Source organism: Lontra canadensis, unplaced genomic scaffold, assembly GCF_010015895.1.
Source record: "Lontra canadensis isolate GAN:19392208 unplaced genomic scaffold, GSC_riverotter_1.0 scaffold38, whole genome shotgun sequence".
Classification (NCBI taxonomy): domain Eukaryota; kingdom Metazoa; phylum Chordata; class Mammalia; order Carnivora; family Mustelidae; genus Lontra; species Lontra canadensis.
In genome coordinates this window covers 10,419,516-10,491,604 of record NW_022631032.1, presented here as the reverse complement: position 1 = coordinate 10,491,604, position 72,089 = coordinate 10,419,516, and the positions used below count along the sequence as shown (strand labels likewise).

Sequence of the window (72,089 nt, the reverse complement as noted above, 5' to 3'; positions counted from 1 at the left end):
CTGTGCTTGGACAGACAAATATCAGTACTCTTTTAAAATGTAGAGTTTCATGTGCGATGAGTAAATCTGCATGTATGTACTCAAAAGCCAAAGGGAAATATGGAGACATTCAATGTACTGCTAAACTTCCTTGATGGCCACAGCTCTTCTGGGGATTTTTCTGATGATGTGGTCAGACTTAGGATGAACTTAGTTTTTCTGTCACTTGGAATGAAATGGTTTGTAAGGCAAATTAATAGTGTAGAGATAAGATTTCAGATGAAAATTTTGTATTGAGTGACTATTTTATGTATTTTTGAATAAGTCTTTTAAAGATACTCTTCAAACACATCAGAAGCAGTCATTTATATAAAAAAATAATTAATTATGTTTGCTTTTCACTTACCTGAACATTAAACTCCCCAAAACTTCAAGTACAAATGTAGCCAAGAATCCAGAAGTGAACATGACCATACTCCCATCCTCTAACATCCAGACCAAGACTCACTTCTCCATGAAGCTGTACACCTTGCTCTCAAAGAGCAATTGGCCCATGCTAACATGTGCTGAGCACTAATTAACTTGGAGATCACATACTTATTTTCCTGGATTCCCCCTGGTAGACTGGGAGTGCTCTGAAAAAAGGGACCATGTCTTTTATCTCTTTGCCTAAGTGTGAGCTCCTGACATGGAGAAGGAGTCAATAGTTGCAGGAAGAAAAAAGAGGAGGAGGAGGAGGATGTGGGAGAGGAGGATGAAAAGGAAAGAAGAGGCAATTCAAAAAATAGAACCACTTCCAGGTTATATGAAAATGGAGTATCACATTATGGAAAATTATGTGCAGTGTAGGCAGAGATAGAAGAGAACAGAGACAGCAAACAAGAAAACCTATATGAAGCCGGTCAATTCTTCTCTGTGCTTTGTGATTTAAAACAGCAGCCCAGACCACTTGGGTAAACAACCCATATGGGACACAAAACTGAGCAGTTACTGAACACAAGAAACAAAGTGGGGGCTTAGGCATACATAAATATGAAAATATATTTACTTAGATCCGAAGTACAAGAACTGGGCCCAGACTTCTAACTGGGGCCAAGTTAATGGTACTAGTTGACAGACTTAAAGATGGGCAGAAGGGATAAGCCAAAAAGGTTACTATACTTTTACTTTCTGTAAATCTTCAGTTATTTTGATATTTGCTAAAATATTTTTTTCTTGAAATTGTGGTAAGTCTTGGAATTATAAAACAACTAGTAGATTTAAAGATTAAGGCAAAATGTCACTAGTTGGATTGTACAGAAACAGACAGCTGAGATGAGTTGAGGTACAAAAATGTTTTTCAAGGGGCGCCTGGGTGGCTCAGTGGGTTAAGCCGCTGCCTTCGGCTCAGGTCATGATCTCAGGGTCCTGGGATCGAGTCCCACATCGGGCTCTCTGCTCAGCAGGGAGCCTGCTTCCCTCTCTCTCTCTCTCTCTGCCTACCTCTCCATCTACTTGTGACCTCTCTCTGTCAAATAAATAAATAAAATCTTAAAAAAAAATGTTTTTCAATCAAAATAGAGGGATTCAAAAGGAGGAAGTAGGATTTGGCAGAAGGAGAAGTCAACCTTATATGCAGCTCTAATAAAACCTTAGCCAACCCAGTGAAGGGATCTGGAACAAATAATGCCAGTCATTATTGCCTATATCAGGTCAAAGTGTCTAAGTTGTATGCCCTGGCTTTCCTCAGTTATTCAGTGCAAGCTGTCCCATAAAACTTTGACTTGAGACAAAATCACTCTAGCAAAAGAAATTTTACTTCTTCCTTTATGATTGGGTGACTTATTTCTTTTTCTTGTCTGATTGCTCTGGCTAAAACTTCCAGTACTACAATGAATAGGAGTTGTGAGAGTGGGCACATTTGTCTTATTCCTGATCTTAGAGGAAAAGCTTATAGCTTGTCACCATTGAGTATAATGTTAGCTGTGGCCATATCAAATATGGTCTTTATTATGTTGAGGTACATTTCTTCTACACATAATTTTTTGTTTTATTATGAAAGGATGTTAAATTTTGTCAAATTCATTTCCTGCATCTGAGATGATCACCTGATTTTATCTTCCATTCCAGTAACGTGATGTATCATGTATATTGATTTGCAAATGTAGACTATCCTTACATCTTGGTGATAAATCCCACTCCATCAAGGTAGAAGATTGTCTTATTGCATCAGTGAGTTACTACTGCCCTCTAGTGGTTATAAGATGATTAGTTTTCCTCCCCCAAAATCAGCCCTTGGACTGATTACTTTGTGGAGACATAGCAATACAGTCTTCAGGTCCCTCAACCACATAACCAGAGAGCTTTATTGTCACATACTGTTAGGATGCCACAAGAGAAGTTCAGGCAGTGGGTAAAACGTGAGACAAATATCTGGCTAATTTAAAACACAACAAATAAATTTCACAACTGCCATCAAAATTTGATAATACTTCAAATATATTAGTGACCTAAAATAAGCCCAGTTGGTAGATAGACCCTATGTTCTTTGTAATATTTCAGGATCCTACTTGGTACCTCTTAGTATAAGTCAAGATTTGAATCAGAACTCAAAGAGTTTTCAGTGTATCCTTACTTTATAGCAGCACTTAGGTCATCCATTTCCACAATCCCCACCATGTAGCACATGGTCTAATATTTAGCAGGCACTCAGTCAAGTTTTTGCAATAGGTAAATTAGTCCACATAATTGCATATATCAAATGGCTCATCCCATAGGCAGAATTTTAACTGCTAATATTCAATAAGCACTTAGCTGTGTGCTGGGCACATTTGTAAGGACTTAACATGCATTCCTTATTCAGTTTTCATGACAATTCTATCACATAGGTACAACCATTATCATTACCTCTTTTCAGATAAGGGAACCTGGGCAGGCTTCGAGTAAGATTGCACTTACTCCTGAAGTTAGGCATGACCATGTTGTTGCTTAGCCCAGTGAAATGTGAGTGGAAGTGATCTGTCACTTCAGGCACAAGCTCTAAGAATCATCGCATAATTTATACATTCTGTTCCCCCTTCCAAGGTGATCAGGGAAGCACATGTCAAGATGAACATCTGTCAGCCTGGTCCCTGAGTACCTAATGTAACAAATGCAATGACAGTACTAAGTTCTTTACATAGTTCATTTCAATTAATTGTCAAAATATTGCAAGGTAGATATTATTATTTCTGTTTTATAATTGGGCATATAGCCTTGGAGACACTGCAGAGTCTGACCTAGTCCCCCCAGCTGCTGAGTGGTAGAAACTGCAAAGTATATTCAATCATCATTTATCACTTGCCTGTTATTAGCCATTCACTGCATGGGTTGGAGAAAAATGCACAAAACTAATACTACATGTTCTCAATCAAGGAGGTTGCCATTTTACTTGGAAAGGCAAATAAAAATAAATAGCCATAAAAAAGGAAAGCTGGTGGTCTGTGATATCCTGAATATTCAAAGAAAATTTTATGGGAGGGCAGGAGGGGCAATCAGCATTGGTGGGGGAAATATATTTATGTTTGTGGAAAATGGAGAGGGTATCTCAAGCAGAGCTAACAGCATAAGAAACATAGATAATGGCAGGAAAAAGAGCATTCTGGTAGGGAAAAAGATCAGGTTGGTTACAGCATAAGGTTCAAGTTGAAATGGAGCAGCAGATAAAATCAGGCATGGAAAAGCCCAAAGAGCATGGGACATGAGTGTCTGGGGGAGGATTTTTACTCATTTATTCATTTGTTCATCTGACAAAGAATTTCTAACCACCTGCAATATGTCCAGCATTTAATAGGGCTTCCCTCCACTAAGGAGGGGCCCTTGGAGGTGGTTAACTCAGTGCCCAGCCTAGGACAAGAAACTCACTAGCATCTGAAGGCAGAAAGAACAAAGTGGCGATTTTAAAGCAATATGTTGGCTCTTCTACCACCTATAGAGGTATTTACACACAGCTGAGTCACCAACCCCACCTTCAAAGAAGGTTATTAGAGACCTCATCCTAAGCAGCTTACAGCCTAAATGGATCCACTGCTGGGAAAGCTGTTTGGATCAAGTTTGTGCCATGAAACTAAGATGGTAATGTCTACTTCCAGGTCAGGAGAGGAGGAACCCTGCCAAGGTGTGTATCCCCAAGTGGGAGATGGTACGGGTGGCTTGCTCTCCTGCCCACTAGGCTTGCTCCCCTGCCCACCCACTAGGTGCTTGGATACAATACCTGTGGCTCAGTTTAGGGCATGACTTGGAGTTGGCTTTCAGAGAGTATCCCTGGAAATGAGACTAATAACCGTATCTTCCCTTGAAATCACCGTGCTGAGCACTTTGCATTACTTCATTTAATTCTCACTACACTTGGCATGGTCATCTTCCAGATATAAAAACTGAGCTTCTGAAAGGTTCAGTAACTTGTCCAAAATCAAACAGCTAGTGCGTGGGAAAGTGATTCTAAACTGATGTCCTTAATCATAGCATCTGAAATTGAGCCTGTGCTGAAAATTCCCCCTAGTTATGGTCTAGAAAAGAAATTGTCTTTTCCCAGACAGATGCCAGAAAGCCTTGAAAGTCTCAGAAGAATATCCTTACCTTACAGAGATGCAGTCAGAGCATATTTCAGTAGAGATGTTTGGGAAATGAGTAAGTAGAAGATGAGGAAGTGTTTCTCTCTAGTTTCATGACTGAGAGCTCTGGTATGGAACTCAGAAATAATAGTCACAGAAGTAGGTGGTAGGAGTTAACATTGAGGACCTACTACATGCCAGGCATTTGCCTAAGATAATGAAATTAACTCCAGTATATTGGGAATCACAATACATGTAAACAAATTATATCATTACATTTACCAATTAATTGATGGAGACTATAAAATTTTCTGAAGACCAAAACAAAGTGAAACCACAAGAAAGATGAAAAATAAAGGAATCAAAAAAGATATAGCATGAAAATATTACCAAAAAGAAAACAAAGGCAAGCAATTTTAATTGCATCAAAAAAAATTTTAAGATGAACAAAAGTAAGGAGGAGCAATATAATAAAAGAAACAGTCAAACAAAAAATATGTGATAATAAAGGCAGCAAATATGCACCTAATAATATGGGCTCTGAGGCAGATTTTCCAAAGCTGGCTGCAAAAATACCTCCCATCCTACGTGTTCTTTTGTAGTATGACCCTGCCACTCCTTATCAAGAGGTAGAGGCTGATTTTCCTGCCCTTAAATCTGAGTTGGCTTTAGTCACTGAGTTGAAACCAGTAAGACCCAACAGAAGTGACTCTATGAGACTTTTGAGGGTCAGAGGAATCCTTGCAGCTTTCATCTTGGCCTCTTGGAATGTTTGCTCTTCAAAAACTCCCCCTTGGGGAACTCCCTCTCAGAACCCAACCGAAGGCCATGCTATGAGAAAGCCATGATCCTAGAGGGGCCATATGTAGGTGCCCAGACATTACCCACAGCCTTTGAGTCACCACCACTCAGACCCTAGACATTCAAGTCTCCAGGTGATTCCAGTACTCAGCCACTGGAGTCAACCCCTCCCCTTTGTGTCCTCACTACTGGAGCTCCACAGGTTGTGAGCAGGGACAACCCATCCCCAATGTTCCCCCTTCAGATTCCAGACACAGAACCCATGAGCATAATAAAAATGGTTCTTATGTTATGCCACTAAGCATGCTCTGTTTTATAGTGATCGATAACCAGAATAAGCTCAAAGAACAAATCAAGTAAAAATGAACATAGCCTCAATATGTCTAAAGTAAAAAGTTATAAAATTACAAAGAAAACTAAAGAATTTATAATCACAGTAGGAAATGTTAACATGACTCTATCAAAAAACAATACATCAAGCAAATTTTAAAAATTGTAAAAATAAAAAACAACCCAATTAGCAAGTTGCTCTAATAGATAAAAGGAAAATTCTGAATCCACAAAAGAAATAATACATTCTCTTTACAAACCCAAATGCAACATTTATTTTTAAATAATTTTTTAAAAATTGACCTTGACCTTATATTAGGTTACAGGAGAAGTCTCAAATAATCTCAAAGAATAAAACCAATATAAAAGGCAACATTTCTTGATATAACACAATTAAATTAGGAATAAATAATAACAAGATGATAAAATATAAAATAAGTATATCTATAAAACTCATATATATACATAGATATCTGTAATTAATTCATTGTTTAAATTGTAATGGAAACTGGGAACTGTTTAGAACTAAAAACAATGAAAGTGTTACCCTGGAAAACTAGTAGGAAGAAGCTGAAGTACTACTTGACAGCAAATTTAAAGTTTGAGACGCATTCTTTTTCATTATGGAAAAATTAAAACACAAATAAGAGGAGTATAATGAATCCCTACTATCCAACTTTATCCATTATCCAACTTTAACCATTATTCACATTTAACAATCGAGATTATTTTGAAGCAAAATATATCATCTCATTCCATCCATAAATCCTTCAGTCTGAATCTCTAAAAGCATCTCTTTCTTTTAAGCAAACCACAATTCCATCATCACACTGAAAACTAATAATTCCTTAATAATCTTTAATATTATTATATATTATATAATTAGTTAGCTAGTTAGTTCGAAACACTATTCTAAGCAAGGTCTTTATATTTTGTCCATATGTTTTATTACATTTATGTGTCTCGTAGGTATCTTAATCTATAAATTCAGCTCTCTCTCTCTTCTTGCTAACCATTTTCTCAATGAAGCCTGGTGTTTTTTATGCAAAATTTCACACAGTCTGGATTTTGATTCTTTCTCCATGGAGTCATTTACCATGTTCTTTGGTTGCCTGTACTGCCTATAAATTATAAAATAGTTACATGTTGAGCTCTAATTCAACTGAAGTTTGGATTTGGGGCAAAAACACATCATAGATGGATATGTGTGCTCCCAGCACTTCAATTCAGGATACTCTGGAAGCCACTCAGCGTATTTGCCCACCTCTATTTGATCATCAAGATCTGGAAAGTGGTCATCTCCTTGAGATTATGTCACTCTTTATTAACTAAAATTATTCTAAAAAGAGCTTTCCCTCATCAACTATTTAGTTACACTGAGGAATAGTTTGTATAGGAAAGGCAGGATAAATACTGATACCTTCCCTTTTTAAAGGGTTTTCAGAATAACAAGTTGATATCCTAATATCAAAGATTACCATGGAAGATATTTTTAACATCATTATGAGTTCATGGATTTTAATATACATGATGTATTTCAATCCACCGCCAATATTTTTCTTTTTGATAGCATATTGTCCCATCTTTGGCCAGTAGGAATGAACCCCTTTAATTAAGCTTCAGGGTCCTATTGTTATGACCCTGGTAGTCTTTGATAGTGTCTTTGTTATCTATTGTGACAGATGTTCCAGGCTAATTTTGTACATTTTCTGCCCCAGATCTGGACTCAGCCATTCTTCAAGAAGCCCTGATTCTTTTCAGAGGGAATGATATTTAGAGAAATGCATTTTTAATGGGTGGATTAGAAATAAATTAGTTATGTGGTTATTTCAAGAAGCTAGAAGCAAAAATTGCTTTAGAAAGAAATGGGAGAAAATAGTAAAGTTAAGGGCAGAAATTAGGAACTAAAAGATGGCTCCTTGCAAAAACTTATCAAATTAGTTTAATAATACTAAAATAGATAACACTTTTAACCAGAACCTTAACCAGACTGAGCAAGAATGAAAAGGCAGAAATAAGCTGTATTGCAGAGGGGGAAAATAGACAAATTTACATCTACAATCAGCTAAAAATTATAATTTAATATTATAAATAATTCAATTCAATATATGGGTAAACAGATATATTAGAAATTTCCTAGGAAGAATCTAAAAAGAAAAAAATTGAAGAATAGGAAACAAGAATAGACCAAAACCCATGAAAGAAATTGAATTGGAAGATGAAAGGCTTCTCCCTACTCCCAAAGAGCCAGAGCCAGGGGCATGTGGTCCAAATGTTAAGGAATGTGTGAAGCGAGACTTTAACTTGTCTGTTACCATGTCCCTAGGACTAGAAGAGGGCCTGGCATATAGTGAGTATTCAAAAATATGTACTGTGTAAACAATATTCCTCAGAAATAAACTGTCTCAGAGAATGGAAAAAAACATAGAATGATGGAAGTTAAATTATGAAGCAGGGTAAGAATACTCTCAGTATGAAGGAAGGGAAGAGATTATAGATCAGTCTCATTTATAAAACCAGATGGAAAATTCTTAGGCAAAATAGCATTAAATTGAATACAACACTATATTATGATAAGATAGGGTATACCCTAGGAATGCAAGGAAATCTGTTAATACGATATACATACCCCAATACCAGATTCATGAAAAACTATGCAATCATCTCAGTAAATGCAAAAAAGATTTGAAGGCACTCAATACTTATTCAGTTCTAAAAATAACTTCTAATAAAATAGAAACAGAAAATAATTCCTTTAATCTGAGACAGAGCATTTATCAAAACCTTAAAAAATGATATTCTTAACAGTGAAACATTTGAGGTTGTCCCTTTAAAATCAAGAACAAGGCATGAACAGTTACATTATTGCACATACCCACATTGTATTGAATATAAGTAATTCAACTCTAACATAAGCGTAAGAAATGAGATGAAGAAGCAAAGCTGTCTTGTGATGCCTGGGTGGCTCAGTCGGTTAAGCATCTGCCTTTGGCGCAGGTCAAGGTCCCAGGGTCTTAGGATTGAGCCCCATATCAGGCTCCTTGCTCAGTGGGGGTCCTCTTCTCCCTCTGCCTGCCACTCCCCCTGCTTGTGCTCTCTCTCTCTCTGACAAATAAATAAATAAAATCATTTTTTAAAAAAAGAAACAAAACTGTCTTTATTTGCAAATAAGAGAATTCAGCAAGCTTGCTAGAGACAAGATTTATATACAAAAATCAATTGAAATTCCATACAATTGTAATAATCAAATAGAAGAGATAATAGGAAAAGGTTCCATTCATGATACCAAAATATTAAACTCTGTAAGGAATCTTGGAATAGGTAGATGTACTTTATGAAAAACAATTATAAAATATTATTGAAGTAAATGAAAGGAGGCCTGAATAAACAGAGATACTCCACATTCATAGATAGGAAGACTTAATCTCATAAAGATGTCAAGTCTTCCCCAAAGTAACCTATAAATTTAATGCAATTCCAATCAATATCCCAATAGGGGCTTTATTTATGGAATGTGACAAGTTCATCCTTAAATTCACTTGGAAGAGTAAAGAGCCAAGAAAATCAATGACTCTTTTGAAGAAGAGGAGCAAGGTGGGTGGGTGGGGAGAGGGTGGGACTGTGGGCTGGTAAAGGGGCAAAAGAGTCAGGTCCTTGCCTTACCAGAGATCAGATTTTCCATTAGCCCATTATAACTAAGAAAGAATGGTACTAGTGCCAAGATGGACTAGTAAATCCAACTCTGTCACTTATTAGCTGTGTGACCAGGAGCAAAATTTTTAGCTTCTCTGAACTTCTTTAATCTCATCTGGAAATTTAGTTTTATAACATCTACATCATAGGTATGTTATATAAACTATATATTTTTTTTAATATTTTATTTATTTATTTATTTGTCAGAGAGAGAGAGCACAACCAGGGAGAGTGGCAGGCAGAGAAGTAGACTCCCCACAGAACAAGGAGCTAGACGCGGGACTTAGTCCCAGGACCTTGGGATCATGACCTGAGTGGAAGACAGATACTTAACTGACTGAGGCATTCAGGCATCCCATATATATAAACTATATAAAATAACTGACATGAAGTGGTCAGTTCAGTAGGAAACTGTAGGGACATATTAAAGGGTATTTAGATAAACATCTAAAACCCAAAAATAGAATTCAGCTGTAACAAAACATTAATTGGGAAAATTATACTTCCAAATGTTCTGGCTTCACCTAGTCTTCATAGTCCCTCTTTGCTCTACTGTTAACCCATGTTAAAAAAAAAAAAAAAAAATCTTGAAGTTCCTGAGCCAGCCACTCACTTGCTATAAGGTCTTGACCACCATTTTGTTTCTGATGCTGGTCTGCACCAACCACAACTCCTCGTTCTCCCCTGAATCAAGAAGTTCTCAAAGGTTCCTTTGTCTTGGGCACAAAAGCAGAGCGTTCAGTAAATTCCTTGGTCCTATCCCAGGACCCCAAAGATAAAGCCTTCACAGAGGGGGATCACACAGCCCATCTTCCCTGCAGCTATGGACCAATGTTCATAGGGATATTGCCATCTAACTTTAACTAGCAATAACTTTTGTAACACTAGGAAATATTGCATGAAACTCTTAACAATGGTTAGAGGTAATTTGATTTGATATGATTTTTTTTTGCCTGTATGTTTCCCAAATCTTCTATTTGTTACAATTAGCATTTATTTTATAAACAAAAACTTAAGAAACTTTGGAGGTATCAACAATACCAGATGATATCTTTTTAAAGGGAAAAAATATATTGCAATAGTGTATCTCTTCCTTGCAGGAAGGGACAATCAGTTTTGTCTGGGTTTCGTGGGCAGGGTCTGGTCCACAGCCCAGGCCCCAGATTTCATTACTGTTGTTGCCTTCCATTTCTTGAGACATAATTTATCTCCTCACCAGAGTCAGAATTAGGTCAGAGAAACCAGGACTTTATTACTAAGGAACAAGAATTATAAATGGTTTCTTTTAATTGTGTGAGTTGAAAACTTCTTGCATGGGGCATGCGTGCCTTCAAGAACACAGAATAAAACTGAAGTTATTAACTCAGAATACCCAATTAAAACTGGGCAACAACTAACCCTTTCCAATGCCTCTCTGGAGCCAAAAATTGCTTTTTAGAGCTCTGGTTCTCACTAAAGGTGATAAGCAGGGCTCTACCAAACCGTCTGGGTTGGAACCTCTAGACCCCAGAGGTCCTGAACCCTTTTTTCCACCACCACACACACGAGAGTCATATGCCAAGAATACGCTCTGATTCCATAATCAGAAGCAGCAGCAAGATAAAATAGGCTGTGGTTTATAGGTAATTCCTAGCAATTCCTTCTTCTCCCCCTCAAAAAAAAAAAAAAAAAAAGCACATTAAAGGGAAATAAGATAGGTTTTAAAGGGGAAACATTGAAACTGCTCTAATTTTTAAATGAATTAAATTGCTCAAAATGTTGCAGTTTTCTTGAAATAATCGTGACCGTCCTATGAGCAAAGGTGAGGGCTAATCTAAATTTATGGCCCCAGAAGTCACCTCTTCTAGGAATGCCACCTTCCACTGGCAAGAGCAACAATTCTCTTCCTAGCACTCCCAAATTTCCAGGAGCCCTCTCTCTCCCCCTACCCCCATGGTCCTGCTGGCCACTGCCAGTGGGCACCACATATTTTTGTGTTGCTTGGTAACCCTCAACACGATGTCTAAATTTCACAAAACCATTCCTGAAGTCTGGAAATCAAAATCCTGTCTGGGTTGAGTTTAGGGTTTCCTGGTAAAAGAGGAAACAGGAATCTTTTGGTTCGGTGGCACTTTTAAAAAGAAGTTTAATTGAAATCTGAAATGTTGCATAAATGGAAGATACAAGTTTTAATTGAAAAATAATTATAACCACTTAATCATTTTTAAATGAGGGCTGTAATTGCAGTCAGAGCACAATAGCCACATACAGACATTGAGATTTCCGCAATAAAGCAGGGATGGTACAGCTTGATTTGCTAATAGCACTTCCACTTCTCCTCCCTTTTGTCTCAAAGATTAATTCAGGCAAGGGCTATTAGTGCTGTTAATTGGTTCTGCAATTTAGACCTTGTGCCTGTGAATGAATGACTGATATGGCCGCTCAACCAATAAATGCGAACACTTCGTCAATGCTCCCCATTGTCCGGCAGGGCGTCCGGCAGGGCATCCTCCGGGCGGCCCAGCCCCCCTCCCACCAGTCCTTGGGACAAAAGGCCCAGCGCCTGCCTCTTCTAGGTCACAGCTTCGGCAGGACCAGAGATGGGTCGACAAGATGCCTTTGAAATGAGGCTGACTCACTGAAGCTAATGGATATTCAAAGAGCGCTCTTCCCAGCTCACCAGAAGGAAGATGGTCTGAACCCTGCTCTCACTGTGAGGCGGTGAAGGAATAGGAGGCCCAGTTGTTCTGAAGCTTGGTGAAAGAAAGCACCAACCGTACCATTAGCTTGAAGATAAATATACCCCAGAGCTCAGGGAGAAAACCTTCTTTAATTGCTGCAGCACCTTCTTAGCATGGGTACCACATCCCCAGGGAGGCTTTAGAGTGTTATGGGCCCAATGAGGGACCACACTAACTGTGCCTCCCCCTGAGGACTTCGGAGATAATTGCAAGTTGAAACATCACTGAGGAGGCATCCTGATTGACGATTCACTCAGCAGGGGTCATTTGCAAAGCCACACTGGATTTCACTATTCAGAAGAATTTCCGTGCCCTCCAAGAGAGCCCCTACTCCACAGCAGCAGGCCTTCCCTCGCTGTCACAGATATTCAGATCAGTGCTTTTCAGGTAGGCAGTGGCCTACCTGCCCCTTCAGCCTCCTAGAATAATAGTCTAAGGCCAGGAAGTGCCAAAGCAGATGAAAGCGTAGAACGCGTTGAATAGGGAGAGGAAAGTGAGGATGAAAGGGTCCTCCAAGACACTTGCCATTGAGCATGGATGTCCCTTAAACTCCAGCAGGCTGTACACTGAGGGTTCACAGCTTCACTTCTGCCCCGGGGAGAACATCAGTGTTTGATGCGGATCCTATTCACAAAGTGATTCTTCTTTCCAAATTAGAAGTTTAAAATCTCTTCTATCCATGCAACAGAAAGTGTACTGTAAGGGCCTATTCAGCCAGAGCTGCCCCACCCGCGTTGAACTGCCATTTTGTTGTAAAACTTAAATTGACCCTACACCCCCAGGGGAACTTATTTAAAAGCAAGTCCGGGAAACCAGTCCCAGGTAACAAAGTCCGAATACAAGGGTGAGTCAGGCCAGGTGGAGGTATTCCATCAGTGGGGGCGCATACTGTCTCCTAGCTACCAAGGAGTATGGGCCCCCGCCCTTTGGGCACCTTTTGGGTGCCAATTCTGAACTAGGTGATAGGCTAAATCAAATGTCTACTAGGGTAAATTGTAATTCAATTGGTCACCTAGCATCTCTGTGGAGTTTCCTGTGTGTGTTACAATCTCATTGGCCACCACATGGCCTTTGCTCTATAAAAGTTAGTCTGGAAAGCAGGGAGGGGTCGTCCTCTCTGTAGGGGCGGCCCCGACCGGTCTGTTTGACGGTCGGTTTGATTCCTGATGCTTGGCATGAAATAAAGCTTTGCTTGACCTTCACTTTGTATCAGTCTTGCTCCTTTAATCACGGACCCATTATTGGGGTACCCAATTTTGAGGGAGCCAACAGTACCATATGGGAAGAAGGCACAGGGTTCTTCTGAGATGAGACGGAAGAACACCACAGCACCAAGAAGCAGTTTCTGGAATAACAAGTTACTGAGTACAAGTTTCCAGTCACACACTCAGATGTTTAAGAAAGCAAGTTTGTCCGTTCTTTAACAACTGAGTGTAAGTTCTACTTTGAGCCATATTTCACTCAATGACAGAAATTTGGATCCTCATTCCTTATGTGTTCCTGAATGTTGAAGCCAAACTTGGGAGCTTATATGGTACCAAAGCATTAGAGAAGCACTGTCCGTAGAAAATTTAAAAGCAATAATAAAACCTATTCAAAATCAGCCTGTTTTTTAGTATTACCATGTACAATTCTATATAATTTATGTCAATGAAAAAATTCTCCTCCAAAAATATTTTTTGTTGGTTTAATGTTTAAACAATTGCTGTGGTTACCCTTAAGTATAAATAATATATACGTAGGCTTCAAATCAGCACATTTTCGTTACTTCACTTTCAATAAACTCTTTTTTTTTTAAGATTTTATTTATTTATTTGAGGGAGAGATAATGAGAGAGAGCACAAGAGGGGGTAGGGTCAAAGGAAGAAACAGACTCCCCACTGAGGAGGGAGCCTGATGGGGGACTCGATCCCTGGACTCCAGGATCATGACCTGAGCCAAGCCAGTAGCTCAACTGACTGAGGCACCCAGGCACCTCAATAAACATTTTCTACATAGAAGTTAACTTCAAAAAGTACCTATGGATTCAGCTCCTGCACTGTATCTTGCAAAACATACTGGAGGGAAGGAAAATCCTGAGCTTTACTCTCATGATTACACTGGGCCCCTACACCAAACTGAAACATGATGGAAAGAGCTGGAAATGTCTGCCACAATGACCCCCTCACGTAAGGATGTGCCTGAAGACAGCAAGAGATGCTGAGACACACAGAGCTGGTCTCCAGAAACCTGATTGCTGCCAACAGACCAGAAACCACCATTCTAGTCATCCTCCTAGGTGGAGACTTTCAACTAGCTCCTTGGTGAAGACAAAACTGATCATAGAATCCATCTGCATATGCTTAATAACATTTCAATTTTACGGTCCTGTAAAAAAAAAATGAGTTCAGTCTCATTAACAACCCCCCTTTAGTCTTTCTAAACATCTCCCAAGCTTGTTTCAAATAGATCAGATGCTAGACTTCCAGAATCAATGAGAGAGTCCTGCGGAGAGGTGAACGAGGTAAGCAGCACCTGCCCCCACTAAAGGCCACATTCACAAACTTACTTCTTTCTAAATGAGCTTCATGCTACACTCAAACTCTTCCTTAAAAACAAAAACAGAAACACCATAAAACCTCAAGTTGCATAGAAGATAAGAATTTGAAAAGTACTCTAATCTGAAACTGTAATTGGAGGCATTAATCTTATCAACTGGAGGGTAAAGACCTCTGCCCACCAATCTGACATTAATTTCACTAAAAGAAGATATTAGAAACACAACCTTATAATGGAATTATTAATCTGATAAAAATTTTACCCACCACCATGAACAAGCAAACCAAAGGAGAAGAAATAAAAATGTCCACAAATACAAGAAAATGTACTCACTGGGGGACAATAACCAAAGCATTCCAAGTTAAAATGGGACATCATGTCTGTCTATTCTTTCCTGAAAGTAATAAGGGTATTGATAATCCTTAGTTTTCAAGGCTATGGAAAATTATCAACAAGCATAATGCTTTTTAGCAAATGTATAAGGTGATCTAACTTTTTGAGAGAACAATATGATCAAAATTTTAAGTTCTTTTTTTTATGTTTATACTATATATTTCACTTCGGGCAGTTTGTCCTAAGGAAATAATGAAACAAGTGGGAAAAGATTAATGTCCTAAGAGATCATTGTTCTTTCTAATAAAAGACATTGACAACTGAACATATATTGATATGGAATTGATTAAATATAATACAGTCACACGATGGAATCCTATGCAGTCTTTTAAAAGATTGAGGAATATTTTTATGTAATGACATAAAAAATTATTCCATGATATATTAAAAATTAAAAGGTTACAGAATACTGGATATGACCAGTACACTGAATAGGCACGGCTGTGGATATAATAATAATCCAATTTTATCTTGGGCCTTTTCTCATCACTTTAAAATTTGGTCAGTGTGTGTAAATATTCTCTGAGACTAGAGGACAACACCAGCAGGCCCCTGATTTTTCTGTTCACTCTTGGTTAGACAAATCTACAACCACTTTAAGTTATAATTACTGTTTCAGTCCAATGGTTGGTCCATGATATTAATCAAAACTCCAAACTTGCTTTAATATCATTTATGTGTGATACCTATTAAGATATTAGTCATTTGTCTGTTAGCTTTTCTCTTGATGTTTTACTATAAAGTAAATTTGTTTCAGGTCAGAAGCCTATTATTACAAAGGAGGATGGGATTGTCTTCTTTGCTCTTCCCCACACAGAACTTCTCCTCTCCTCACTCCTCTGGCACCCATCTTTTCCCAGGAAGAACTGTTAGCTAAGTCTGGCTCCTTGGTGAGGAGTGGTAAGGCGATAGGGAAGGGCCTTATTTGAACTGGTCTAATGGTAAACTCCTTGCTCAGTCAAAGACATTGAATCAGAAACAATAGAGCAATGGGACACCAAAGAGAATCTAATCTGAAGTCCACAGGGAGTGTGGGGCTATCAGTTTAGCTGGCCCAGCTCTGATAGAGGAGGGACAGAGGAAAAAAGGAGCAGAGGAAAGCCCAAGTGGCAAGAAAGGACTGGACAGTGGTTGGGAGATGAGAAAGAATGACCCGTGCTAGAAACAATAGGTAGCTCTGGGAATTAGGAAAGAGGGAGCATAGAGAGTGGGTGAGGAAGAGAAAGACCATAACCACCCAGCCCTTATTCTACGTTACAGGTATCACCACCTCCCGAGCAGGCTGTCTTATTTGTCCTGGAACAAATGGCACCACTGAGGCTCAGAGAAGTTGAGTCAACAACAAAGCAAGAAGTTAAGTCTAGGACTCCTGATTCCAAATCCCCTGTTCCTTCCACACGTCAATGTTTCCCAAACAACCCACAAAACCAGTATCAGACTGGCTGCTCAGAATCACCTGGAGAACTTTTTAAAACATCATAATCCATAATCCTTGGCCTCATCTCAGACCTACAGAATCAGAATCTCTGGGAGAGAGGATCAAGAAATAGGATATATTCATAAGCTCCTTAGGTGATCCGGTGGTGCTGCCAAGTTGGGCAACTAATATATTAGGTGTATCACATTACCTCTAATATATATCTGTAGGGCAGGGGGTGGGGAATGAACCATGATCTCCTGAGCACCTACTTCTTCACCTTATTATGAGCATCTCCTGTGTACTGCTTTAAGCATATCATCACAAGTTGTCCTTCCTTGACATGGTGATCAGATTGGTACCACCTCACACCAGTGAGGAGGCTGAGAGCAGTTATGTGACCTGTTAAAGAGCCTTTAACCAGTAAGTAGCAGAGCTGGGGCTCAGACCTCAATCTTGCTCCCAGTCTTTGTACCTTTCCACCCTGCTGTGGTGGGGAAGAGCTTATGTTGGTGGAAGGAGGATGGAGAGATACTGCAGATGAAAGAGATAATTACAGAGCAACTTAACAGACAGATCCACAGTAGTGACTCAGACTGGGGGCCATCTTGGCTGGGAGAGCAAGTGGGAGGGAAACTGAAGAACCCGTCCAGGTGCTGTGCCTATGAGTTCACCCAGCATCTCCAGAGTCCCTGCCTAGTGAAGACCAGGTGGCTTGGAGAAGCCTTTATTCCAAGAAGCTGGCTCCCTCTTGTGGCAGCTGCCGCTCATGGCGGAATGATCTGGGACCAAGCAATCTGGTAGAGAGCCGGTGGCGACTTGACTGTGCATTGGAATCACAGGGAAGCAATTAGAATATACCCATTCCCCAGGCCAATAAGGTAAGACTATTTGGGGAGACCTAGACCTACCGTGTCCCACATCGTACCTACTACCCACATGCAGCTATGGAGCCCTTGAAATGTGGCTAGTTCAAACGGAGATTTAAGTGTAAAATATACACTGGGTTTCACACACTTAGAACAAAAAAGAGAATGTGATATAGCTCATTAATAATTTTACATTAATTGTAAGTTAAAATGGTATTTGGATATACTTGACTAGGTATGTTATTTAAATTAATTCACCTACTTCTTTTTACTTAAAAACGTAGTTACAAGAAAATGTAAAATTACATATGTGGCTCACATTTGTAGCTCAGATCATATGTAAAATTGCCAAATTTAACAAATGAAAATGCTGGATGCCCAGTTAAGTTTGAATTTCAGATAAACACAAATAAGGTTTTCAGTTTATTTAGTAAATTTTTAGTATAAATATGTCCCATGTAATATCTGGGACATATTTATACTAAAAATCAAATTCATTGTTTATCTAAACTTCAGATTAAACTGGGTATCTTATATATATGGAGCCCCGGGTACATCTATTGGACAACACTAGCCTAGACTCCTGCTACTGAGAATGTGGTCTGAAGAGCAGCAGCATGGGTCTTACCTGGGAGTTTGTCAGAAATGCAGCATGTTAGGCCTCACCCATAGCCACTGAACCAGAATCTCTAATTTAACAGGATTGCACATGATTCATGAGGACCTCAGTGTTTTAGAAGCACTGAGATTGAGAGCCACCAGTGATGTGGAGGGGTATAGGGAAAGGAAGGTGAGTTTGCCCAGCGCCCTCTGCCAAGGCAGACAGTCCTTTATTTCAAACTCTGAAGCCACCCACCTCTCTCTTCCTCTATCCCCACCATATACAACACATCAGAGTTCTGTTGAATAAACAATGTGAATATGTGGGTAAGTGGGTGGATGAATGAATGAATGAATGAATGAATAGTGAATGCATCTTTGAGATAGTGAATAAATTCCAGAGCAACTAGGATGATTGAATGACAAAATTCATAGTGACCTATGGACTCTGGACTTTGAAGGCAGATGGCTTAGAAAGAAAAGCCACCCAAAAGGCTATCCCTTCCTGATCCAGGATGATCCCATGAAAGGAGGTGCACTCCTCTGGGCTCAAGTCTCACCATCTGTAGCCTAAGAAGGGTGGGGAGCCCTTCCTTCTCTCTCCAAGCCAGCTGACTGGGAACTTTTGTGGGACCTAAACACATAACCCCTTGCTCACCCAGGGGCCCTTCTTGGCCCCTGGTCTTATCTAAGTCACTGGTGTCCTCTCAGAGCACATCCAAAATCACAGGAAATGTTTTAGATTTCCTTTAATTTTGTAAATTGGTCAGGTTTTAATCAGTTGTTTCTTTTTCTAAAATGGTAATTTCTCAATTTTTTTCTTTCGCGTTATATACTATAATATCCTAAATACCCAAAAATAAATCCCTTTCTGCTTACATCACTTGGAATGGAATCTGTTTTCTATGACTAAAAGCCCAGACTAACACAACCTTCTAAGTGAATCTCAAATCCATTTGCTTCTCTCCACTGGCATTGCCACTCCTTGGGTGCAGACCACCATAAGTTCTTACATGGCCCACTCAAAAGTCTGCTAGATTTCCTGCTGTTAGTCCTCACCCACTAGTCAATTACATTCTCCATGTGCAACCAAAGTAACCCTCTAAGATGCAGATATGATCATGGCCCTTCCCTCCTTAAACCTTTCACTGGTTTGTCTTTACCCTTGGATTGGAGTCTAAAATTCCTAATGAGCCTTCAAGACTCTCCATGGCCTATAAGGCCTCCATGTCCTGGCTTCTGCCCAAGTGCCCAGCCCCTCTCCCCCTGTCCACCCTGCCTCACTCTGTGCTGCAACCATTCCCAACCTCCCCTAGCTCCTGGTCCCTTCTTCACTCCCAGGTTTTGCAAGAACTTCTCTCTACCTGGAATATTCTTTACCTGATTCTTCCCACTCTTTTAGGGCTCAGTTCCAATCATCCTGCAAGCCTTTATTAGTTGTCAGTTTTTTCAGGAAATTTCCATAACTACGGAGGTAAAAAAAAAAAAATTCTCTGGAGTATCACTCAGTACTTCAACTACTTTTTCATTTTAGTAACTTCTTCTGTCTGTTTCCTGCCTCTAGACTGAGCTCTCTACGGACCAAGATTACATCTGTGTTATTCACCATTGAGTCTCTAGCACTTCACGGAATGATTAGGACACTTATTAACTTTTTAAATAAGTGAATACTTTAATAAACATACTTGCGCATAAATTGTACCTAATCTCTCAGTGCTTCAGTTTCTGCATCTGTTAAGATATTGAAGTTCCTATCTCACAGAGTTGTTACAAAGATTAGATTGGGCAATACATCTAAAGTTGTTATAATAATGCCTGGTACAGTGTATGTGCTCCATAAATGTGAGTGGTCATTATTATTTCTCCACCTAGGGGTGCTCTGTGTGAGTTAGTATTGTGGAAATTGAGGAAGCAGCTGAGTTTGACATCTGGGTGTAGATGGTACAGAACAGGAACCGCTACAGGGGCACAGGATCCCAGAGGAAAAAGCAATGAGATTGTAAGACCCTCAGAAAATCACAGAACTCTTAAACAGGGCTTTGGAGACCCATGAGCTCCAGAATGAATAATAAAACCGGTCTTACTTAGATCTCAAGGAGTTGGGTGTTCTGGGTAACCATGGCATATACACAGACGTATATCCATACCCAGGAGAACAAGCTTTAGGCAAAAAGCAGTTTCATTTCAAACTGAGAAAACTTTTTTTTTTTTACTCTATTCACTTCTCCTTCCAAAACAAAAACAAAAACAAAAAAACCTGCAGACACAAATCTGACTCAAGCATACACCAAAACAATGTACCTTAGCCATCAGGATACTTGGATTCTCAACCTACGAACAACTCTACTTTGGTGGGTGGTGACATCACATTTTCCCCAAGAAGAGTTACGTGCGTAAGTAATTTGCATGTGTGTAACTGTAGTGTTCATTCCAGGTACAGCCTGTCATGAAGGAGCAGTAGAGCTCCTATCTCTAATGAAATAGAAAAGTGCTTATAGCTTAAATGCCAGTTGTTTCAACTTCCCTCCTCACGTTTTCAAAAATCAGAGAAGTTCTGGTTTCTCAAAACTCATATTGCACATAAAGAGTGAATCTTGCAAATAACCTAAATATTCAACGGGGGAGGAAAGGTTAAGCAGACATGATACAGCTACATATAATAAAATGTGAAAATTTATGCTTGCAGTGAATTTTGGATGAAGTAAGAAATCTTTTTTGATAAAGACCAAGTTAAAAGAACAAAACATGATTAAAAACTGTGTGTTTAGTTTGATCTCAACTATGTAAAAAAGATACATATTCAAAGAAAGATGACTAGAAGGAAATAAAGCCAAAATGTTGGCCAAATGTTAACCAAAATAAAGCCAAATGTTAGAGGTAGAATCATAGTTTATCATTTTATTCTGTTTTTGTTTCTCAGATTTAAAAAAAATTTACTTTTATTTTATTTTTATAAAGATTTTATTTTACTTTTTTTAGAGCAGTTATAGGTTCACAGCAAAATTGAGAGGAAAATACCGAGATTTCCTGTATGCTTCCTGCTGCCCACACATGCACAGCCTCCCCCAATGATCAGCATCTCCACAGGGGTGTACATTTGTTACAAATGATGAACCTGCATTGACACATGGTGTTGTACACTTTCTGGGTTTAGACAACTATATGACAACACGTATCCACCATTATAGTAACATACAGACTAGTTTCCATGCCCTAAAAATCCTATGTTCCACCTATTTGTCCCTCTTTGGGATCTTTAAACTTATCTCTTTTTTTAAGATTTTATTTATTTATTTGACAGAGAGAGAGAGAGAGATTGAGAGCGAGCACACAATCAGGGGGAGCAGCAGTCAGAGGGAGAGGGAGAAGCAGGCTCTCCACGGAGCAAGGAGCTCAATGTGGGGCTTGATCCCGGGACCCTGAGATCATGAACTGAGCCAAAGGCAGATGCTTAACAACTGAGCCACCCAGACGTCCCTAAATTTTTGATTCTTTAACATCTTCTACCATTTTATATCACTGTTATGGTAAGAGAAAAACAAATACTGTCATTTAAAGAAACCATTTTGTGAAGGTAAATGCAAGTTGAAGCTTCCCGTTTCCCCTTGACTCAGAAACACTTTGGGTGTCTGTTCAGCTCCCCTGAACAAAAGCACCCAAAGGTGAACCTGCAGTTTGTGTGTTGAGTTTCAGGAGAAGGCAGGGAGGCTTGAGGACCTACAATTAGTCAAACAGAAACCAGCCGTCCCCACCTTGTTTGCTCTCTTGCCTCATTCTCTCCTGAGAGCATGAGACACGAAGTACCACAGCTTCCTGATCCTGAGTGGTGATTCAGATAAGGTGTGTGCTGGTGGGTAAAGGAAAACTGCAGTGATCCTCACCCCAACCATATAGGGGGTTATTGCATACATTAGCTAAAGGTGATTTAATTTTATATTTTAGCATTTTTTATTTCCAGTAATCAAAAGTCAGGAGGAAAACAATCTTCCCCAGCTCATGTACACCAACTCTTTAGGAAAACAGCATCACTGCACTCCCTTTTACTAGCCCAGGAAGACTGGCAGTGTATTTTCCTTCAGCATACCTCCACCCTCCAAAGTGAGATTTTGATTCCAAATTCTTAAATAAGATGAGTTCTTGGAGGCACTTGGGTGGCTCAGTCGGTTAGGCCTCTGCCTTCAGCTGAGGTCATGACCTAAGGGTCCTGTGACTCGAACCCTGCATTGAGCCCTGCATTGGGCTCCCTGTTCAGCGGGAAGCCCGCTTCTTCCTCTCCCACTCCCCCTGCTTGTGTTCCCTCTCTTGCTCTCTCTCTCTCTCTCTCTCTCTCTGTGTCAATTAAATAAATAAATAAATAATCTTTTTAAAAAATTTATTTCAATAATGTCTTATGGTTTTCAGAATATAAGTTTCATATTTCTTTCATTAAATTTATTACTAAGTATTTTGTTCTTTTGGATGCTATTTTGGGTGGAATTATTTTCTTAGTGTCATTTTCAGATTTTTTCATTGCAAGGACATAGAAATGCAATTAATCTTTGCATATTGACCTTGTATTCTGCAACCTGCTCAACTCATTATTAGCTCTATTAGTTTTTTCATGAATTTAATATTATGAGAATTTTCTATATTTAAGATCATGCCATCTGAAAGTAGCACTAGTTTTACCTTTTCCTTTTCAATCTGGATGCCTTTTTTTTTCATGTTCTTGCCTAATTGCTCTGCGTAGACCTCCAGTAAAATGTTGAAGGAATGATGAAAATAGGTAGACATCTTTGTCTAGTTCCTGATCTTAGGGTGAAAGCATTCAGTCTTTCACTATTAGATAGTTGTTATTTGTGGGGTTTTCATGGGTGTCCCATATCAGATTTAGGATATTTGGGATAGTATTTTTATTTCCAAAAAAAATCCTTTAGAATTTTCTTTGTTACACATCTGCTGATGAAGAACTCACTCATCTTTTTAAATGTTTTTTTCTTTATCTTCATTCTTGAAAGATGTGTTTGCCAAATATATGTAAAATTGTAGGTCAGCGGTTATTTCTTTATTGCACCTTGAAGGTATCATCCCTCTGTCTTCTACCTTCCATTGTTGCTGATCGTCCAACTACTGCTCATTTGAAAGTCATCTCTTTTTCACTGGCTGCTATTAACAATTCTCCTAATCTTTGATTTTCAGCAATGTCATGATGTGTCTAGGAATATGTTTCTTTTTATTTATCTTGCTTGGGAATTGGGGGATCTTAAATCTGTGCATTGGTGTCTTTCATCAGTCCTGAAAATTTCTCAGAGATTATCTCTTCAAATACAACATCTGCTGCATTCTTTCCCACTTCTCCTTTGTGGATTTCGTTAAACATAAGTTTGTATCCTATAACAGTATCTTCTATGACTCTTACAACCTTTTCTTTCTCTCTTTCTTTCTTTCTTCCTCCCCACCCCTTCCTTCCTTTCTTGCTCCCACCCCCCTCTCATTTATCCACATATAATATTTTACTTAATTTCTTCTGATGGATCTATCACTTCATTAATGCCTTCTGTGAATATTTGCTATTGTGTTGGGTTTTATTTTTGCTGGCTTTTTCTCATGGAGTCTTATTTATGTGCATACCTGGTTATTTTTGGCTATATGTTGTATATTATATTTTTTTAATTATTTAAAGGAATAATTTGAGACCCACAATAAAGAGATAGTGCTCAAGGGAGAATTTGAATTTCCTTTATGTCAAGTGCTCCAGGTTGTTGCTAGCATGAAACTACCTTAAACCAAATCATCTATAGTACTAGGGATTTTTTAAAGCTACAATTCTGGACTTCCAAATCATCCTTATCTTAAGCGTTTACACTTTTGGGGTCCCAGTTTAATGTGGGGTAGTGTCTTGTCTGTCCATATCTAGTTCTCATGGAATTTTGATTTTTTTCTTCTGCACATATCCTACCAAGTTGTTAAAACAAATGTCCTAATTTTGAAGCATCAGCAAATGTCCTCAGTTAAAAGTGATTTGCATGCTCATTTACATCTCAGGGTTCCGCTTTCCCTTCACTTTTGGTCTGGTAATTCTTTGTAATATTGTCAGTTTATTATGTTTTCAAGAAGCTTTTTATTATTTTTTTGAAATTTTAAATAGTTCCTAGTAGGAGGTTTGATCAAATTAGCTTGCCCACCATTCCTAAAAATAGGTAACCTCTCCACTTGGCTGACATTTTCGCCATTTCTACTGCCCATCCTAAAGGTAATAGAACAGTTTTCCCTATACTTTTCAAAGCATACTTTCCTGAAGACTCAAAGATCCACCTTCTTCTCCTATTCAGTGAATTCTCAGTGCTACCACTTTTTTCCTCCATAGCTAGATTAGGGCAGGCTAACCAGGAAACAGTCCATATGGGATATGAAACCATCACTAAATACACCGGAAATATGATGTCAATTAGCTGAGGTTTCCTTATACAACTCCTTACCTTGTTGGTGAAAAGTTAAATAGACAACTCCCTCCAAAGCAGAATATGCCCTGTGGTTAAAAAAAAAAAAAAATTTAAAACACATCTCTTCAGCATCTATATTTTTCACGGAACTTCTCCAACCCAGAGCCCGCCTGCTAATGGTTGCTGAAGTTCTCTGTTATAGAGAATTGAAATTACAAAAATGAATCATTCATGGCATAGGGCCACTTCCTGAGATTTTTTTTTTAAATTTTTAAACTTTTTAATAAGCCTACCAAGGAAATGTCTGCTTTGGAAAATAATAAAATTATGGGGAGAATGAAAACGTCAAAAAAAAATGAAGAATATTTTATGGAATATTTTTAGGGCAGCTTTAATCAATGGAAGAGAATTATTCATAAAAATAAGTTGTCCTTGCCACTTCTAAATAAATGTTGAACAAATATTTAAAGATTTTAGTTTGGACAGAGTGCTCTAAGTTATTAGTCTGCTTAAATGTTCCTTGATTTTGTCTACTCCTAGCTTAGGTGCTCCCCAAAAGACACTCACAAACCCACTTTCAGTGTAGCTTTTCAAAATCTTGCTGTTAATCACCCTAGGCAAAGGAATAAATAAGAATAAAGAAATAAATACAAAAAATAAAAACAAAAATCTGAAATTTTCCAAGCCTCTTATAGTATTAGTTCTGTATTACCACTCCTTACCACTTTCTGAAATAATAACCAAGTCCCACTACATATCAGTTCTCCACTTTTATACCTGCCCATTAAATTCCATGCAACTACTGATTATCTTCTTTATCTTAGGGAAGACTGTCCCAGGCATCAAGATGCAGAAAGGTACATCTATGAAAGATGACTTCTGGGTAATATAACATGTATTTCTTTCTCTCTATCTGATCAGCACAAGCTGAATTTGTCAGGATTCCATCAGTTAAAGGTAGAAAAACCCAATTCAAACTGGCCTGATCAAAGGGTAAAGTGAGACAGTGTCCTGGAAGGAGACTTGATTGTTCATATAACTGAAGAAATTTGAGAGTAAAGCTCTCTTCAGGCATTGTCTAGTACAGGGACTCAGACATCATCAAGAATTAGTATCTCTTGGGTGCCTGGGTGGCTCAGTCAGTTAATCAACTGCCTTCGGCTCAGGTCATGATCCCAGGGTCCTAGGATCGAGCACCGCATTGGGCTCCCTGCTCAGCAGGAGACCTGCTCCTCCCTCTCCCTCCGCTGCTTCCCTGCCTGTGCTCTCCTGCTCTCTCTGTCAAATAAATAAATAAAATCTTAAAAAAAAAAAAAAAAAGAATTAGTATCTTCATCTCCCCTTCCTATTTTTCTCTAAAACTGGCTTTATTCCAGATTCCAGTAGGAGGCTCCAGCATCTCCAAGCATTTGCCATACTCAGTGCCAGAAGGCCCAGCAAATAAGCCCCTCTTCCTTCCCAACAGTCCTAACAAAACATCCAGAATTCAGTCTCACTGTCCTGGTTTGCCTCATGTGCCCATCTGTGATCCAACCACAGCAACCAAGGAGGTGAAAGACGCTGGTTGGCCAGCACCCAGTCACATGTCTGCCTCCAGAGAGGAAACCAATGCCCGGAACCTAGTGGATTGAGAAGGATACAGGGTTGTTCCTCAGAAGAGCAGGCAAGGTGCAATAACTTAGGTGACAGCTATCCCAGTCTGCTTAACACTGAGGGGTTTTCCCAGGTCCTATGACTTTCAGTGATATAAGTGGGATGGTCTCAGGCAAACCAGAATGTCTGGTCACACTAATGTTGGTATCAAATGATTCAAAAAGCTAACACTGAGCCACAGTGCCCTGTGACCTATGTATGTATCTGGAGCAGTACAAGATTCTCCATCAAAATGTATGCTTCTCCCTCTTTTGGGTCTCATGTAAGCCCTTCCTGCCCTATCTTTTGTGGCTGAGCACACACTCTCAGTCATCACTGTATTACAGTGTGGGATAGATAGGTAAACTGCAGACTCAGTCTCATGCTGTTCACTTAGCTAGATCCAAATGAGCCTGATACACTCCAACCAGAGTTTCAAGTACCCTTTCTGTTGGTAAGCTCTGCCTTGAAGGTCACTTGTTATGTTTCTTGTTCACTGTACTCCCCCCAAGCCCATGTCCAGGTACCTCTCTCTTCTCTTGCTTCATTCCACCTCTCTTCACTTTTTCCCTCTTTTCTCTTTGATCCTAGAGAATGAGGGCGACTCTCTCTTCAAGCCCATGTCTATTCTCAGCCTTAGAGTAATGCTCCTCCCACATCATTCATACTTGCCAGTCTCCCTCAACTTACTTACAACTGCCTTGGCCAATACTTTCCAAACAGGGAAAGTACACAGCCCAGACATGGATCAAACAATCCACTGGGGCACAGAAAGATAATTTCAGAACTTCTATTTGCAATCACATTTGTATTATCTTCCTTTCATTTCCATGTTAGGCTATGTTTTACAACGTAATACTTAAAAATCATAGCACATATAGATCATTTATGATTATGTGTATCTGGGGACCAGGATGGTACCTTATTTATTTCCATATTCCCAGTGCTTGGTGTACTGCCTGGCTCACCAACAGCTTTTTAAACAAATGCATCCCTGAATGAATCAAAGCAATCAATCAATCAATGATGTTTCTTAGTCTCTGTCCCTAAAGCATTCTAGATGAGTCTCTTGTAAGGTCATAGTCACTGCACTTAGGGACTTTTCATTGCTTACCTTATCTTCCATTGTCTGAGGTAAATGATTTTTCACCAAACACACCACCCCCTTCCTCCACCCACCTTAGCCCCTGTCCTCTCAACCAGATCATCCTGAGTCCTCAAGATCTCCTGTCTTTGTCCATCGACATCTCCTCCCAAAGTCAATACCTCCCCTCAGGATCACCAAAATTCCCCCTGTGTCACCTTCAGCTCAAGAGCCATCTCTCTGCCCCTATATCCTGGCTTGCTCCCCTCCAACAATCTTAGTGGCCAGCATCTCACTGGTTATAAGACATCTCCTAGAATCCTCCAACTCTGGGCTGGTCCATGGCAATGGTTTTCCCATCTGACAATAAATGAGGGGAAAGATGAGGATAATGTGGAATATAAATATGAATATATATGTCATAGCTATCCATGACTACGCTTTATATTTGATTGTGGTTTTTTATATTTTTCTGTTATAGAAAACATTCTTGTTCTTATAAATGAGACTGATTGTTGCAATCAGTTATTGCCTTACTAGACAAAGTCAAAACCTGGTGTCCTCTTTGGGTCCTGGAATCTTTTGTATGAAAATTTTCTCATTCATACAATTCAAAAGTCTGGGGATTACCAAACCATCAGCAAACAGGAAAGGTTTTGTTTGATTTGTTTTTAAGGTGGAGAAAAGAGAAGCTGATTTATGGGGTGAAATACAAATAGTTCAGAAGAGGTTACCAAAAAAGTCATGCCTTTCAACCATTAGGTTTTAGCACACCTCTTTCCTAATAGCAGAGTTTAGAGCTGGGAAGTCAGGGAGCATGTGGAACACTGAGCAACGGTGAGGAAGGGATGCTTTCAGAGAAAGACAGGTGAGGGCAGGGCAGTCAGGATCATCTATGACGTCATCACACTGGTGCCAAGGGCTGATTCTGTCTTAAAATACTTGCCCTAGAGGGGCCTCCTATATTTTAAGGTACTCCTTGATATTGACATGTGCTGGCAACAGGAAAAATCTGGACATCGTGGATTGTCCATATTCCTTCTGCATCTTTCTTTATCACCAAAGGGGGCAGTGTTTGGGTCTCCCAACTAAAACTGTTTAGCAAAGAAATAGGGACCTAACTCTTCTCTTACCTGAAAGGATGCATAATGTTCAAATTCTTTTCCAAATATGCTATGTGTATTTTTATTAAAAATCCATATACTGCAGTGCCTGGGTGGCTCAGCTGTTAAGTGTCTGCCTTCGGCTCAGGTCATGATCCCAGCGTTCTGGGATCGAGCCCCGCATCCTGCTCCCTGCTCAGTGGGAAGCCTGCTTCTCCCTCTCACACTCCCCCTGCTTTTGTTCCCTCTCTTGTGTGTCTCTTTCTGTGAAATAAATAAATAAAATCTTTTTAAAAATCCATATGTTATTAGTCACTCAAACTGAGACTCAAAAATATGGCCAGATCTAGAGAACCAACGGAACACTGGGCAGTATCAGATAGCCATACTTATAGGCTTTAGAATTAAATCTCAAGACTGAAATGGCATGGGACATTTGAGCCATTTATAACCCCTGTCCACAGCCAGTTATTATCTTGTTACTCCCACAAACCAAACCAAGTGGAAATGAGTCACCAAGTGCCTGAATCCTGTCCACAGAACACCCACATTAGGCTGAAACTCAGGGTTCAGTGGTCATTTTCCTGAGTCATAGCTGACTTCGCAGCATGAGCTCATGACAAGAACATGCTGAGTTTCTTCTATAGATTCTGGAATGGACATTTTACCTGGAAAGAGCAGGTTGGTTCTCTCACTTCTGGAAATTTTAATTTGGGTTTTTGTTTTATTTTGTTTTGTTTTTTGGAGCCCACGCACAGTTCTAAGGACCTCTGGACATAGTGGTATGCAGCCTGTGTTTTCAAAATATTCCTATACAGTAGGTAAAAAAACATTCCTTATTTTTCTGGAAAACAGAGCACCTGTTTTGGTGAAATGGTAAAACAATGTGAGAGTTAAGACATACACTTCTTCACATGTTATCATTCATACCAAGATAGCTTTGCCTCTGATTCCCAGATCTGGTTAAAAAAAAAAAAATCCTGCAAGTTTCCAACAACCCTGGACCACTGACCATCTGGAGAGAAGGTTAGATAGAAGAAGTGTTCTCTTGACTACCATGTGAGGTGTACCTCCAGCGGCCAGAAGGGCAGAGCTATAAGGAACAAGCCTCACAGTCAACTGAAGGGCATTCTGGGTCAGAATCCTCTCTTCCCAGTTGAACCCTCTCAATTGCCCAATTACAGAGCATATCACCAAGATATGAGGCCTGCTTTTTCTGCTGGTCATGTAATGAGATTTCTCCTGCGCAGTTCCCCTCTCCCTGAAGATCTAAATGAGATTGTTTTGAGCCCTCATCCACTTTGGGAAAGTCTACTGTCCACTCCAGATTTTACATTTTCACACCCATTGCTGATTCCAACTCCCAGGCCATACTCAAGCCTTGTTCTCTGCTCTGCCCTTCCGGAGCTGTTCTCCTCTCTGCACTCAAGTATCAACACAAATACGGAACTCAGCCCTCAGATATTACTTGTTAGAGCAGTTTCAAGTTCACAGCAATATTGAATGGAAAGCAAAGAGAGTTACACATACTCCCTGCCCCCATACATGCGTCACCTCCCCCACTATCAATGTCCAGCACCAGAGTGCCACATCCATCACAACAGATGAACCAACACTACATCATTATCACCCAAAGTCCATAGTTTACATTAGTATATACTCTTGGTGCTATATGTTTATGGATTTTGATAAGTATACAATGTCACGTGTTTACCCATCATAGTTTCATACAAAATAACTTCACTGCCTTAAAAATTGTCTATGCTCCTTTGATTAATCTTCCCAGAGCTCTGAGCCCCTTGAAATCACTGATCTTTTATTGCCCCCACAGTTTTGCCTTTTCCAGAATGTCATATAGTTGGAATCATACAGAAGCCTTTTCAGATTGGTGCTTTCACTTAGTAATAATGCATTTAAGGTTCCTCCATGTGTTTTCAAGGCTTGATAGATAACTTTTTTGTGCATTGGATAATATTTCATTGTCTGGATATACCAGTTTATTTATCCATTCACCTACTGAAAAATATCTTGTGACTATCAAATTTGGTCAATTATGAATAAAGCTTTTATAGACATCTGATGCAGGTTTTTGTGTGGATGTAAGTTTTCAACTCATTTGGGCAAATTCCAAGGAGCAAAACCACTGGATCTTATGCTAAGAGTATGTATATCTGTAAGCAACTGCCAAACTGCCTTCTAAAGTGGCTGTACCTTTGCATTTCTACCAGCAATGAGTGAGAGTTCCTGTTGCTCCACATCCACGTCAGAATTTGGTGTTAGTGTTTTGGATTTTAGCCATTCTAATAAATATGAAGTTATTACCTTGTTGTTTTAATTTGTAATTCCTTAGTGGCATTTTTTCCCTATGCTTATTTATCATCTGTGTATTGTCTTTGATGATGCACTGTTCAGGTATTTTGCTTATTTTTTCATCAAGCTCTTCATTTTCTTATTGTTGAGTTTTAGGGTCCTAGTAGATTTTGGACAAGAGTCATTTATCTAGGTAGGTTTTTTGGATGTTAAATATTTCTTTGAAAATATTTTCTATCTGTGGCTTGTCTTCTCATTATTCTGAGGTTGGTAGTTACTTTTAATCTCGATTTTTAGAGATATAATTCTGTCATCTTCTGGTTTCTATTGCTGCAATTGATATACTGACAATAATTTCTTTCTTTCAAGTTTTTTAAACGTTTTTCCCTTTATCTGTTGTACTTTGCAATACTACAATGCACCCAGATGTTGATTATTTTACTAACCTTTTGTGGAACTGTTGGGCAGCCTTAATATGGGATTAATGCTTTTCATCAATTTCATCAATTCTAGAAAATTCCTAGGCAGTCACTTACCAAATAGTGTCTTTTTCTCAGCCTCTTTACTCTCTCATTCTGGGACTCCTATTAGATATATGTTGGAGCTTCTCATTGTACACTCCAAAGCTTCATACTGCTGGTTCATGTTTTCTATCCCTTGATTTTTGACTATGTTTTGCATCATTTTCTCAGTTATATGCTTTAGTTCTATTTAATTTATTGAATTAGAGCAGCATCAATACCCTGGGAGGGTCTCACAGACAAAGCCTTTTCATCTCCAACTATTTTTGAGGCATGACAACCTGCCCTTCTACCCCTGCTTTACCCTCTACAGAGGGGAAACTGGCTAATCAGTAAAGAAACACCCTCAGAAGGTAAACAGTGAGTAGAGTGTACATATGGTAGAAAACAAATGGGTCTTGGTACCATGTTGTGGAAATTATCTCACTGGGGTAGATAAAGGAGGAGGACAAGCTCAGGTGGCACTGTTGAGCCCCTCCTCCATTGCATGGCCCATTTGTGACGTGGGCACCAACCTCCCCAAGAAAACGCCATCCCTACACCCTGCACACTCAGAACCGGGCTGTCCCTCTGTCGTGTGGTGCTCTGTGTCAAGGCTGCACTCCAACATGGCCGTGACTGCCTGCCAGGGCTTGGGGTTTATCGTTTCGCTGATCGGGGTTGCGGGCATCATTGCCGCCACCTGCATGGACCAGTGGAGCACCCAGGACTTGTACAACAACCCGGTGACAGCTGTTTTCAACTACCAAGGGCTGTGGCGCTCCTGCGTCCGTGAGAGCTCGGGCTTCACCGAGTGCCGGGGCTACTTCACCCTACTGGGACTGCCAGGTAAGGGCTGGGTGCTGTGGGCCGGCAGGGAGATGGAGGCCGCTGCCTGGGGCACCACAGAGGGATGGCTGAGGAATGAGGAGCAGCAGCGACCAACACCAGAGTCAGAACAGGAGCGTAGCAACCTTAGGGAGAGACTCTTCCTGAGCTATCAGGGCTCCTGTTCCCCTCACTGGCTAGTGCCCAGTTTTCCCCAAGGGGCCCATCGTTTCACAACTCCTATATGAGCAACAGCATGGAGACTCAAGCACACAGAGGAACAGGACTCAAGAGGCCCAACTTTAGGCTCCAATTCCCCCTCCCTGAAATGGGGACTGTGGATCTCATAAACGGAGTTTCATCTCCAGGCCCTTATATTCCTGGGTCCAGCTTTCAGGAAGCCTGAGCCCGCAGCAGCAACAGAAAGGGGCAGAGGAAAGAGATTCATACAGAAAAAGAACTGAGTGCCATGGTTCTCTGAGGGGTGCTGAATGGGCCCCTTCTCTGGGCTCTCAGCTCCTGCCCTCCAGAAAATACTGGCCACATGGAGTCAGATTCTTGGTGCTCTCTCTGCACAGGGGCCTTCTGTGGTAAGGGATCTCTACCATGGAGGCAAGATGTGTGGCTGTGATTCCCCAGATTGGTATGAACCACACAAGGATTGTGTGTTCGTTGACTTAGTAGCTTGGTCATTTTAACTTGAAGAAAAATTCAAGTCTCAAGAGTAGGTTTTAAAAGTGTTTTTAAAAAAAAAAAAAAAGAGGAAATGTTAAAAGTGTCTTTCACTCATATAACAGGGTAAAACATTGAATAAACTTGTCATTTTTATTTTTTAGTTTTTTGTTCCTTCCGTAAATATACATCAAAGTCTTGAGAGGGACACTGATCCAAGAAGGGCATTGGAGGGAGCACCAGAAATAGAAAATGGGGCTTTCCCCTCCAGGAACTTGCCATCTGACTATAGGGTCAAGGCTTAGAAAGGCACAGAAGGTAACAAGTAAAAACTTAAGTCACACAGTGAATCATTCTTTTATATACTCCACACCTACTGATGGAGAGCTCACTGCAACCTCAAAATTCTTGGGGCTAGCACCCTTGAAATGATGAAAGTGCACCCTAGGCTGGGTATGACCCTGTGCCAAGTGAGGCCAGAGGGCCAGTGCTACAGAGATGAGAGGAGTATGGAACTGCTTAGGAAAGGCTCCACTGAGGAAGAAAAACCATAAGTGAGCCTGGAAAGGCAGGTAGGGTTTGGAAAGGGCAGGGACATGGAAGGAAAAGCAGCATGAGCAAAGGTATAAGGGTGCTACCCCTCAAGTATTACTTGGGGAAAAACTGAAGAGGGACCTTGGCTGGAGGAGAGGGTTCATGTGGGCACAGTCATAGAAGGCAGTGAATGTTCTCTTCAGAGGTGGGGACTGCGTATAAACAAGCGGACATGAATCAGATCAGTGGGTGACCAACTGCAGATTCAGTGGGGTCTCTCTCCACGAAGGACTAGAGCAAAGATGAGCCTCTCCCACATCCTTGTATCCTGCTGACCCAGGCTTAGCTCTGAGACTCCTCACCTCAAATGCAAAAGTTCAGTCTCTCCAGAGACAAGGACCTGGGTCCATGCAGAGCTAGAGGCCTCGGTGGAGGGACTCAGCCACACAGAGCGCCCATCTGAGGCATTCATATGGTTCCACAAAGGGAGGATAAAAATGGTGGCTCATGTACTAGGACTTGAGTAAACAACTGGCTTGCAACATTTTGTGTAACCTCTGCAAACTGCCCTGTGAGCTTGGTGCTATTATTATCACCCTTTTAGGATCAAGGAAAATGAGTTTGAATGACTTGCCCAAGGTCAAATACAGCGGGAGACAGGGCTCAGACCCTGTTGTGCCTTCACCTAAGCCCCAGAGGATTGCCCTAATATGAAGACCCGAGACTTTCGGGCTCCAAACAGAAATCTCACCTCACCCAAAGCAAAAGCCCCCAGTGCAAAGGGGTCTTCCTAGCCTCACCTCTTGCCAAAGCCTGGTGCCTCAGCCCCACACAGATTTCTCCTTGGGCAGCTGTCCTGGACTAACAACAGCTATCAACACGCCCCATATATATTTTACAGATGGAGTCTGAGAGAGGCAGAGCAACTCGCCCAAGCTCACAGAGCTAAAATTGGGCCAGACCGAAACTGCCCTTTAGGCCTTCTCTCAGAAACTTCGAGTGTGTGTGTGTGCACACGCATATGTAAGTCCTGTCAGTAGATAGTTTAGAGAACCATTTTTATAAAGAATTTTATAAGAATCCCTTTTAAGGGAAAAAAAAATTCTTACAGACCCTCAATGTTCAATTAAATTATACTTATTTTAATGTTACTTTAATGTATTCAAGTAGAACAATAGATTTAAATTCCCAATGCATGTAAGTCTTATACAAGTACAAAAGGCACATTTGCAAATGTAATATAAATAACACTGAAAAGCTAATCAATCCAAAGTTCAAAATTAGTTTGGTGTTAGGGATAGTGTTCATTTATTTGCATTTGGATTTTAACAAAGATAGAGCCTCCAGGCCATTGTTGCATTTTATTTGTTTCAGTGTTTCGACTTCAGTATCATTAACAGAGATTCTCTACTTGTGTAGGTTTGTTTTACAAAATGGTGTTAGTAAGTTTGAGGTACTCACCTCTCACACTCAAGCACAATCCTGTCATTCCTGTGGTAATGAGGTTTCTGAGGCTCAATGCAGTGGTCTTGTTCATTTGAAGTAAGGTTGTATTGAAATGTGGGTCTAAAATTATCAACCCAATTATTTCTGGAATTGGGGAGGGAACGTTCTCTGCTGTATATTTACCACCACTGATTGCGGCTATCAGGTATGTGCAAGGACCCGGCAAGGCAATGCTTGGAGGGGAAGCTGGTGTGGTGTGGACCCCAAGGCACAGGTGCCCTAGCTTGGAGCATCAGTACCACAAAGCGAGGAGAGGTTCCCCTGACTGTATTTTCTGTTTGAGCAAGAATGAACCCTTTGTTCACATAGCAGTTGAGAATACTTAATTGTCTTCTGGTATAAACGTGTAAATTACCACCAACACAAACGTGAACCCTAAGAGCCAGCCTGAGAATCTGGAATGTACTTGTTTTAATGTCCTTTTCATTGTCACTGAGATAAAAGTACAGAATTTTTAAATTTCCACTGAGAAGCTGCACACCCCGAAATGCAAGCACAGACTCAGGCTCAGAAGGAAGAAGTCAGGCCCAACCAAAGCTTCCAGAGAAACTTGAGGCGTAGGACTGGTAGTCAACCTTCCTAGATAAAATCATTTCACTAGCCACATAACTGGAAACCAGCCTGTCCTGGGCTGATCGGGTTTGGACAAGTGCCCCTCTTGGAGTGAAAAAGAAGCTTTACTAAGAAAAAGTTAAGTCTTAATTAGATGGAAATATATACTACAGTTTCCTAGATAATAATATTATAAAGATATGAATTTTTGAAGATGGGAATTTGTCCCTAATTAATGTATAATAATAAATCCTATATTATTTTATTATTATCATTAGTAATAAATTTATTGAGACCTAACTATGTATAGGTATTTGTTTAATAAATTAGCATATGTTAATATACATAAATTACATAATTATATACATTTACATAAGTTACTTATGCATACTTAAATTTTCACAGCAACACTATGATGTTAAGTAGTAAAATTATCTCCATTTTACAGATGAAGAAACTGAAGCACAGAAAAATTAAAGAATTTGCCTGATGATACTGTAATAGTAAGTGATAGGGGAAGATTCAAACCCAGGCAGACTTCCTCCAGAACCTAGGCTACATACCAAGAATTCTAATCAAAATACCACTGAGAGTTTTCCTTCAGGAACTTGACAAAGTTGTTTATCCATAAGAAGAGGCAGAGGAAATTAACTTTTAATAGTTTTCTTACAGAATAAAATGAAAATAGTGGGCTAACTCCACTGGATATTTAACCAAATTTTAAATTTGTGGTAATTACAATTGTGTTTTGGCCAAAGATGGACAGAAAGGTAAATGGAACAAAATCTAAAATTAAAAAGACATATATGTGAATTTCATATAGAGAGGATTTACAAAGCAATGAGGAGAGGAAAGCTTATTCAATAAGAAATTGCAGAAATTATTGATTAGCTTTTTTGAGGGGAAAAAAGAATTATAATAAAACCAACATAAATACCAAACTCAATTCCAGATTAAGTAATGTAAAAACAAAAAAATACTTTTAAATCTTCTAAAATTCTAAAATAATACTAATATTGTTTTCTTCCTCTAAATAGAAAATAAACTCCTAAGCATAGAAATGATGGAGGAAACACAAAACTAAACTCATCTAACTACATTATTCAACAAATATTTTTTAAGCACATATTATGCACCAGGTACTATGAAGCAATAAATAGAATATGTAAAACCATGAAAAAATGTAAAAAGCAAATAATCAATGAGAAAATATCTTTTTAGTAATTATAACAGTACTACATGTTGGCTAATTGAACATAATAAAAATAATAATAAATAATGGTATTTAAGATCTTAAACAGATAATTTATTCAATAAATCAATAGGCAAAGTCCTAAAATTCCAGTAAATAAATGAGAAAGGAGTACAATCTGACAATTCAGGAAAAGGAAAAAAATAGATTTTCAGAAGCATTTGTTTTCTTAAAAAATTTCAAACTCATTAGTAATCAAAATAATGCAAATTAAAACAAATGATTGTGTATAACTTACCAAATTCACAAATTAGATAAGGGTGCAATGAGACAAGATCTTTCAAATACTGCTGCTAGAATAAAATTCATAGGAAAAAATTCTGGTTCTATATAAAAAAGATTTTTTAAAAACTTCACGCCCTTTGACATCTTAATTCTACTCCTAGGAATCTATTCTAACTAATCAGAAATGCTGGCAAATAGTTTTGCAAGGATGTTCATCGTAACGTTGTTTGTCACACACACACACACACACACACACACACACACACACAAAACTTGGGGAGGGTTATAATCCAACTACATAAGAATAGGTGTTGTTTAGGTGAATAATAGCACCTCTATGTAACAGAATATTAATCTGCTAGTACTAAAATACTAATTTACTTATATTGAAATAAATGTTTAATATTACACATATTTAGTGATGTTTACAAAGAGCTTTAATTCTCTATGTATGCAATTAAGTTAAAAGAGCAAAACATCAAGTCATATAATCTCTTAATCATGTGAAAATACATATACAGAGAAAGGATAAAAAGGAAATAAGCCAAATATTTTCCCTAGTATTTAAAATTATGAGTGATTTGGTAAAATTTCCTCGACTTCCAAATTTTCAATTATGAGCACCAAAAGATCTATTCTAATCCCTAATCAGAAATTAGGGATATACGGTGTGGTAATATTTTTTAAAAAAGAAATTAACAGACATATCAGTGATTTGTCTTGCTAGTATATTCGTTTTACTCTTCCTGTATTCCTAGCTGTGATATTTTATATTGATATTCAACCACCATATTTTCCTAATTACCACAGAAGGCATTTTACATATTATTATTCCTAAAATGATGTAAAGAAAGGGTGGGAGAAATTTTTTTCTCCAATATCAGTAAAATAATATGAACTGCTGAACATTTACAACCTAAAATGGCACTACCAGACCACATTTAAACCTAAATATAGGGATGATTTCCCTGAAGAAATCAGCAAAAAATTTTGCTCCATTTTAAAGATTATTAAACAAAGTTATACCAACCCCATTATTGTTAAACAGAATCAGACCATGAATTATTATTATTACATGTTATTATAATCAGACCATGAGTTATTATTATTAGAGATACATTTAATGTATTTTAACAAAGCCTCTCCCATGAGCGAGGAACCCAGATTTTCCTCTGTGGACCCCCATTCATTCTTGAGCAGTTACCCTTAAAGCCGTGGTCCACTCATTTTATAGCCACCAGGAAGTGACAGATTCCATCTTCCAGATGTTTTAAAATCTACCAATATTTATTTCACATTAAAAAAGTACATAGACTTACATTTTTTTTTAAAATATGGAGATGGGGTGCCTGGGTGGCTCAATGGGTTAAAGCCTCTGCTTTCAGCTCAGGTCATGATCCCAGGGTCCAGGGATCGAGTCCCATATCGGGCTCTCTGCTCAGCAGGGAGCCTGCTTCCCTCTCTCTCTCTGCCTGCCTCTCTGCCTGCTTGTGATCTGTCTCTCTGTCAAATAAATAAATAAAATCTTTTTTTTTAAGATTTTATTTATTTATTTGACAGACAGATCACAAGCAGGCAGAGAGGCAGGGAGAGAGAGAGGAGAGAGGAGGAAGCAGGCTTCCTGCTGAGCAGAGAGCCCGATGTGGGGCTCGATCCCAGGACCCTGGGATCATGACCTGAGCTGAAGGCAGAGGCTTTAATCCACTGAGCCACCCAGGCGCCCCAATAAATAAAATCTTTAAAAAAAAAATATGGAGACTTACATTTTCTCTATATTCGTTCAGTATTCTACTAGATAGAAGTAGCTTTAGTTTATCCTTTAAAATTAACTTTTCCTTCTTCCAAAAAATGAAGTCACTGTCACCATTTCAAACAAGAAAGAAAGCTAATTCATTATTACCTGAATAATGTTTTTCCCCAGGTCTTAAAATTTTGCCTAAAGCATTTGCATAGGGAAGGGGGAGGGAAACAGCAATGAGTGAGAATAGGTAACTTGTAATAACCTATTTCTTTTGTTTTTTTTTTTTCATTTTCCATCTACTATTTCAGTGGCATTAAAGTCAAGATATGGGGTGGGTGTTAGACAAAGGTCAAAAAATGAACAACTGGAAACCAAGCTCTTTATGAATAAAAATACTGCTTCTTGGTTGAAACAAGAGCAAAATGGACTCTCTCTATAGAAACAGTGGCAGAATCATTCTTGAACTATTCCAGTACTTTCCAATCTAATTGGTCAAGCCTCATCCAGCCGCAGATACTAGAGGCCCTTTTTCTAATTGCTTCCTCCTCACCTTTTGTACTTGGCCTTGTAACTCAGTTCAGGGAAAACAGACACCAATGCTGTTTTACCAAAAGGGATGTAACTCCTGCTTACTCTCTTTTTTTGAGTTTTCTGGCTCATGATTCACTCTCTACACTGATCACAGAACCTAGAGCAAGATAAACACTTGAGCAGAGTGTGGTGTCTGTTCAAACTAGGGGGAGACCATCCATATTTGCTTTCTGTGTTTGCTGGGGAGAAAATAGGAATGGGAGCAGTGGCTGGGTGCACTCAAGATAACATTGAAATGTCCAGATGCAAAGGCTTGTTTCCTGGAGAACCTGTACAGGCTAGAGATTGGTATGTTGGATGTGTTTCCAGGCCTGGAAATCCAGAGCTGGGGAAGCTGTAATTACAATGGTTCTGGGGGTCCCTGGGTGGCTCAGTCAGTTAAGTGTCTGACTCTTGGTTTCAGCTCAGGTTTTGATCTCAGGGTCGTGAGTTCAAGCCCCATGTTGACTCCATGCTGGGTGTAGAACCAACTTTAAAAAAAAAAAAAAAAAGATGGTTCTGAATTCAGAGGCAAGACATACATGACCCGAGAAAGTAGCAGGTCAGTCAGTTCTCTTACAAAATCAAACTGGGTAGGCAAAATGCAATGGCTAATTTCTGGCCAGGTCTCTCTTTTTTGTGATTATGTAATTCCTGATATTTTGACCAATTGTAGTGAAAACTTTTCTGCAAAATGTTGAAGACAGTGTGTGAGATCTGAAAGGGCACTGAAGTATTCTACTTTAATATGCAAATGTTACAGACAAAGAAACCATGACCTGCAGATGTTGAGCAGTTTGCCCAAAATCATCTAGCATACAGCACGTTAGTGACAGTGTCAGGAGCAGATCCCAGGGCTCTCAGTAACCAGATCAGGCACTTGGGCCCAGCCAGCCCTGAGCCCTTCTCTGGACTTTCTAGAACCTTCTGTGTCTGCCATGTGCTCTCCATGTGGTTCTCATGGTGTGAATGAAAGTGTGACATGGAGGTCAGCTGGACATCTCACTTCTTCTCCTCCTATTTCCAATACCTGTAAAACAAAAGCAAATCTCTAGGATTTGCCTTCCTGTTCTCAAAAGTGGGAACACCTTGCCTGCCTCTGCCACTCCACATAGAAATGGAGAAAGAATATCAGATCAGAAGTGGGGACTGGAGCTCCATCTTTCCTGACTTTAATGCATGTGTGATCCAAGGCACTTGAACAAGTTCTTCAAGCTATTCCTACTTCACTTGCCTCAAAATAGATATGAGTTGGTATAATAATATCTACTCTACCCATTTCTGTAAGAGCAAAATGGAAAGATGTGCATGGGAAGTAGTTTATGAGCTGTGAGGAGAAAATGTGGAGTTCTGATTCAAGGCACAGACTCCAGGGCCTTTGTTTTAAGTGAGGTCAGCCAAAGTGGTTTCCTGTGACGAGCAGAGCCTCAAGGAAAAGCTTGTAGGGGTGCTGGACTCGTCAACTTTCTCCCCAGGTGGTGGCCAATGAGCTTAAGGGACAGAGCCAGAGCCAGGGACCCGGGAGAGGCTGGCACGGCCTTTGCACAAGGTGTCCATTCGGACGGCTCAGCTCTCAAACCAGCTGGGCCTGCGCAGCTCAACAGGACAAGTGCCTCTTGGGGCTGCTACCCTAACAAATGAAAAAATAATGCCCTTGAACCATGAGTGAAACTGAACTATCTAAGGAAAACACGGTGAGCAAACACCAAGAGCTTAGGGAAACCATCTGATTAGGGGAGCCAGGCTCAGGAGCACTGCCCGCCCGCCCACACCCGGCTGAGGAGGAAGGCGCAGCTCGTCCTGAGCAGGTGGTCAGAGGGTGCACAGGCTAAGGCCATGTCCACCACCACATGCCAAGTGGTGGGCTTCCTCCTGTCCCTCCTGGGCCTAGCCGGCTGCATCGCTGCCACGGGGATGGACATGTGGAGCACCCAGGACCTGTATGACAACCCCGTCACCTCTGTGTTCCAGTATGAGGGACTCTGGCGGAGCTGCGTGAGGCAGAGCTCAGGGTTCACCGAGTGCCGGCCCTACTTCACCATCCTGGGCCTTCCAGGTAGGCCGGGCGGGGGACCGGCCGGTGAGGGCCGGGCAGGGACTGACCCACACTCCCTGCAGCACCAGGGGTGACCCTTGCAGCCTTGGCTCGGAATAAAAGGTGTGTATAAGAGAAGTCGGCCCCATGACAGAGAGGGCTAGTTCATACGGGAGAAAATCGGAGAATTCATACTCAAGTCAAAGGAAGTACAGGGCATGGAGAAAAGGGATCTGTTCTTAGGGCATGCTCGGGATACTAGCATAATGGTCTTCAAAGGAGGAAATCATGGGTATGTATGTGCCTCTGACTTGCTCTTGCCCGTACATACACGGAAGCAAGGAAGTAGGATGGTGAATATTTTCTTCTAGCCAAAAATGTTGACTGAGAGCTCATTTCCTTTCATTTTTAATTCAATTCAATTTTTCTTTGAAAAGTTGGAGTCTCGGGGCGCCTGGGTGGCTCAGTGGGTTAAAGTCACTGCCTTCAGCTCAGGTCATGATCCCAGGGTCCTGGGGATAGAGCCCCATGTCCGGCTCTCTGCTCAGCGGGGAGCCTGCTTCCCCCCTCTCTCTCTGCCTGCCTCTCTGCCTGCTTGTGATCTCTGTCAGTCAAATAAATAAATAAAATCTTTAAAAAAGAAAAGAAAAGCTGGAGTCTCTGTGAGTGCCAGAAAATATATATTGCCATTCAATTATAAATACCTCTTTTCTTGCTTTGCATTGAGAAGTTCTAGTATGCACTCCTAAAAAACAACATATGCCAGAATATTATAAAGTTATAATTAAAATAATCTCACAATATAAATACAATTATAAATGTGACATCTTTTCACCCTTGAAGATGAAGTACGTTAAACCCCTGCTTTTAATACAGATTATTATTTCAAACGTGCTCATAGGAACTTTGCATTCTAGATATCCTGGGATCTACTTGTATTTAAAGAAAGAGGGTGGGCAAAAAGAAAATAAAAGGCCATTCTAACCAGTGGCTCCAAGGAGTGGCCAAAGATACGAGTTTGGTGAGGAAGTGTTAGGTTTGCCACTCTGAAACGAGCACCTTGTGAGCAGGTAGGTGGAAATAAATTTTCACGACACTACCTATACAGCACTTGAAATTGAATTATGAAAAGCAATTCAACTAATGTATCTTCATTTTTGGAAAGAAATAGAAGATGGGTAACAGAGTAGAATTGGAGTAATTGCTGCATTTTGAAAGCCACTTTTTAAAAAGATTTTATTTATTTATTTGACACAAACAGAGAGAGAGAGAGAGAGAGAGAGAGAAGAGCGAAAGTACAAGCAGGGGGAGCAACAAAGGGAGAAGGAGAAGCAGGCTCCCCACCCAGTAGGTAGCTGGAAACAGGACTCAATCCCAGGACTCTGGGATCATGACCTGGGCCGAAAGGAGACACTTAACCAACCGAGCTACCCAGGCACCTCTGGAAGTCACTTGTACTGCAGGTCCAGCAGATCACCAACTGAGACCTGCTTAGGGAAACAAGACAGGTAGGACCTGGCCGCAGGGCAGATAGCCACAGAGGAGGTATTATACTGTGGTGTGAGGGGAGAGGTCAGAAGGCAGAAGGTACAAACATGGATTACTGAGCTGCTAGCCTCACCTTATTTTAACTATTACGTGAAGGAAAAAGATTGATCTCATACTCAAAATTAAGGGATGACATCCTATGACTTCATACCGAAAAACCTCGAACCAGGACCCCACACATTACCAGTCTCTCTCTCTCGTTCTGTTTCTTTTCCACTCATGGAGCCACACACCATCCTCTCTCATCATCCCCTCTGATCAGCCCCTCTCCTTCTTGCCTCTTTCATCTCTCCTCCTTACTTAGGCTTATATTCTTTTCTCCTAGAAGATCTCATGATTCTGATCATTATCAAATTCTGTCTCTCCCTGGGTCACTGAAAACCAAATTAAAAGGATAAATTTTACTTCCCCTCTCACTCTTTGTCTTTCTCAGTCTGCTTTCCATCCTTCCTCTCTTTGGAGTGTTTACTCCTTTGAATACGGCAGATCGTCAGGTAGACATTCCAATCACTAGCTTCCAGTTCTCAGTTCTCATCTCCCTAGATATTTTAAAACCCAAACTTTCCCATGGATTCCCCGTTCACATAAATTCGGGGCAGAAATGACAGCCTGACGCCCACAGTCCCCTACATGCCTCACCTTGCCTGACTTCTCTCTTACTATTCCTCTGCCCCCAGGCTGTGCTCCTCCCTGTACATCTACTATACCGTGGGCTTCGTCCTGGATATCCATTGCCCCCAATGCCAAAAGCCCCCCTCCACCGCCCCCCTGCCATCTCACAAATCTTCTCACATGCAAGGTCCAACTCAAATATGACCTCCACCGTGAGGCCTCCTCACATGCCCATATTGAATAGGATCCCACAAATCTCTGTGCCAGACCTAGGGCACGCTGATAGCATTGAGCGTATCCACCCTCGTGACACTGCTCACAATTTTGAAAAGCTGAAAAGCTCCAGGCAGCCCTCACACAGGTATACCCCAGTCCTTCCTGCCTATATTAGGGGAAGAGGATTCCATCAAAAGCCAGAAAAGACATTTCTTGAGCCTGAATTGCCAAAAAGGAGATACCTTAAATAACTGATAATGTATGGCCATGGAGAACAGTGCAGATTTAAGAACAGCCGGGCCTCCTGCAGCAGAAGTGACCAAAATGTAAACTGGCATCCCATAATGCATACATTTGTTTGGTGACTTAAGATTTGGCCGACTTGGGGTGCCTGGGTGGCTCAGTCCATTAAGTGTCTGACTCTTGATTTCAACTCAGGTCATGATCTTAGGGTCCTGAGATCGAGAGCCCAGAGTTGGGCTCCATGCTGGGCTGGAGCCTCCTTAAGATTCTCTCCCTCCCTCCCTCCCTGCCCCCAACTTGCACCCTCTCTCAAAAATAAAATAAAACAAAACAAAACAAAAAATATTTGGCTGAGTAAAGTAAGGGATGGGCTGGAAGACTGTCAGAAGGAAAAGGGTAAAAAGATACTCCAAAACTAAAGGCAGAAATATAAGAAGATGGAGCAGCCAGAGAGGAGTCCGGTGGGGGGCTGGTGGACATTTGTGGGGCTTCTGAGGAAGCAGAAAGGGGTAATATTAACCACCCAGGACTTAGCACCTAGGGGGAACTTGGCCATCAAGAATAACCGCTGAAAGCATTTTCTTGAGCATGACAAGGTGCATAGGGAAGAGAGACTTGAAGCAGAGGATCTGAGTGAAATGCCTTAAAACAGAAATGAAGGTTGCAGAGAGTTTAATTTTGACCTAGAACTCAGGGGAGTACCACCCTCTAGCAGAGAAGTAAACTTTAAGGTATACAAAAGCATGAGGCAGGTACCCCTGTAATACCTGAGTTAGCAATAATAATATCACTACCAATTATCTACTTCTTCCTAAGGATAAGCTCTTTTCCTGCAAAATCTCACATAACCCTTCATTCATCTGATTAAAATGTATCACATTTAGTTAGAACTTACAGCCACAGAATAATTTAATTGCATTCAGCTGGCTGTATTATGTAACCAAAGATAGACCAATGACATGAGTGTTGGTGGTAACAGGACTGTTTATCTGTAAATGACCAGCTCTGTATAATGAACAGCCAAAGATTCTTTCTCATTATATTCCAAACAGTTAATGAAGCATGTAGTTCTCCAAGGACAGTGCCCAGAAATAAAAACAGTTACCATTTATTGGACTGCATATAGACCCTCCAGTTTACTCTTCACAGCAATACAGCAAAATGTGTATTAGCTTTGTTTTTATAAAAGTGGAAACTGAGGCTGAGATAGGGAGACAAAGTAAGGTGACCAATTTCCCATGGATGGAAGATGGAAGAAGCGGGAAATGAACATGAGGCAGTAGACCTTTCAAGTCTGTATCTCTTCCCCTGCCCATGCTCAGGCCCTGCTTCTGCATTTCAGCTAGAAGAGGCTGCCTTTAGAATTGAAGAGAGTGCTCTGCACTTGTACACAAGCCCCTTGACCCATTTATTATCACAAATGCACAATTAAGAGTACCAAATTTAAAGAATGGATGACTTGTGTATCATTCCCTTTCCTCCACCCTGGAGACAGTGGGGGTGGGGGAAAGGGCAGTCAAAGAGCAGGATAGAGAGGAGGCAAAGACCATGGCCCTGGTCCCATAATGACGTCATGGTCAAGTAATGTTTTCTTTTTTTTTTTTTTAAGATTTATGTATTTATTTGAGAAAGAGGGCAAAAGGAGGGGCAGAGGGAGAAGAGAGAGACTCCCAAGCAGACTCCCCACTGAACACAGAGCCTGATATGGGCTCCATCCCACCACCCCAAGATCATGACCTGAGCCAAAATCAAGAGTCGAATGCTCAACCAACTGAGCCACCCAGCCACCCCAAGTAATGTTTTTTCTAATGTGTTTGCAAATATTTGGATTGAATATGGTGCTGTGGTAGGGCCCTGTGATAGAGGCAAGTGAGCTGGGGTTAAGAGCATAGCTTGACCAGGTACATCTCCTGACCTTGCTTTCCCCATCTGTGAAATGCCTCACAATAAGGCATCTGTATGAAAGTGTTCTGCGAACCATTTACAAGATCTGGCTCTTGGTGTCAATAAATCATTACTGCCCTGTCTACAACACCCACAACAATTAGGACATTTGATCTTCCAGGGTTTTCTCTTTCTCCAAAATCAAGCATCTTTTATGAATCTTTATGCAAAGTAAAGATTATTTAGGGACCTTCTTTTTCTCCTTTCAGTCCTCCATTCCAACTATGTTCTGGGCACATCATTGGTTTCCAGCCCCTTTGCAGGCACTGAGGGTCTTTTTTTTTCTTTTTTCATACAACTGGCTGCATTTGCCCCTTTCTATTGCAATGTGAAAAAACAACAGCCACTGGAAGCTAGGGAGTTTCCCATTAACCTATTGATGGTATTTACACACACAAGAATGGGGGTTTTTCACAAAATCACACAACCCAGAAAACAATTCCACAAAATCTAAAGTAAAAATCCACAAAGGAAAAAATATGAAACCTCTTTTCAGCATCCTTTCCAAAAGAGCCACCTGGTTTATTTCTCCTTCCTATTGGCTGACTGCTTCACATGAAGCAGTAATAATAGCATTCGTAATCCTATGAAACCAGTTGTGCTCCAATGTCTGGTGGAAGAAACTGGCCCCAAGAGGGAAAGTGGTTATGAGTTAGTTACACACTTGAAATTAAATCTGGGAGAGCCTCTTGATTTTTGCTCAAGATGCTTTCTCTTTCTTCCCAAAAGAAACATATTTTAGCCCAAACAGGCCTTTTTCAATATGTGGACAAACATCTAAACGTGTGCACACTATTGTGTGTCTGAAGGAGATCCCACAGAGAACTGAGCACACATCTACAAAGCCGGAGAGAATCTGTGCCTGCAGCATGAAGTGAGGCTGCCGGCCCCATGCAGACCCAGGAATCAGAATGCCTCCCCAGCTTGTGACTGCCAAGGCTGTTGCTTGGAGAGCAGGGGCAGCCACACAAAAAGTATCATGCTCCAGCACGGGCCAGTCAGTAGTGGGCACCATTTCTTAGTTGGGACGCACGTGGCCAGAGTCACATAGTTGGACCCCACCTGAGAGATGAAAAGGAAGGGCAGTGAAGGCGGATGCCACCCCCGCCCCAGCCTCGCCTCACCCCTCACCTGCCCCCTCCCTCATTGCCAGTCAGATCTTGAGCCCATTTTTCCTGATCTTCCCCCCACCACACCCCCATCTTGGTCCAGGTCTTATTCTTCCTTCTCGTCTCAAATCTTCTTCCCCCCTGGCCCCTCATATTCCCTCATGCATGGCTTTCTCAAATCCTCAACCGTATTTTATCAGCATGTGACAGGATTCAGGTTTATACCATCGGTACCAGCCAAAGCCATGTGGGGCTGAAGAGAGAGAACTTCTTTTCTCTTCTCTTCTTTTCTCTTCTCTTCTCTTTTTTTCTGATATTTGCTTAGCCTGGCTTAGTTCTGTGCTGGTGCCAAGTAGCATCTGGTGTTCACAACATCTTTTTGCAAGAGATAACTCTGTCCCACTCCAGGGCTGAGGAAACTCGGCTTCAGTGAGGTTAAAAGATTTGCCTAACAACACCTACCTGGCTTCACATTGTTCTGTAGAATTTCATGAGATACAAAGGACTTCCATACTGGTTCCCTGAGATCTCAGGAGAATCTAGGCCCTTCTATCTTGTTCTGAAGGACCTTTTCTCTGAGGTCGGGCCTCAGACTTCCCTCCTCTGGGCTCCCTTCCTTTGGACTCCTCCATCAGCCCTCCCTGCCTCCAATCTGAAGCCACTTTGTGCCTGAGGTGTGGGTCCTCTCTAACTGCCACAAACAAATGCCCCAGGTCACACCTTTGTCTTGTAAGCCCCACTCCCCAACACCCCAGCTAGCTCAGGGATGTCAGCCACTGGGGACTTTTTCCTCTCAACTCGTCACCCTGAGCACCTCCTCCTGAGCCCTGTGGAGGGCTGTTTTCCCAGATTACTCCTTGAAATTTTGTGTTATTGCACAATTAAATGAAGATCTCTAGGGGTGGAGGCAAACATTAACATTTCTTTAAAATTTCCCCCAGGAGATGCTAAGGTACAACCAGACCTGAGAACCACACCCAAAGGCACCCTGCCTGTCAGTCCATAGCAGGTTTGGGGGAAATAGATATTTTGCAACTGGGAGGGAACACTGAGTTCCCATTTTTTCTGTTTGCTTCTGTCAGCCCTGAATCCTGCCCACCCTTCAAGCCTGATAATGCCTCATTGTTCATTGGGAAGAATGCTGTAGTCACACCTTTGGTGCAGGGAATCAGTCTACAGAGCCGTTGACTCACCTGTTATCAGCTGATAAGCCTATATGCCTCTTGCTTGGAATAGCAAATAAGAGACAGAGTGGCTAAAAGAGAAACCTACTTCCTTTGGGAGCAGTTTCTCTGGTTACCTATCTATGAAGAATTAGAACTCCAGATGGTAGAATCTTCCAACTGGAAAGGAGGTCACCCCCATGCATGTCCATGGTCATTTCTAGGCTTAAGGGGTTTCTAACAATGAGTGGTGGAGAACATTTCCTCCTACTTTCTGGAACCTGCCCCCACCACAGCTCCCACTCTCAGAAGAACCCCTCAAGGAATCTCCAAAGCAAGGCAGTCTTTGGTCCATCCATCCAGGTCCAGGGTTGGGATTTGGACAGTCGTCACACAAGATATAAAACGTAAAACATAAAACAATGTTGTGTCTTTTCCAACCACAGAAAGGGGTAGGAATAAGCTAGAAACATAGTCTAAGAAATAAAAAAGTGCTCAGGGTGAAGTGCTCCTATTTCAAAGCAGGTGCCATTGTTCATCCAAAATCCAGAGATCAAGAGAGCAGGAAAGAAATGAGGCCTCATCATGCAAACGTGACTCCATAGAGGAAAAAGGACCTCTGAGAGCCTGAGGCAAAGGCTGACCAGGACAGGCTGCCCAGGGCTCCTGTACCCAAGGGCTCCCGTGGCACAGCAGCGGCAACTCCCCACATGAGGCAAGCCCACCGTGCTTTCACCTCCCACTTGCCAGTCTCACCGCCCTTCTAATCCAGCAATGTCAGGCAAGATCATGTGCCTCAGCCACGGCCACCTGGTGTTATGTTTTCCGGAACAAACATTAAAACTACTCAGTCAAAAGAGTCCATGATTCCACCCTCACCAAGAGTCCAGCAGAAATGTAGAATGAGGAAGGGACATCCTTTATCTTGCCTCATTAATATTGTTTATTTGGTTTTTATTTGTTTGGTTGGTTGGTTGATTGGGTTTTGGTTGTTTTAACCAGATGCCCTGCTAGGTGGTTCCCAAAAGGGATAAGTGATTTTGTTCTCTGAATAGCTTAAGGCTTAAAATGTCAGAATGAGAGCAGTGTTTAAAACCTCCAGTCAGATTTTGGATGGATTTGAAGCTCACGAGAGGCCCATGGTGACAAGATGAAGGGAAAGTCAACTCCCTTTCTCTTCCCATATGTCCAGTTTTCTGGTAATAACATACATATTAGTAGAGCCTGAAGGATATTTTCTCAAGTCTGGGGCTGCTGCCTGGATGTTCTCTCCACAGTTGTCCCGAGCCAGGCTTATAGTGTAATTGTATGTGTTAAAGAAAACTAGAACCATTATCATGAGCAACTGTGAGAAAGTGGGTCTATTATTACTTAGCCAAGGTACTCCCAAAGTGAAAAGAAACTTGAGATTCAGGACTTCCAGAAAATATGGATTAAGGATTTCCTTAAAAATATGACCTTCCCAAGGCATACACTGCTTTAAGGCAGTGATTATTTTTTGTGAAACTTTATACCTCCTATGGCATCTGACAAAGGGTTTTGTAGAGAATTTGAGCTTTAAAATATTCGATGAATGAATGACTGAATTCATTGATGAGTTGTATGATTATGTGACTATGGCTATGAGTATATACCAACATATGCTGGATGCAAACACAAAAATGTAAATGAATACACAAGTAGTTGACACATGCTTGTATTTGTTAATAAAGGAATGAACAGGCTGTTTGTTCCCAGTCTCCCACAGGGCCAGCCAAGCCCTTGAGCAAGGCTTCAGAGAACATAGGTGACACTCTAGAGCCCTTTTGTATTAAGAGCGGATCCAAGGGCCACTCTAAAGGCCCTCCTGAGCTCTCCTTGCCCTACCGGGGTCACTGCGGCTCTGACATGAGAACTCAGCTATAATCTCAAGATGCCAGTGTTAATCAGTTCAGTTCTCCCAGGAAAGAATGGTCAGATCCTACAGGATTGACCCACACCATAAACCAACACAGTTACCCTGCTAATATAGTTGCCAATGGGACCAAGACTGATGATGGTTGCATGTAGAATTCTCTTCTCAGCAGAGAAGCAAAGTTAAAATCAGAAGTTTGTTCAGGGAGAAGAGAATCAGAATCAAGTGGAGTAGAACTAGAATGGCTGGATACCATCATCTCCATACAAGGAGACACCTGGTGAGAAGGTTGCCTGGGCTTCCACTCCTCAGACAATGCAGAAGGCTCTTGAACGAGTTCCGCATGATCTACCTCTCCTTTTTCAATTGACTTCATCGATTGCCAATTCTTCCATCTGACCAGCTGCTTTGTGAGATGCACCTCAGAGTGAGTGAGCTGGCAGGTCCAGTGATAAAGGCCATATTTCAGACAGAAATCTTCCTGAAGAGATTAGAGAGAAACTGTTCCCAGGATATTCCTTGTCTGGAGAGTCACATTTAGAAATAATCTCCTGGGACAGGTAATTCCCTGAGATGATTTTTAGAGACTATTTCCTTATACATTCTTAGCATCCATTTGAGGGGATGATATTTCACGGCTGAGTCTCCATGTTTGGAGGATACATTCTCTTAGGTGCTTACAGATCGCCTGACCTTGATGGCAGCCTGCTTTTCCAGGATTAGGTACCTCAAAGTGATGTACTGTGATGGAGAAAGTAACCATTTTGGGATGGTTCTGGGTTTGACCCCCAGGTCTTGCTTGTTCCTTGGTATGTGTCCTTGAAGCTCTCTAACCTCTGACTCTCAGTTTCTTCAACTATAAAATGGAGGTAATCATATCACCCACATTGCCGGGTTTGTTTTGTTTTGTTTTGTTTTTACTGTGGATTAAGTTTTTTAATGTCTAAAAAGCCACTCATAACTTTCAATCAAAATGTAGCAATTGGCTATGATAACTAGGGTAGGACAGAGCTTTGCTTCCCACAATTCTCCAGTTCTACTCTATCAGAAATACCCATGCTCAGGCCTTTCCCTCTGGAGAACACCAGGGACTCTTTTATCTTTCTTTTGTAAAATGCATTATGCTTGTAGTGGGCATGTTTAATGACTGTTTTTCTCCACTTTGGCATAAGATCCATGAGTGCAGAGGCCATGCTGACCTATTAATTAAGGTCATCCCTGTGCCTAGTCATAGGGGCTCAGAAAAAAACTGTTGGGATGAGTCACTACATATTAAGGACACACTAGAAACCAATGTGGTTATATCTGGAAGGGAGGTCACCGCTGGAGGGTCCCAGCAGAACCTACAGTTTCCATTGCTTCCTGAGAAGGGAACTGATGATAAACTGGTTGTGTTGAAAGGCCTGTGAATGAGACATCAGGCTTTTCTTATACACCCAAAACCTATGACTCATCCTGACTGTAGTAGTCCCTTTGCAAAGAGACAAAAATATGGTGCCCTTGGTATATCACCTAGTAAACTTGCTCATCACGTGCTATAAATGAATATTGGGTTTCCCTAAAATGGACCAACAATATGAAGCTTTGAGCCCATATGAAGAGACTAGAGGAGAAAAAGTTAGGTTAGAAGTCAAAGTCACTGTAAATTTTACTGTAAGTTCTATCAATAATTTTTCATATCACCTTGGTCAAGCCATTTCCTCTAAGTAGACCACAGATTATCAAGCTTTAAAATGAGGAAACAGAATAGCTCAATTCCACTGGCTGTCCCAGCTCCACAATGTCCTCATTCTACAGACAACCATGGGCAGGTCCTTCAACAATCAGAGGGTTGTACATAAGGTTTTGCATCTCTCACAACTCCACATCGCCTGGTGATGGCAAGGGTCACAGTTTATGGATTTGCTATTTCTTGGGAATTTGGTGCTGGTTGATTGTGGTTGCTTTGTTTTACTGAGCCAAAGCCTAATCAGTCATGTGGAGGTGGCCTTATCTACAGCTCGTGTCTTGTTCCTCCTTCTGCAGCCATGCTGCAAGCAGTACGAGCCCTGATGATTGTGGGCATTGTCCTGGGTGCCATCAGCCTCCTGGTATCCATCTTTGCCCTGAAGTGTATCCGCATTGGCAGCATGGAGGACTCTGCCAAAGCCAACATGACACTGACCTCTGGGATCATGTTCATCATCTCAGGTAAACAAGGAGTTGAAGTTCCCTCTCTGAAATGGACTTCTGGGAATGTTAAAGCAAAATCATTCTGGCAGAGGAAACACGACTTCTCTCTACTGAGCATGACTGGACCATGGATCAGAGCTTTACACACTGGGATTCAAGATCTGAGATTAGGGCCCAGTTATGCTGTACAGAATTGTCATGAGTGTTAAGGTCCCCCTTAACTGCCACCCCACTTTATTAGAAGAGATTATCAATCCTAAGGTAGTCATGTGACTCAGTCCCTAAAGGCATTATTTTGGTAAGACTCTAGAAAAATGATTTTAAGGGAAGAGCACTTAACATCATGAAAGGGCCAGGCCCAAAATATTTGTATTATTAATCCCTTGTCCTAAGATGCCTGGAAAATCTCTTTCTGCACACATACAAATCCTTCCACAATTAGCAAGATAGGAGAGTCTAAGCACCTAACACAATGTCTAGCACATAGTGGGAATTCAAGAATCAAGGCTTGGATTAGCCATTCTGTTACAGGAATGGAATATTCTCCAGCCTGCTCATCTAAACTCATTTAAGCACACGTTGCCTCAGAAACATTGTGATCCCTTTAAAGCTGACTCTGGAGCTTTCTCATTCTTGGCCCACAGGTCTCTGTGCAATCGTTGGAGTATCTGTATTTGCCAACATGCTTGTTACTAACTTCTGGATGTCTACAGCTAACATGTACACCGGCATGGGTGGGATGGTGCAGACCGTTCAGACCAGGTAACCTCCTAATCTAGTCTTAGTATTCTGTGGTGAGTACGGTTGTAAAAATCCTATTAAACACATATGCTTAATGTGACTGTCAGTGCCTGAAATAGCAAAAATTTATCAGAGGAAACCATGCCATATCGTAAATCAACAATGATCTGTAAATTCATAAACTTCATTTCAGTGAAATATCCTTGGTGCTATGACTTGAGACTGAGCTGACATTTGCATTGAAATACAGCGACAGTTCACAGTATTTATCTAACACGCTTACACAGGCCCCATTGTGGTGGCAATGAAACAGGCACTATTAGCCCAGGCATTTAAATGAACCTCAACCTACATCTCCAGGCCATGACAGGAACCTGGCTAGGGACAGGTGAAAGCTTGAGTAGAACTGAGCAGAGTGCGGTACAGGTGTAAAGAGTAATGTTATGTTTCTTCCTTGTACAGCTGCATCTTCATTTCATTCCTACATGTATTCATTCGACAAATGTATGGAGCACCTGCTGTGGGCCAGGAACTGTTCTGAGTGCTGGGGATAAGACAAGGTCCCCATCCTCATGGAGGTTGTGGTCTAGCCGGGGGAGATGAACACCCATGATAATTTGGTGTCTAAAGGAGGGTAGAACTTCTAAATGATGGAAGAGCAATTCTGAAACCCATGTTCATTTAACCACATCAAAGAGATGTATTTCAAGCAAGAAGCAGCAGCAAATTCTTAAAGAAGAAAGATCTTGTATTGAGAGAGTCATGTAAATATTATATCTAAGTGACCTGTCATCTCTGGAGTGGATACACTTGGTATTTCTCCAGCCACACCATCGTGGGATACAAAGAGGGGATGAGGTTGGGATGAATCCATTAATCTCTGACTCCCTGGAACTCCAGTCCCCATCCTTGCTCTGCTTTGTTTCAAGAGAGGAGGAAATGATCCCCATAAGCTCTTCCCATCCTTCTATATGATTTTTCCATTATCTCTTGGTTACAAGGACAACTTAGAAGTATGCTGAACAATTCATTTTGGTTTTCTGGGAACTTTGCCAATTTAAGCGCTGAAAGTCCCACATCCTGGGCAACTCTTCCTTTGTGGGCAAATCAGGATGGTTGGTCAGCCTACTTAGAAGAGCCCACCTTATCTGGAGTATCTGGGTGCCTGGGGTCACTGTCCCTGCCTAGCGGGGTCATCCACCCAACTGGCACCTGGGACTAATGCCTCCATCATTCTCCCACACCATCTCCCTAAAACCTGCCCCATCCCTTCGGCAGCCAACTTATATCCTGAGATGGAGACTACAGTACTCTGAGAGTCCTCCTGAATGCATTCCTCCGTGGATGGGCAGCAGTTTTTCCCTTTCTTCTGTCTTCTTATCCTGTCTACCCAGAAATCACCCAGGACAGTACAGCTTCCAAGAAAGGCCGTGGCAGTCAGTTGAAGGGACTTTCTGGTACCCCATTGGGCTTTCTTGTATCCCTTCCTCTGCTATTGCTGCATTGAATATACCTGAGCTACAAACTGCCTGCCTTCATGCTATACAACAGCTTGCGAGATATGTTGTATTAGCCTACACATTGCATTTTATAACCTGCATTAATCACCAGCTTTTAAAAAGTAGAAGTGTGTCGTAGATTGGGTTACTCAGAAACAGATCCTGAGAAACAGATCCCAAGGCTCTGTTTAGCGATTTATTAAGGAAGGGGAGACTGGGTAGGAGAGAGGAACCCAGCATAGAGAAGGGAGTAATTGCAATGAAGTCTGGGACTCAACCCAATCCTGGGGAGCTGTGAACAAGACAACCTCCGAGTTGTCCTGACTTCAAATTGTCACACTTCAGCACTAGTCAGCCTCTGTGCTTGTGGGTAAAATGGCTCCAGGGACTGTACCAAAGCTAGAGCTCCAGGGGGAAAACATGGGGGCTGGCAAGCAAAGGTAAAGACCACAGGAGCTGAAGAAATTATTAAAGGAACATAGGGGACCTGGGTGGAGCACCATTAGTGCTCTCTACAAGGATATTTCACAACACACACACACACACACACACACACAACCTGTTTTCCCAGCTTCTTGCAAAAAAAAAAAAAAAAATTTTTCAGATCTGACTGTACCGGGCCCTCATCCTCTATGATGACAATCTCTGCAGCTAAGAGACAGACGCCCTCTTAGCAAGGACTCACCCTCTCCAGTTTATCAAAAGTCCCAGCTCTGAGGTCATTTATCATTGGGCTTGTGGGGCTTTTTCCCCATATGAGAGAGCTAAGAAAGTGAAATATTTTCTTATACCCAACCCACTTCACTCATTTCAATTCCATAACCAACCCAGTTAAGTATTTAAGTTTGCTGACTTTGACCAAGACGTCTAAGTTAAAGAAGGGGACCTCATTCCCCCTACACAGAAGATAGAATTAGCTTCATGACTAACAATGAGGGCTTTGGAGGCAGAGGGATCTGCATTTGAATCCCAGCAACTCCTTCCTGGGTCTTTGAAAAAGTCGCTTAGCCTCTCTGAGCCTCTGTCTCTTCATCTATAAAATGGGAATGATAAATCCTGCCGAATGGGACTCATGGAAGAATTAAATAAAATTGTGATAAAAGAGTCCATCACAGTCTCAGTAAGGGCTCAATAACTGGAGCGATTTTTGTCATCATTAACATTGTGCAGTCACTCAAACATCCGTAGGGGTATCAAGGATGGGTTTCTGTCAGGGCAGAGGGACCAGGACTCCCCCAGGAGATTCACCCAGGGGCTGAGGAGGAGTCCTAGGAAGAGGTCAGCTGTTAAACCCCTAGCTACTATGGGGAGGACCAAGGGGGTGGGATGGGGTTCTTCATTCCAAGCCAACAGCACTCAAACCAAATGCCTGTCTTTTCCTAGTCCAAAGGAAATAAAAATAGCCTACAAATAAATGTTCTCCCAGAACTTTTTCAAGCCCTGAGCTAAGTCTGCCAGCTCTGCCCTTCACATTACACTTGGTCATCCAGCTTATATTGCTTACTTTGATCCTGCTAAAATGTGTATACTTTTTAAGCACATCTAAAGTATCTTATTTTCTTAGGTTGCAGAGGTCTGCACACATTTCTGTCTTCCAAGTACTGGTATAATGTTCTTATTTTGTGATTTTTAAACATACCAGTGATTCACAGTGTTCTACAAACATCCCCATGATCCTTAATGAGCCCAAGGGGAAAACCTCCATGGGCAGGCATCCACTGTGCTGAGCTCTTCCTTCCTGTGAGATTGTTGGAGACGAAGGGAAAGTTACCAGCTAACACTGAAATACCCACTGACTTCCTAACAGCTTTTGGTCACAGTCTCCACTACCCACAAAGGTCCTTTTGGAATGAGAATTATTTTATTTTCAGGACACCTTGTTCTCAGACAATCCTGCTCAGAGGTGACAAGTCCCTCTTGTCTTGTGGAGGCATCCCTCCTAGGGGAAGTGTACCAGCTTTGGAGTCAGATGACACAGGTTAAAGTTTCAGTGTGGGCTCTAGAACAGAAGCACTGGGAAAGTAGAATCTGTGTTCCCTATGTCCCAGTGCCAGGGCCGTGTCAGGCACATAGTAGGAGCTCAATAAATACGTGTTGAACAGATGCATAAACAATGAATGGAAGAATGAATGGTCCCTTCACATTAGTTCTTTCTGAAGATAATGCTCCTACCTGCATGGGCAGTTTCCAGGGTACTTGAATTAGGTAAGATGAAAGCTTTTTGGCCCACAGGAAGAACTCAAGGGGCCAAAATACCTTCAGAAATAATAACTTCAGAATGATTCCACGTCTCTCAAATTCCTCTTGCCAAACCTTTAAGACACTCCCTAATGCCAATCGGGAGGGAGGTGGATTTCCAGAGATGTTTCTCTGAGATTAGAGACTTATAATTAATTCCATGCCTGAGTGATGCTAGCGGCCAGAGAATCCCACTGCCGTTTGGCTGACTAGCTTCCGTCCCAGTTCTGCTCTCTAAGGCACCTCATTCAGTTGGCCAAGACCCAAAGGAGTGTGTGTTCAGTGGCATGGGCGAGGATGGGTGTGAAAGCCACAAGAACTGACAAGAGAGGATGGGTGTGGCCAAGTACAGTGGGTGGAGTCTGGAGGGTTGAGTCGCCCACCTTCATTGCTTCATTTTCCCCCTCAGGTACACCTTTGGTTCGGCTCTGTTCGTGGGTTGGGTCGCTGGAGGCCTCACACTAATTGGGGGTGTGATGATGTGCATTGCCTGCCGGGGCCTGGCACCTGAGGAAACCAAGTGAGTCTCCCCATCCCAGTGCAATCAAACATTTAATCCAAGTCCATTTTAAAGTATAATTTGGAGCCAGAATGATCAGTCTAGGTTTATGGAAGAACTTATTAAGTAAAGGATCCTGAACCCTCTCTTTTATGGGGAACCTAAAGAATGGAATAGGAACATTTCAGCTGAGTGGATTTAGGAATGATCCTGTTTGAGAGAAAAAAATATCCTCCCAGGTTCCCTCTGACCAGGATTCCATGGTTCTCAGCTGAAAGCAGTCCGCCCACCAGGGGATATTTGGCAACAGCTGAAGACTCCTGATTCTTGCAGCAGCTTTGCAGTGGGGCAGGGGTGATACTGGGATCAAGTGCAGGGGGCGTGGCGGGGGGGTGCTGCTAAACTTCCTGTGATGCACAGGAGAGGCCCTCATGACAGAGTCCTCCGTTCCAAAATGCCAAAGTTTTGCTGCAGAGAAACCCGGGCCAGATCTACTGCTAACTAGTCCTGTGACTTCTAGCAGGTAATTTGCCTTCTCTGGGCCTCTCTTAGCTCATCCATAAATTGAGCAGATGCGAGAAGAGTGGCTCCATGCATGTGCCTTCCAGCTTACAAATTCTGTGATTTTTTTTCTGGCATAACCATGTTCCCCCAGACATTGTTTCTGATTCAGCTTCATTTTAATTGATTAACAGAGGGAACTCACTAGTCATTAATTACCGGCTCTAATACAAAACAAGAAATTCTGCTCCAGTGCAGAGGCAGAAAAACCAGTGTCTCAAAGTCTAGGGTGACCAACCATCTGAGTTTGCCCAGGACTAAGGGTTTCCTGGGATGCTGGACTTTCAGTGCTAAAACCAAGATATCCTGGGGTAAATGGAGTGGGTTATCCTCTTACCAAATACATCTGTGGTCATGGAATGTTTCTTTTTTTCTTTCAGCTACAAAGCTGTGTCTTATCATGCCTCAGGCCACAACGTCGCCTATAAGCCCGGAGGCTTCAAGGCCAGCACTGCCTTTGGGCCCAATAGCAAAAACAAGAAGATATACGATGGGGGTGCCCGCACAGAGGACGAGGTACAGTCTCATCCTTCCAAGTACGACTACGTGTAGCACTCCAAGACACCTCGGCATGGGCAAAAGAATCCCCCAGTTAGAACGCACTTGAAAAACAAGGAAATTTTACCTTGACTCCTGATTGCTTTTGACTCACAGTTGAAAGTTAGAAAAACTTTTATTTCACCCGTGAGGTGGCCAGATGGTCTGGGCCACATGTCTCTATGTCTCTAATGTTCCATCACAAAAACAGCTGAGTTATCAGATATGAATTAGAGGCTACCGTTCACCTATTTTTTTTTTAATTTAACCTTTCTAATCTGATGATAGAATGTGGTTTGAATTCCTATCAGACAATAGCCCATCGATGATCTATTTCCCAACTCGTCCCCCAGAACAATTCTGCAAGGAAAAAAGGAGAGTCCATCAAAAGACATCATTTCCTGCTATTTTGATTTTAACCTCCCCTGCCAACTTGGCTACTAATAAACACTGATTGAAGAAGAGGTGATAGGGAAAGATATTTGTTATGTCTCCAGCTCATTATCTGAGTTTTCTTACACTGTGATCTTGACATTACCTGTACCAAAGCAATTTCAGTTTAAGGAAAGCTTTCTGCTTTTTCTGGCAACTGCTAATTCCCGTATGATGGCCCCAGGGGTCTCCTGGGCTCCCCACTGCAGGTCCTCTTTCTGTCACAGGCCAGAAAGTGTCCCTAGAAGAATGAGAAAAGGATATTTGTGGGTAATCTGAATATATATGGTATTCTCAATATAGTTAGAATAAATATTAGTGAAACAATACAATGTCTCTGAATTAGCCTCACCCCTGCACATGAATAGAAGAAAATGAAAAAATAATTGCTTTGGTATTGTCTATGTTGACTTTGTAAAATCATCCTTAAGTTTGAATTCCATGAAATGTTCACTGATCCTAATTATTTCCCTTTGAGCTCTCCAGGACTATGACTACACATGATAGATACAGTGTAACCCTGTAAAAACCAAAGGATGAAGCTGAGGGAATGAGTTGAAACCAGTTCTTTCAAACGACAAGCACAACTACAAAGTGATGAGCCTGGATGTAATGTGATGTCAAGTGACCCCTGTGCACATTTGCATGGCTAGAGGTCACTGTCTGTTGACAGGAACACTTACTAGGCACTGTGGTCAGCTTTGATACTCAGAGAGCTCTTCCCTTCACTAACTTTACCTACAGTGGTTGGACCATTGGATGTTCAAGAACTGAAAGCTCTTGACAGCCACACACCTTCCCTGTGTTCACATGCCTGCTGCAGAAAGCCTGAATTCCTTCCAGGCCACCAGAATTCCATCTTAGCACCAGAGCCAGAATAGGTCCCCAGGGAAGTAAAATAAGAGCAGTCTCTCTAAAGGGAGCAGCACTGGCACTGGGGGAATCTCACCATTGGGTTATTATTTGGGGAAAAAAGTCCCTACACCAATAGTGCATGTGAAAGTGGCCTCCAGGGATTTGGGTGACTATTCATAGGGGTCTTCAGACTCAACAGAGTATGTCTGGGGAAAACCAGATCACAGCCCATTAAACAGAGGAATTTTGTTCACCAACATCCAAAGCAAACTCAGAGACCCTTCTCACTGAGACCGCAATGGTTCTAAGCTACATCAGATACGGTTTTCATGGAACTCATTGTCTGAGATGGGATAAAGGGTGGATAGATAATTCAAGAAAAACAACAACAACAACAACAAAGGCAGAGATGGGGGAAGACAAAACTGAGCAACCGAGGGCATGGAGATTGTGAGGGTTCTCAGGATTTGACTTGAAGGCAATGGGCACAATGAGCTTTCTTTGCTACCACCAGAAAGTCCCTGGTCCGGCCTGAGGCACTGAGGTGTGGCTCAGCTGGGTTTTTAATCAGCACATTCTCTACCCAACACTTTGTTGTATGAAAGCCTCCGTGAGTTAGACTGTGCTTTGTAATTTTGTTATTGTTGCTCTAGCCTATTGTATATGCATTGACTATTGACCTGCATGTTTTGTGAACTAAATATTAAAATTACTATTATCCCACATTTGAATAACTCCTGCTTTTTTGTCCTAAGCTTCAGGACGTGGAGGGGGGTGTCTCAGCACCTCAAAGCTGAGGGCATCTTCTGGAATGTTTCTGCTTGCAGAATCTCCCTGCTCAGCAGTAGCCTGGCTGACTAGAGGCCAATGAGGTCTGATTCTGCCCACTTAGTGGTTCCTGCAAGTTGAGAAGACTGAATCAAAAGGATTTTCCAGAGTAGGCAGGCATGCGGCATGCGATCCAGGGACCACATTTAGCCTGTCTGAACGTCAGTGCACCAGCCTGAAGTGTCTAATGTCATTGGCCTGCCCATGAGCTAGTAAAACAGGAGAGCCAATGCCTATCTTAATGCTGTCAAGGGCTGGCTTCACCAGCTCCTATACTCACTGAGGCTGAATGAAGCTAAGAAACATGACCTGTAGAGTCAGAACAACCCAGCCACAAACCCAGACCACCCCACTTCCCAGCTGTGTTAGCTTGAGCAAAGCAGTTAATCGTTCTGAGTCCTGGTTTCTATAGAATGAAGATAATAACCATAATGGTATAATGCAAGTAAAGGACATATTTAAGTGACAAACACTCAACTTGCATAACTTTAAGACAAAGAGGGCATTGACTTAGGTAACTAGGATATCTGAGGCCAGGATTGGTTTCAGGCATAGATGGATAAGGGATGTGACCAAGATTCTACTTTTTTTCTGTCCGTACCTCAGTTCTCCTTTCCTCTCTGTTGGTTTGCTTCTCAGGCAGGATGTCCCCACAGGATAGCAATGATGACTGCTCATATCTCTAGGCATATGCCATCTTTCAGCTGGAGTACCTTGCCAAAAGGAAGTATCTCTTTCCTGATATCTGTAGGAGAAAAAAATTCTGATAAAACTTATTGCACTATTTGTGTCATAGCCACCCCTAAACATCTTCATATAACCGGAGCAGTCATATTTAGCTTAGCTGAGCCTGGGTCCCACAGTCAAAATATGGAGATTTGTCATATCCCACAAAGGACCCAGAGTCCTTAGAAATCAGGCAAATTCATTGCTTTGCCTCATTGTTACCCCTTTGGTTGAACCTGATCTCCAGGAAAAGCTTAAGAGGCACAACCTCTAAACCTCCCTGACCAATTACAAAACAGCATAGTATTTATAGTACAGAGAGGGAGGATCTGAGCGATCACTCTGGTTATCCCAGAAAATGGATAATTAAAACCTAAAACTGACCAAGACATTACATTCCATTTTAAACTAATACTCGATAGTAAAAGCAGTACTACTACCTAATGATGAGATAAGATGATATCCGCTAGCCACCACTACCACAGGGTTGCTGAAAGAAATCAAACTTCTTCCTTAGAGAGCCTTCCAGGGACAGCTGAATCCTGTGTGGAGACAAGGAACACACAACTCCCTTCATAGAAAACATCATATTTTGTTCTGTCGACTTAGATTTTTGGAGGAATGTAAATATAATGTTATATCTAATATAAAAGAAGGCTAAAAATATTTGTCCTTTAATTGAGCAAACCCCCGTTTTTTAATTTCCCCTAAAGAAATAATCAAAAATATTTACGCCCAAAGATATATATCAATTGTTTAGACTAGTAAACCTGAATCCAAAGTATTTTTAAAGTGGTTGCTTCAGGTTAGGGATATGATAATGATACTTTTTTCTTTATACTTTTTAGTATAAAGAATATCTTCATTTTATACCCATACCCAGAATAAATTCCCCTTTCCTGAAGAGACATTAGAAATGAAGAAAAAAGCATTGAATGATGGTGAAAGATCACTTTGAGCCTTAAAAAGAGAGACAATTATGAATGTTAATATTACCTCATTATTGTCTGTTTAGATCTAGGAGATCTCTGATATAACTTCACATACTTTTTGAATACTAACTCAAATCGTCAAAATAACCCAGGAGACAGGTACTATTATGCCCATTTCATAGATAAAGAAAGAAACCAAGTCTCAGTAAGGTTCTGTCTTGCCCAAGTAAGGTCATAACTGTCCTGGTTTCTTCAAGATGGTCCTGGATTTAGACTCAAAGTCCTGCATTCCAGGAAACCTCTAGCCCCTAGCAAATCAGGACAGCTGGTCATCTTATGCCAAGGTTACATAGCTTATAGACAATCATGGTTCCAACCAAGATCTGTCTGGCTCCACATCTCACTCTCTTTCTAGTATGCCAGAGTGAATCCCACTAAACAGGCAAAATACATACATACGTAGGAAGGAAGGAGGGAAGGAAGGGAAGAAGTGAGGGAGGAAGAGAAGAGAGGAGAGAGGTAGGGAGGAAGGAACAAATCTACTTTAAAGATAAGGGTATTTGCCTATGAATCCAAGAAGCGTAATTCTTAACATACTGTAAATTCAACTTTTAATTCTCAAGTTTAAAAAAATGTTGAACAATAGCAAATGTATTGTAAATGGTGGACAGATGGTGGGAATGGAGGAGACCATCAGGCCAACTGGTCCCTTCCAAGCTGACACATTCACCTCAGCAAAGTTCTCAGGGTGTTATGCAACATGTGTGCACTTTTCAGGGCTCCCGGGCTAGAGAGCACTGTGGTGTGATGCTATGCGAAGGGTATGGAAACCCCGGGACCCCCAAACTGCATTGTCTGCAGGTGAACTCCTCCACTGATGACAGCTAAGCCACCTAAAGGTCCTTGAGGATGGGTTTGAGCCAAGACCCATGTCATCTCAGCACTACTCTTAACTTGACCCCCAACACTGGGTCTGAGTCAGTCTCCCCCAACCTTCTAAAGACTTCCCATTCCTCTCTTGTCTCAAGTGGAGCCTGGATGTGACTGGCTTGAGGTTTCTGGTCTTTCCCTGTTATCAAAGCAGCCACCCTTAGTCCTTGTTGACTATAAAAAGCTTATTTGTTCTATTCGACAAGCCAACTTGAATTTTTTGGAAGATGAAATACCAAACATGTTAAGCATGTAAGACTTAGCCACCCATACTTAATGGCCAAAGGAGGACAGTTGCCATGGAAATGGCTCTGATAAGGACAATGGAGTGAGGCTGAAGGGTGAATAAAATTCCATAATGGGGCAGAGGCTGCCCAGCCAGCCAGTCCCTTATGATACTGGGAGTGTTTGCCCAAGTCTTAGGAGTTAAGTCATAATTTGGAGAGAGAGAAACAAAAATGTCCAGCTGCAAACAAACATGTTGAGGGGTGGGAGTGGGAGGTTCAGAATATGGATGGAGATATTTTTAATGTCAGTGGTGAGTGCATGGCTTCTCACAAGGACTGGCAGAGCCCTCCCACCAGTAGCTTTCATGCAGACAGACCATCCTATCCAGCTGCAAAGGAGCACAGCCAAGAGAAAACCCAATGAAGGCTTGTGGAGAGTTGGCATCAGAATGACCCTCACAGCCTCTCTGGCAACATACACACAAGACAGTCTGGCTCAGTCTTCTGGATCCAGTAGTTCCATCCCCAGGAATCTTCTCAAAGGAAGTCAGCCTGACTGTGGCAGAAGGCTGGGGTGCAGAGAATATAAAAAGAAACATGATACTGCTATCTTTCCAGACACATCTTTCCAGTCTTTGCATGTCCAAGGAAAACCACAGAAAGTGGTAGAAGAAAGCTGAACAAAAATAAAGACTTGACTTCAAAAAAGCAGGAATTGATCCACATGGAAATAATAAGTTCCCCACTTGGAGAATGTAAAAGTTATGTGCACTACTTGGGTTCTCATTCCTGCCAGGGCTATGCCTACAAAAGGGACATCAGCATGATGTTGCGGGGGAAAGGTTTCAGATACCAAAAACAATCACAAATGTCTGTCTGAATGTATTTGTGAAGTTTCTGGCTTTCTATATGATTTTACTTTCTTCTTGGACTTTTGAAGGCATAACATAGTGGTTCAAGTCACAAAATAACATGTTTTAAAACACATAGTTAATGTTAACTTCAGGGACACCTGGCTTGCTCAGTCTCAAGTGTCTGCCTTCAGCTCAGGTCATGATCCCAGGGTCCTGGGACCAAGTTCTGCATTGGTCTCCCTGCTCAGCAGAGAGTCTGCTTCTCCCTCTCCCTCTGCCCCTTCCCGCTGCTTGTGCTCTTTCTCTCTCTGACAGATAAATGAATAAAAATGTTTTAATAAGTAAATAAATAAAGTTAAATTTAAACCAGGGAAGTTGATCAATATTCATTCTTTTGCTCTAGAGAAGTTCTGATCAGCAGCAATACAGTCTTCTGCATTAAATTGTTATTCTGCTTACAAGCATTTTATTGAAGTGGAATGAGTGACAGATTAAGTGGAAAAAACATTTCCCCTGTTTTATATGTACTTATTACTTAACATTATTCAAATAATTCTTATTATCCTCTCCCTCCACTTTATTTATAGATATTGCAGACCTGAGTGGGAAGTTATTGACATTTGGCTCTGAACTTGGTGTCCAGACTTAAAATTCTTCCCTCAGTCCCTGTTGGTTGCCTCATTCTTCAAGCCAACAGTCATTCAATTCATTGCTGCTTCACAAGTATTTAAAATATTTGAGACTAATATTGCCGAATGCTCCCTTAGTAATTAGCCTAGACCCAAATCAAAATCAGGTTGTATTTGTGATATTTTTTTATTTGTCCTTGGAACCAAAATCCCAATATCTTTCATCTGAGAACAAGAACACAAGGAACACGCTTCATAGGTGCAAATGAATACAGCGGATTTCAGAAAAACACATATTATACACACTATCTTGAATTCAAACTGTCATGAAAGCCTGGGGTACAGTGTTCATCCACAGTGATGTGTAATATAAATGAATCACTACTGTTTGGGAAAGCTCTTTGAAGCAAACACCAAACTTTTTGTTTAACCTTTTCTCCTCCCCAACCAAAAAAATAAAAAAAGATATACATAGAACAAAAGCGACAAAAGGCTGAAGACACAAAGAAGTTCATTGCAAGGTTGTTTTTAATAATGTAAAACAAGGAAAAGGAAAAAAAAATAAAAAACAATCCTAACAGCAGGAGAGAAGTTAAACTGTCGCACACTGGCATAATGAAATATAAGTGCAGAAGATAAAATTGTGTTTAAAAAATCATCATAACAGATGGAGAAAATCTCATCCTTTCATGTTACAAGAAAGGGTAAAATTCATCATTATAAATACACTATAATCTGAATCATGGGGGAAACAGACAAGAATCTGAAAGGAAATGCATCAAACTATTAACAGTTCTGGTCTTTAAGTGCTGAGACTTGGGTAAGTTTATTTTCTCTTATTACATTTTTCTTAATTTTCTATAATGGGAATGTAGTTTTATGTTTGCAATGATGATAAACATTTTGCAAGACCTGCACATATTCTTTTACCTCATAGCATTCCCCAACCTCTTGGCTCTTGCCCACTTCTACTGTAGAGGCTGGAAAAGCTCAAATTGTTACTTTTCCAATCATCTTTGTCCTAGCAGAAGCCATAAGGCACAGTTCCAGCTGTGAGGTGTGAGTGGAAGTCTGAGCCCTGTCTTTGCCCTTTTTTCTTCTTCCTGCCTAGATTGCAGACATGGTGGGCAAGTGGGGCAGTAATTGCCATCTGGGAACAAAGCTGGGAAGGCCAAGAGAATCACATGCTGGGCCCTGAACTAATGCCAATGGCTGAGGTTGTTAAGACCATGATGAAAAATATTGGAGGAAACTGTGTGGCAGCAAGGCCAAGAGCAGAGGTTCTCAACCATTGCCGTCGTCATGTGGACAGATTTTGTCAATACAAATGCCCGGGTCCTAATCCTGGAAACTTTTATTTAATTGGTCTAGGCAGTCAGCTGGGCATCGGGATTTTTAAAATTTCCCCAGGTGGTTTGGCCAGGGCTGAGAACCCAGTTCTGGAGGCATACAGAAAAAGAGGTCAGAGGTAATACCACACTACCCAATGATTCAGAATTCCCATTATGTGAAAGCAATCAATCCCACTGTTACTGGATTTTCTGTTGCTGGAAGTTGGATGTATTCCTAACTGATAAAATTGTACTGTTTCTTAAGCCTGGGCTAAGTGTGTACATATGTGAGTTTAATACTGATAAAATTCCATAGCACATACTGGTCACATAGATATTTCTTTTCTCAGTGTGGACTTCTCCCCCTTTGAAATCACACCCAAGCAAAGACCAGATTTATGAAAGTATATAAAAGTACAGTTTTGTTGCCAAGACAGAGACCCTTATGCCCTCTCATTCCTTCTATGTCTCCACTGGTATTGCCCCACTGTGGCAGAGACCAGGAAGTATCACAAAAATCTCACAGGGCATTCTGCCCCCAGTCCTAGATGCCCTCCTCTTGATGTTAGTACATGGCTACACCTCTCAACCATTGGACCTTGTTACTCAAGGACCAGTGGGTTGGCTATTATCAGGGAGCTTGGTAGAAATGCAGAATCTCAGGGTACCTGGGTGGCTCAGTTAGTTAAGTGTCTGCCTTTGGCTCAGCTCATAATCCCAGGGTCCAGGGATCAAGCCCCATGTCCACTCCTTGCTCAGCAGGGAGGCTGCTTCTCCTTCTGCAGCTCCCCCTGCTTGTGTGCTCTTGCACTCTCTTACTCTCCCTCTCTCTCTCTCCTTCGGTCAAATAAATAAATAAAATCTTTTTTAAAAATTATTTTAAAAGCTTTAAAACCAAAAAGGAAAGCAGAATCTCCATGCCATCCCAGACCTTTTGAATCAGAAACTGCATTTTAACAAGATTCTCAAGTAATTTGTATACTCATTGAAATTTGGGAAGCCCTGCCATAGCCAGAGTTAACCATGTTTAAAAGCAGTGGTTCTCTCTCAACACATTCCCCTTTTGGTTCCTCTTTTGCTGTAAAAAAATAAAACAGAACAAAACAAAACAAACAAACAAACAAAAAAACACCACAAAGTGGAGACAGGGAGGACTAAGCAGAGAGAGAGAGAGGCAAGGTTGTAATAAGAACAGCCAGGAGGACCTGCCTGCCTATGTTATCAGCGGGCTTTCCCTTCTCCCCAGGTGTGGCTGGGACCTGGAGGCCACATAGCTCTCTCCCCACTGGCATGCCCATCCCAGGTGAATACTCCACCCACCAGCGAAGAGGAATGGGAAAAAGAGCAAATTAATTTCCTTCTTTTAACCTTTTTGCTATAGGAAATGTGCCGATCCCACAGCAAACTCTTTAGGGAAGTAAAATTTCAGACAACTTCGAAGGGAAAAATTAATTACCACATTTTGTGTGTCTAGAGAAGAAAATAGGACCTTAGGAGACAGGAAGGGACAGGGAGGGGAGAGGTGGGGGCGGGAGAAGTGGAGCCTATAATCCCACCCTGGGAATTCTCACACAATAGAACACACCACCATGAGGGAGATCTGTTTGCAGGAAGATCTGGGAGGAAGATTGCATATGTCTGTGCAACTAACCGATGCTTGGATCAAACACAAAATGTTTAGGTTTTAGCAGTAAGAGGGAGGGACTCAATGGCTCAGTTCATTAAACATCTGCCTTCAGCTCAGGTCATGATCTCAGAGTCCTGGGTTCAAGCCTGCTTCTCCCTCTCCCTCTGCCCCCCTCACTTCTTGAGCTCTCTGTCTCTCAAATAAGTAAAATCTTAGGAGGGGGGGAGACTTGGGAGGCCTCAGTCGGTTAAGTGTCTGCCTTGGGCTCAGATCATGATCCTAGGTCCTAGGATCAAGTCCTGCATCAGGCACCCTGAGCCTGCTTCTCCCTCTGCCTTCTGCTCCCTCTGCTTGTGCTTGTCCTCTCTCTTCTTTCTCTCTCAGACAAATAAATAAATAAAATATTTTTAAAAGGGCTTTAGCAACAAGAGAGAACAGTCTGTATCCAAAATTAAACAGAAGAAAGTCAGTCTGAAGTAGGAGAGGCAAGGTGCCCCAGTGTGGTCCTAGAACACTGGTTCAGCATATTCAGAATAGAACATTTTAAAATCCAACACATGGTGGCATTCCTCAACTGCCCTTTGTCTCGGCCCCTGGGACCTTATGATAAGATTTTGGGCAGGGTCTGGAATGGGATGGGTTGTGTTCCTCTTGGATGAGAGCCTCCCCTCCCCACAAGCTCAGACAGAAGCAGCTAAGCACAGACATCGAGATCTTCAGTTGTCCCAGTCATTGCCTGCCAGTCAAGGCAGCAAGCTGAGCTGACATGGGAAGCCTACCCCACCCCACAGCCAGTTTGAACACATAGGAATGCTGGAAAAAATGGGAAAAAAAAAGTTTTAAATCTTGAGCCAAACTATAGCATGGCAACCACAAGTGCTGGAAATGAAGAAAGAACTCAATGCCCAAGTGATGAGTGGGAGTTGATGCCATATGGCCCACAGGGGGATTCCACTAGATATTCATCATGAGGTTTGTGTTTTAAGCTCCTTTGGGAAGCATCAGACGCCATTCCTGTAGATATTTGAACTGAGTTCACTACATAAAGGAAAGAGAAATATTGCCTTCACTAGCCCACAAACACTGAACAGAATGTGCCACGGATTTGTACACCAAGGATGGAAAAGAGATCACTTGTGAGGAAAAGGAACCCACATTCCATGCTGTATACAAGACTTCAAGGCCTAAAATCTGTGCTTCTCCCAGCTTTTCCTGGCTTAGGGGTTTTTCCATGGCACAGAACTTATTACCAAAACTCATCTGGGGCAGCTCAGCTTCTAGTATAACTTAGAAAGTTCCTGCCAGAATAATCCTCCTTCAGATAACAAATATAAACTCTGTTTAAAAAAAATACAAAAAACAACCACCTGAAGACACCTAAGAGCAAACAAAGACAGGCGTATTCGGGAGGATAGGTGACACTTGGAAGAAAGGAAAAGCATAAGACAAGTTTCCCATTTTGGTGGCTTCTGACCCAAAGGATGACCAAAGTCAGGCAGCATGGATCCAGAGCAGCTAAAACTGTGTTAGGAAACCTGCGTTCTTTATGGCCTGAGGAGTCAAAGAACAGGGTTCAGGGTAACCATACCCACCATAAAATGATAAGGGAATCTTGGAATAAACAGACCCAGAGAGGTAATGTCCATTTGTATGTAAACTTTTCCCCATATCTCTGATTAAGTCCTGAACTTTACAAGTACAGGGCTGACTTACAAACAGATGGCTTAGGGTAATAAAATGAAAGGAGATTTGAGATGCCTCCAAGACACAGAGTTTGTAGTAAGAGTATAAGCAAGTTAACTGTTTACACAAACAAATAAACAAAGTCAACACACTTTGGAAGAACACAATGGAATCCAGAGTCTCCTAAAACATACATTCACAATACCCAGAATAGAATAAAAATTATTTGATACGCACATGACATGACTCATTTTTCATAGAGAAATCAATCAAGGAGACTAACTTCAAAATAACTCCAATGTTAGATTTAGCAGATAAGGATTTTAAAGCAGTTATTGTAACTCTGCTTAAACATAAAAAAGAAAACATGCTTATAATGAATTTTCATTATGACAGAAAATCTCAGCAGAGGATTAGAAATTATTTTTTTGAAACAAGAACTCTAAAACTGAAAATACAATGTCTGAAAAGTTTTTAAATATATTATGTGAACTTAAAAGCAAAATAGAGGTGACAGGAAATCATCAATTAACTTGAAGACAGATCAGTAGAAATTATCCAAGAACAGAGATAAAGAAGGGGTGTTTTGTGGGGTTTTTTAAATTTAAATTCAATTAGCCAACATATAGTACATCATTAATAAAGCCTTAGGGACTTATAGGATAATATCAAAAAGAAACTAGGGACACCAGAGGACAGTAGTGTGATACTATTAAGGTGCTGAGAGAAAAACTGTCAACCTAAAATTCTATATCCAGCTGAAATGTCCTTCCAGAATAAAAGCAAAATACAGTTTTATGATAAAGGAAACCATAAGAATTTAATGCCAGCAGATCTGCACTACAAAAAATACTCAAGAAAGTTCTTCAGGGGCGCCTTGGTGGCTCAATGGGTTAAAGCCTCTGCCTTCGGGTCAGGTCATGATCTCAGGGTCCTGGGATCGAGCCCCGCCTCAGGCTCTCTGCTCAGCCAGGAGCCTGCTTCCCTTCCTCTCTCTCTGCCTGCCTCTCTGCCTACTTGTGATCTCTGTCCATCAAATGAATAAATAAAATCTTAAAAAAAAAAAAAGAAAGAAAGAAAGTTTTTCAGACTGAAGGGAAATGAAGCCAGATGGAAACTAGGATCTTCAGGAAGAAATGAAGAGTATCAGAAACAGACCTTATTAAATAGGACATTGTATATCACTAGGTATAATGCCAGGTTCTAGGCTGAGAATTTGAACAGTCAGTACACTACATCTGGCCTCCCACTGTAACCACCACAGCAGTTTTGGGAAGCTGTCAGTGATCCACGCTTCCCCCACATAACTGGGAGTTTCTATGGAGCCACACTAAAAAGCAAATATCTGTTTATGTATAATAGTAATTGGCAAATCTTGACAGTCCTTATACACAATACTAAACCAGGAAATTCTTTTTGTTTGTTTGTTTAAAGATTTTTATTTCTTTATTTGAGAGAGAGAGAGAGAACGTGTGCACGTGCATGAGTGGGGAAGGGGGAGAGGGAGAGAAAGAGAGAATCCTCAAGCAGACTCCCCACTAAGCACAGAGCCCAACACAGAGCTTGATCCCAGGACTCTGAGATCATGACCTGAACCAAAATCAAGAGTTGACCACTTAATTGACTGAGCCACCCAAGTGCCCCTAAACCAGGAAATTCTTAACTTTGGAAACCAATTGAAAGAACAATTGTAAAAATGTTATTCTATAGACATTTGATATAGAAGTAGAAACTTCCAGGATGCAAATTTCCTCACAATCCCTATATCTTAAAGGTATTTCCTAAGAAGTCCCTAGATGATCAAAAAAGCCAGTACAAAAGATAAAGAAATATCAGTTGATCATTCTCTGCATGTCTTGTCCCATACTAGGGGGTAAGGTCAGCTTTTAAAAAAAAATCTTTTTTCATTTCGTATTTGTCATCAAGCTACCAGTTTGTTAGACATCTCTTCTTACATTTTAGTCTCCCCTTTATTGTGTGTTAATACTGAGTATTTTGTGTGACACAAAGTAGAACAAAATCAATTCCATAGTCTTTGGTTCTCAATAAGAATGTGCTAAGGAATGGAAGACTTCTCGACTTCTAGAAGAATAACAGGAAAAAAAGTAATTTTATGCCTAGCACATTGAATTGATTGAAAATACCTGCTAAAATAACTTCTCCACACAAGTGTGGTAGTGAGAGAATTTTGTGTATATGTGAAAGCTGTAGGGAGATAGGATTTTAAAAGAAATGAAACTAATTTCACTCTGCTTTTAATCACCAAGAAACTATTTCACAAAAGGATTACAGAGTGTCAATTGGTCACCACCATTAATGGCAAATAGTTCAACTCTCCCCTCCCTTTAAGTATATTTCCCTCCTGGATGTGGAAGGAAAGTCTTTCTGAAGCAACAGTCATCAGGCCAGACTGTTTTAAGGGAATGACTGGGCCCCTGCAGTGGACAGCTTAGCTTCAGGGAGCTGCTGAGGAGTGTGTTTTGCAGAAGAGGGCAGGATGGACAGAAATAAAGACACTACTGTGAGCCCCATGGTTGGCTGTCCTCCCATCCCCTGCTCTGACTCATGTTGGCATGGAATGGAAACTCTAAAAAGAAGTTGAACATGGGACGCCTCCCCTTAGGTGCAACCCTTTAACTTCTTCTTTTCTACAGGGACGCTAGCTCCCCTTTGTCTGAACCTGAGGATTGGCACTGAATTTATTGTTTTCCAAATTGAGTTTCCTGCACATAATATATTTTCAAGATTCACTGTACTCATTTACTGAATAAATATGTATTTAATGTCTATTTTACACCAACATAAAGAAAATTTACTGTTAAAATACAACATTTATGAATCATGTAGCAAAAATTTTTTTAATCATCAAAGAGAGAGAAACACTGTCTGAAATAAGTGAAATCATAGGGCTTCAATGGTAGGTACTCCGTATAGATGCACCCACATTCCAGAACATACTTGAGCTTCCCATATGCAAACTTCTTTCACTAACGATAAGATCACTATCTATTATTGAATAAAGCCAATTAGATCTTCAAATTTTTACAGTTGAATATTTGTTCTTCAACAGTTTGGAATATGTTCCTCACCTGCAGACATCCCATCTCTGATCTCTTCATAATGTATGATAATTACCTTCTTTATTGCTTTACCTAATTTCAGTTGGGATTTACTATCACTTA

At 41.2% G+C, this 72,089-nt stretch overlaps 1 protein-coding gene across 2 annotated transcripts; it reads left to right on the top strand.

The window, feature by feature from the left end:
• Window positions 1-31,591: 31,591 nt before the first annotated feature.
• On the top strand, window positions 31,592-58,103 carry CLDN18 (claudin 18). Of its 2 annotated transcripts, none has more exons than XM_032869622.1 (5): window positions 31,592-31,811; window positions 51,632-51,796; window positions 52,423-52,540; window positions 56,666-56,776; window positions 57,697-58,103. In XM_032869622.1, exons 1-5 carry the CDS (start codon window positions 31,592-31,594, stop codon window positions 57,866-57,868), a joined length of 786 nt encoding a protein of 261 aa, XP_032725513.1. In that variant the 3' UTR covers window positions 57,869-58,103. The 2 variants fall into 2 exon arrangements, with proteins under 2 accessions (XP_032725513.1, XP_032725512.1); XM_032869621.1 differs by lacking the exon at window positions 31,592-31,811 and adding an exon at window positions 40,525-40,898.
• Window positions 58,104-72,089: the final 13,986 nt, after the last annotated feature.

What these genes read in the sequence shown, in the direction of transcription:
- CLDN18 (XM_032869622.1), top strand. Translation starts at nt 31,592, where the DNA reads ATGGCCGTGACTGCCTGCCAGGGCTTGGGGTTTATCGTTTCGCTGATC. An exon ending in CACCCTACTGGGACTGCCAG is followed by an intron (nt 31,812 to 51,631) that starts GTAAGGGCTGGG and finishes CTCCTTCTGCAG; the next exon opens with CCATGCTGCAAGCAGTACGA. An exon ending in CTGGCACCTGAGGAAACCAA is followed by an intron (nt 56,777 to 57,696) that starts GTGAGTCTCCCC and finishes TTTTTCTTTCAG; the next exon opens with CTACAAAGCTGTGTCTTATC.